General features: G+C 39.4%; 4 protein-coding genes across 7 annotated transcripts in view; 1 reads left to right on the top strand and 3 right to left on the bottom strand.

The window, feature by feature from the left end:
• Window positions 1-28,342: 28,342 nt before the first annotated feature.
• Window positions 28,343-43,846, bottom strand: MAT2B (methionine adenosyltransferase 2B). Of its 2 annotated transcripts, none has more exons than XM_052772186.1 (7): window positions 43,703-43,846; window positions 37,204-37,398; window positions 36,171-36,285; window positions 35,718-35,870; window positions 32,088-32,281; window positions 31,016-31,129; window positions 28,343-29,963 (listed from the first exon to the last, which is right to left on the bottom strand). In XM_052772186.1, the coding sequence occupies exons 1-7, from the start codon at window positions 43,730-43,732 to the stop codon at window positions 29,793-29,795; spliced, it is 972 nt and encodes a 323-aa protein (XP_052628146.1). In that variant the 5' UTR covers window positions 43,733-43,846; the 3' UTR covers window positions 28,343-29,792. The 2 variants fall into 2 exon arrangements, with proteins under 2 accessions (XP_052628146.1, XP_052628145.1); XM_052772185.1 differs by lacking the exon at window positions 43,703-43,846 and adding an exon at window positions 41,373-41,533.
• A 104-nt stretch (window positions 43,847-43,950) lies between these two features.
• HMMR (hyaluronan mediated motility receptor) lies at window positions 43,951-61,689 on the bottom strand. Its single transcript, XM_052772184.1, has 18 exons — window positions 61,565-61,689; window positions 60,326-60,424; window positions 59,625-59,701; window positions 58,697-58,777; window positions 57,738-57,926; window positions 57,338-57,424; window positions 56,705-56,805; window positions 55,523-55,597; window positions 54,317-54,495; window positions 53,347-53,495; window positions 52,786-53,000; window positions 52,048-52,164; window positions 51,021-51,179; window positions 49,173-49,325; window positions 48,963-49,062; window positions 48,543-48,719; window positions 47,848-48,010; window positions 43,951-47,478 (listed from the first exon to the last, which is right to left on the bottom strand). The coding sequence occupies exons 1-18, from the start codon at window positions 61,608-61,610 to the stop codon at window positions 47,453-47,455; spliced, it is 2,193 nt and encodes a 730-aa protein (XP_052628144.1). The 5' UTR covers window positions 61,611-61,689; the 3' UTR covers window positions 43,951-47,452.
• Window positions 61,690-61,804: 115 nt separating this feature from the next.
• Window positions 61,805-66,581, top strand: NUDCD2 (NudC domain containing 2). Of its 2 annotated transcripts, none has more exons than XM_052772191.1 (4): window positions 61,805-62,060; window positions 62,872-62,920; window positions 64,214-64,365; window positions 65,310-66,581. In XM_052772191.1, exons 1-4 carry the CDS (start codon window positions 61,881-61,883, stop codon window positions 65,391-65,393), a joined length of 465 nt encoding a protein of 154 aa, XP_052628151.1. In that variant the 5' UTR covers window positions 61,805-61,880; the 3' UTR covers window positions 65,394-66,581. The 2 variants fall into 2 exon arrangements, with proteins under 2 accessions (XP_052628151.1, XP_052628149.1); XM_052772189.1 differs by having other exon boundaries at window positions 61,807-62,069.
• Window positions 66,582-68,053: 1,472 nt separating this feature from the next.
• The window catches only part of CCNG1 (cyclin G1), a 7,771-nt gene continuing 4,169 nt past the window's right edge, over window positions 68,054-71,655 (bottom strand). For both annotated transcript variants that reach the window (XM_052772187.1, XM_052772188.1), the window contains exons 6-7: window positions 70,297-70,491; window positions 68,054-69,629 (exon numbers count right to left, since the gene is read on the bottom strand). In XM_052772187.1, coding sequence (XP_052628147.1) covers window positions 70,300-70,491 — 192 coding nt within the window. In that variant the 3' untranslated portion in view covers window positions 68,054-69,629; window positions 70,297-70,299. The remainder of the gene's footprint in view (window positions 69,630-70,296; window positions 70,492-71,655) is intronic.

Genomic DNA, 71,655 nt, shown 5'->3' with positions numbered 1-71,655 from the left:
TTCACATTGAATTACAGTTTATTCACTGACAAATCGCATGCTCTCAGTTCAACTCAATGCAGAAAACAGTATTATGAAGACAAAAAAAAAAGTTTGTTCTATTGTCATCTGCCACACACCAGGAGCTTTAGTGTACATACAGTTTGGACTATGTAACTATAGGGGTGAATTTGAAGAAGGTATGAGCTCTGATGTACTGTTCAGCTCAGAGGCATTTGGATTCAGTTTATGTTAGAAATGGGTTTAACCATTTACTTCATTATTTAGTTATAAACCCAGTTAAGAGCCTCTACTTCAGCATACAGCTGTAGCGGTAGGACCTGAGGTTACAGGATCTTTTGTGTAAGACCACCTTTCTCTGCTGAGCACGGGCAGCCTCGTGCATGGAAATCTTGATTCCACATACTAGGACATTTGACTTACCACTGCTTGAAATCATTTATACTGTAACACTAGGGAGCACAACGGGTTACTTCTGCTCAGTCTAGTATCTAAAATACTGTAAGTCTGAAAGACTAAGGAGGAAGAAAGAAAGATTTTGAAATGTTTTTCCCATGATCCTCAGCTCAAAAGTATTCCTATGGGTGAAATTGCTTAAGGTTTTCTTGAACAGAACTGTCTTTGATTAAATCTTTTCTCTGTTCACTCCGTTCCAGCAATGGCATCATTACGGTTCTGATAAGCCAATGTTAGACGGTATCTCACTTTACAATCCCATTTGAACTTGCAGTGATCATGGAAGAAATTTTTTTCCCCCTTTACTGTTACATAAGATTGAGCTGTTATATAAAAGGCATCAAAGTCCAAAGAACTAAAATCCCATAGTGTGTTGAGAAAACTACTTATGCAACAGAATAAATGTTTGCAGAAACTTCAAAGAGGAGAGCTCTAAAACAGTGGTATTAATGTTCCTTGCTAACTAAAAGCAATATTCTTTTCCCCCATCCCCACAGAGGGACATACTAATATCTGTCTTCCAGAAGAATATAATTCAGATGTTTCCATTCAGGCTTATACAATCACAAATGTCAGAAGCAATGACCTGCTATGGCCTTTACTATTTTCCTTTCCTTAGGCCTGGATTCGTACTGGATTATGTTCTACTGAGTAATTTAGGTATCATAAATAAAGGTATTTTTACCTCTCCTTTGGGAGACTACCTAGTAATAGCCTAACTGACAGGGTAGTATTTTGATAACACATTTTATTATCATAATGACTAGATAATGATAATTGCATGACGAAAGCTAAATCCTGGTGCAAGCTCTATCTGGCTGAGCACCAAACAGTCTGTCTCTTACAACTTGCTCGATTTGTGTTTCCTGTTGCTTTCGTCACATCAGTTCTAATTTTTCACTTAGAAAGTGTCCCTCTCACACCTACTGTCTTCCCTTTTTGTGCCTGTAAGTCTGGCACTAAGCAGGCTGCCCCATTCCAAGCTGTAGCAGGACTGAAAAACAGCCATCTCAGCAAAACTCTCTCAAGCCTCTTCTGAAACATGAGATTGATCCTAATTTGCTTCTTTCATAGATTATTAATAACCTAATGATACAGCTCTGTTTTCTCTTCTTCCCTACCAGCTAAATTGTAGAGGTAGCCATACTGCCAAGATGAGAGACCTGATGCCACTCAGCCATCTGCTAGGAGAAGTGAAGAATGAGCAGAATCAAAGCTGATCACTTGGGCTTATTCCAAAACATTCATGCTTTAGAAAGAAAAGCCTAAATACTTCATTTGAGAGTTTTGGGATTATCACAACAGAAGCAGGTAATAAACCCACGAAACTGCAGGGCCTACATACTCAGGTCGCAATTTGATGTCAAAATACTCTATGTAAATATATATCCCTTCATTCACTCATAAAGCACAGGTTACTTCAAGTTTTTGTAAACGGTACATCCTCCAAATTCTATCAGTTTTACTCAACATTGAAACATCCCAGTTAAAGGAATAGACCAAATGTGAGATTAGGTCCTATTGAGACCAAGTATGGAATAACTGGACACTTAATTAGACAGTTTAAGTAGTAAGCCTCTCCCTTTCTTGGTCTTTATTACTCAACAATTTTTGTTTTCTCCTCTTTTATGATACTCCACCAACCCTGGATACGAAGCATGCTCAAAGTTACGAGGTGTTTGTGGGGTTTTTAAAAATTAATAACCTCAGAAGTAAAGCAATGGAACAGGTGCCCCAGAAAGATTTAGTTATTCTCAAACCTATAATGTTTATAACCCATACCAATTAGTAATGGATAATCTAAAAAACCGCAGAGTTCTTTATCTCTAAAGGTCTCTAATTAATTACTAATTACTATTTAGAAAACAGTTTAACAAACTTCAAAACAGTGCTGTGACCGTAGAGAAGAGATGAGGGGACTGTCCTGCCTACCACAGAACTTAAGCTGTTTCAGAGGGAATCATAAGAGCTGGTTAAACCACAACAGCACAGATGACGGGCGATGGAAGGAAACAGGGATGATGAAACCACCAAAGTAGCTTACCATTATGCAATCAGCCACATTAAATTTTGGCTATTAATACTCTTCTCTCCCTAAAAAAAAAAAAAAAAAAGTTTTAACAGTCAAATACTAAGTTTGCATTTCTTTAAAACATCCAAAATTCCCAGCATTGTACCAGGTGATGGGTTTCAAATCTCAGAGGAAAGGAATAAATTCATTTAACCAGACCATGTTCCATAGCACTTCAGTTTTCTTGGATACTCTCAGTCAAGCATTTGGAAATAGGCTGGACTTGCATATGGGGCAATTGTGCCCGAAGACCCACATTCTCTTCCCAACTGCCACTCATTCTGCGTGTTCTCTCTAAAATCACTTCATGAGTTTCTGCAGCATAGCACAAGGAACAGTTAGACTTCCTGAGTCATGGAATAAATAATAGTCTGACCCATTTTTCTTTAAGGTGGGTATGGGAGAGCACAAAATCATCTGGTTTTCCTCCTCCTTCCCAATATCCCCTAGAACACTACACATCAGCTAACTGGCCTCAAAATTAAATTTGACTAGCCTTACAAAAAGGCCTACATACAAGTGAAAACTAAGTTCTAGCTATTTATTGTTTGGAGTAGCTTCCCACTCCAAATGAAGCATAGTTTAAGCATGTCGGTGGAATGCTATTGCAAGAAGCCTGGAACATCACTGCTTGCTCCATGGCTAATTAAGCCATCCACTTGTATTGCTGTCAATCTAGGAACCTCCCACTAGAATCAAAAGGGAAAGAGTAAGAGATTGCCTGTAGTTTAAAGGCATTTTATTAATGCATATCTTTGGTCATAAATTACTGTTTACCTGTCAACTGGGTTCAGAACACCCACAAGGTGTTCTTTGAAGTTAACCTCTTGGATTTAAAGATTTTTAAACAGCTGTTGAAGGGCTGTTTGATCTGAAAATCTGAGTCTTTTGAAGTTGAGAGTTAATGGAAGATTATTTTTTTTTTCCTACAGTGATCAAGCAGTTAATGAGATAAAGTGATGGGAAGACAGGCTTAATAGAATATGTGGATGCATCTCATGGGTTTTTGGGTTTGGCTTTTTTTGTGGGTTGTTTTTCTTTTTTTTTTGTAAGGATTAACAGGAAACCCAGACCTAGTCAGGGCCACATGAGTCAAAATCATAACAAAGAAGAAAATTAACTTTAGTTAGACACAGCTCTTTACCAGAATCAAAGCTATTTTGGGACTGTAATCTAAACCCCTTCACTAATGCATACAAAATAGAAAATTAAGCTATTAGGAATTTGGCCTGCGCTGGTTTTGCATACTAAGATAGCTGGTCCCTGACACATGGCTAATACACCAAGGAAAGGGCATGGCTAAACAAAATTAATATCTGATATAAATGAAGTACACATATGCTCTTAGTTTTTTAAATCCATCAGGCACAGAGTTTTTATGATACCCCAAACATTCCAAGGAGTGCCTTTTGAACCCAAGGAGTGAACCTTTTGAACTTTATTATTGAAATAAAGTGTTTCCCAACAGTAAAGCTAATATTAAAGCATTAATGTTTTGAGATACAGAAACATCCTGCTCTTGTCAAACAAAATCCTCTGATGACAGAGTCACCTAGCACCATGTACCAGTGGCGCAAGTTAGCTGCTCTAATTCATATGGCATACAGCACCAGACAAATCAAGACACAGGAAGAGGAGTCAGGCAGTTCAAGGACAAATTTTAAGCTATGGACAGTAAGTCTAAGACGTAAAAAAATTAGGTAGTGGATTAATTTCATTATATTAAAAACAAACAGACAAAAATCATAGCTTAATTTAATATGAAATCAAATAAATCTACTTGCCAGTTATGTCTGACTTGGCCTTCATTAGGTTTTGTACAAGTCATTTGCCTAAATCAGAAAAAGAGGTCTAAAAATACAGAAAAGTATTTTTAATACACCTCTTTAAATAGGGTCATATTCTACAAAGGATGCTTAATAACAACAACATACATTTGTAGTGAAAAAAATTGTTCTCCCAATTCTTGCTACTTTTGTAGAAGAATAGTAAGACTACTTTGAGCATTAAAAAAAAAAAAAAAAAAAAAAATCAGGCTACAGATACAATCCAGTTATTTGTGTCCTTCTTTAGATCAAGCACAGCGTTCCCCTTGAAATCAACACCTGAACATGATGAATCAGTCAAAACAGTTGGTGAGCAAATAAAACGTTGAAATGTAAAGAAAACAGCCCCATAAAAGAACTTGCAATCTGGCTTGATAGCTTTGTGCACTCTACTTTAGCCCTCATAAGTCACAGTAAAATGGCAGAGGATTTCAGTCCTGCATCCTCTAAGGCTGCAATATAACAGTGACAGAAATGGCAAATAGAAGCCACGGGAAAAAAAATAGGATACTTCCATTAATTTCCTTTAGCACATTCTGTTCTAGGGCAGCAGTGCCAAGGACACTTGTAACAGAACTGTTACATGACCTGAGCAAACTAGGTAAAATGCAAATACCCACAAAAACATAGGAAATAAAAGCACATCTAACACCTACTTAGAAATCATGTTACAAACTGTAGATACAATCACTGCTAAGTGAGAGAAAGTAGTTTTCACTGTCCTTTCATTATTGCCCACCAGTAATCTAATAATTACTAACTACATGTGTATGTGTTCTTACAAATCTTCTCTAATAGGACAGTTAATAATGCAAAACCTCACCGCAAGACACGTTTGTACTCTTTAATATACTTGCTCAACCTATGTAGTACATTTGTTGCTACTGTTTCCAGAAGGGGGGGGGGGGGGAACAAACCAAACCCCATAACTATCCAATGCTCTCCTCATCCAGCATCTCATCTCTGATAGCAGCCAATACTAGATGTTTCAGTAAATACAAGGAAACCTCAATGTGAACCCATCATAACGCATACGGAAGGATGCTTCTTTCTCTCCTGAAGGTAAATACCAGTTTATGCTCAGTTTTCTCCAATGACCATTATTACCTTGAAGTGGAGAACTGACCATAGAGTGGTTGGACTATCAAATATTATACTCACAATAATTTATTTCAGGGTTGGCGTCTCCAACGCCTCACCTAGAGCACAAAGCAGCCAGTATAGCATTCCCCGTGCAAAGGAGATATAAGACTACCCAAGATGTGATGGGGAAGCAGCAATGAGGGGTGGAAAACTTCAAGTCACCCAACCAACACTGAAAGTCAGCTGCCTTTGTGGCAGTGCAACAAGCGCTAGGAAATACAATCACTTTTTTTCCAATTTTTTGTTCAAGTTGTAGCAGCAAAATTCACAGTCCTATTTAGAATTATGGTTCATATTAAAGGGAGATGTTATCTCTCAACTCAAGCCACTTGTGAGCAGAGCACAGTCACATCATAACACATTATTTCTTCACTGTAAGGGTAGTGAGGCAACTGGAACAGGTTGCCCAGAGAGGTTGTGGATGCCCCATCCCTGTAAGTGTTGTAGGCCAGGTTGGATGAGGCTCTGAGCAACCCGATATAGTGGAAGGTGTCCCTGCCCGTGGCGGGGGGGGTTGGAATTAGTTGATCTTTAAGGTCCCTTCCAACCCACCCATTCTATGAGTCTGATAAATCAGGGAGTAAATTCTGTCAGTATATTCAATTAGAGCCTTATTTGAGCCATCTCTTCTTTTCTTTTTTGTCTTCTATTATACTATAACATTAGCCCAAGTCTTCAGCTTTAAAAAGGAATCTTCAGCTAGTCCTGTTCCTCAGTCATCTGATGAGTATTACAGAGGGTAATGACAAACACTGGAGAAACATGAAAAACCAGCCTATAGAGATATGTAGGTTTGAAGAAGGGAGGCTTACTATTCAAAGTGGTAGGCAGGAGTCTGCTCTTACCCAGTGCCACCTGGAAGGTAGCAAAGAACAAAAGAAAAGAAAATACAGGTATTAAAAAATCGACAGGAAGGACAGAGCTTTGTAGTGGCAGATGCCAAGGACAGTTCTACCTTGCCAGATAATAGATGCAACTGCTGACATTTTAAAATATGTGGCCTTGGTCTAACACCCACTTCTTGTTATGTAACGATTGTAAGAAGATACTCAGCTACATCCAGGTTAGGTCTAGGGTTTTTTTCAGCAGCTTAAACAAGGAAGACATGACAAGGAGTTGTGTGCTCATGGTGTGCTTACAAGCATGTTTGAACAATTAGCTATCAAATGCTGCCAAACACTGGTTCTGCTTTAGAATCCAGTATCATTCCTTGTGAAATTTCACTATTTTCTGATCCCTAGACAAAAGGTCAGAAAGTTAAAAACCTCACAGAGCTACCAAAGAAAAATGATCGCAGTACTGTGGTGTTGGCAGTGAAATGTTACCCACCCAGCTCTACAGCATGCTGTGACCTCTATTTGTTTACTACCTGCATTCTCCACTTGTCAATTTCTGCCAGCCTCCCCGTAAATATTGAGTTCAATGTCCAGCTGATAAGTGGAGCAGAGAGCATGAAGACAAGCACAGAGATTTTTGGTTAATCTTGTCTTTCCAATTAAAAATTATTTTTTAAACAAACTGAAGAGCAAAAATACATTATAGTCCCATTTACTGGATACAAAATGGAGAACATACTGACAATAACAAATCCATACCACACCTCCCAAGATGAGGGTTATGATGCACATAATTTTAATGGGGTGACTAACTTCTTTCATAACTGGTTGGTTGTGCCACCGTGTACTGTGGCTGAATGAGCAAATTATTACTCCAATAAATGACACCATCCACGTGAGGAATGTTTCTCTGATTTGAGAAATAGTTATAGCACTGAGACCTATGTTCTCACCTCTTTGCATGTTCAGTAATAGGTTGGCTTAAATAATATCGTCAAAAGTATAAAAAGGTCTCTTTCAACAAACAGAGAAGTCCAGACTGATTTTTACAGATGATGTTAATAGCACTTTGCATGCTGAAACCACAAACAATGCCCATTTTTAGGTGTCTGAAACCAACTGAATAAATATAATTTGATGGAATTATTTCCTCATCCTAGAGTTGCTACTCATATACTCTATGCTTTTAACCAGTTTTAAACAGTTATCAAACAACCAGAAAGCCAAGGTTGTTTTGTAAATGTAATCTCTTAATGAACATAAACTAAGTAAAGTGTATCATGGGAAGTCTCTTCCTGACACCAAAGTAAGTGTTGCACCCTTGAGCTCTAGAAAACTGGTACATATACTTAGTAAGAGTTTTAAACAGGGTGAGGTAGAAGTCACATGTAGTACTTTGAAGCAATTTTGTCCATGCAAGCTTAGAGATTTTTTTTTTTAGTACATCAGAGTATTCCTATTCATAAAGTCTTTGTCACTGATAAATGTCACTGTTAAATGTTGACAGGAGTCCACCATTCAAAGTGGCACCCTTATTTGGATATTTTGTAGTTCATTAGTACTAGAAGATGTGTCACATAAGGCCCTCCTGACCAAGTGCAAAGCTTTGAAATTGACATATAATACATAACCCTATGGATGTTAGCACAGTTCAGGCTCACTTTATTGGACATACTAGCAAGGCACAACGGCTGGACTGGTGTGCTTATGTGAATATGCCAGTCCCCAGAAGAAAAGTCTATAGCTGGAGTCACCAGAGGGAGAGCTATTTAGAGTGGCTTACATCATCAGCATCTTTACCATAATTGAATAATTTAAAAAAATATCACTACCACACATCAGATTGTATCATCGTTGTTTTTTGAATTATTAACTTCTGTGATACAGAGGGAAAAATAAATAGAGCGGTGCTCCATGTAAAACTGGTCTGCCACTTCACATGTTAAATCTATGTATGCTGACGGGAGAGCAAGGAAGCATCAAAGCCTTAGCCACAACATGAAATTCATTTTAATCTCTTGGAGAATTCAGTGACATCAGCCTGAAAACTAAGTGATTCAGCACTAGCTTAAGATACTACTTCGGACCAAGTTTTGCATAGTGTAAAAAACGCAATTTGAACAATTTTACTCTTCATTTAGGGTAAAGTATACCACTATGCAGAAAACCAATTTGAGCCCTATACTGCTTAAGTCTCACCCAAGTCTACAGCATTTTAGTGTTTTGAGTGATACATAGACCTTGTATGTAAAGCATGTTAACAGTCACTGAATCCCAGTTTACTGTCAAGTATATTTTTTCTTACTATGACCTACCTTGGCTTTTCATTTCATCTTAATCAGATTACCTGGAGAAGCCTTTTACATAGTTACCTGTGAACTAAATTGCCTGGGAAGGAATATTTACTTCTCTTACAGAAGCTAATTTTGAGAAATTCAACTGGAACTAACCACAGTTACTGAAGCCAAATTTACAGAAAGAATTTTTCTCTCCTCATACAAACAAGTCTCAGCTTCCTTCGCATGCAAGGAGTATATGCAGCTTTCTCAGAAACAAAGAAAAAAAGAATCCACAAAACCATGAAATAAAGCAATCCACTCCAGTGTTCCAATGTCAGAAGGCTGAGCACAACACTTATGAAATAGCTCATAAACAGAATAGGATGCCCTGGTGTAAATTCATATGAGGCTTAAATACAGCATGATGCTATCCTACATCCCCAAAGACAAGAATGAGACTCAACCACGTATTTTGAGGAAACGCATGCTCAGACTTCAAGTCAACACATCTTGCAAATACTAGCCAAAAAAACTAACTTCAATACTAAACAGCAGATAAGAACAAACTGGAAGAATTATTTTAGCTCAATGTGAATATGTCAGCATCCACGACCACAACTTAAAGCCACATCTTCCTGCAAATTCTTCCTAGATATGTCACAAGACTAATTTTTGAGATTCCTACTTTAAAACAACTCTTTCTAGCTTTCTCCTAGCATGTGCATTGCAGGTCATTTTAGAGAACCTGAAACTCAAAAAAAAGGAAAAAAATGCCTGAACTATAGAGAGGATAGGTACTGTGACACTATTAACTATTAATCACACTAAGGGGGGTGGAAGCCAATAAAGCTAGTCTGCTTCATTCCCATATATCATTGAAGCAATTCAGTGATTTTGCTTTCTTGGTTCAGATTTTTAAGGCATGTTTTCTATCTTTTCAAAATGACTTCATTAAGCCCCCAATTACATCCTGAATTCAAACCAGCTTCTTTCAAGTTCAAAGTAAAAACTGGTACAAGTCAGCCAGATTCATCTGCTTCAGGTGCCTGCAAGATCTGGTATTGCACTGAACTTTGGCAACTCAGTTACACTTAAGCAAGTTGTCAGTGAGAAAGGAAGTGGTGGGAAGAAACATTCATGAATATGCATGAGAACTAAAGCTGAATTTTGATTTGGCTGCATTCATAACCCATTTATGTTCATTTCTGTGGATGATCAGATACTAGAGATTTATTCATGAAAATGAACTGAGCACTCAGTCACCAAAAGGGAATTCTGAGCAGCAGTTTCAATGGCAAGGTCTGCCAGTGCTGGTGAGCTACACAAGTCACCTAATCAGACAAGGGAAATAAGAAAAAAAAAAAAAAAAAAAGTACTATATGTAAATCTAGCACAAATTACAAATATTCACAGTGAGGTGTTCACAGATGAGCTGCTAATCAGTACCAATTCATTGAGGAGTGGAAGTTCAGTGGTCTGGGTTCTGCCCTGTATGTATCTGCAGGCAATGTAAAGTAGTTATAACCATTTCTGTAACAAAGCATTTGGAAAGCTACAAGTTAAGAGGCACGAGATAGGAGAGCTAGCTATCAGTAATGAACCAGGGAACTGTATAACTATGTACTGTACTTTCAAAAATGAAAGAAAAAAAAAAAGAGAGAAAATAGCTGATTATTTGTTGTGACAACTTGCACAACCCTACATGACAACCTAGACAAGGACTGAAATTAAGTCCGCTATGATTTCAGGTTTACTGAAAATCTGCACGGTGCTAAGGCATAGCCTAACTGTCCTACGTGAAGAGATGATCTCATCTGTTCTCTTATATAAAGACCCTCTTTGCACACTGGACAGTTCTCTGAAGCCATAGAGTACATCAGATTTCAGGAGGGCAAATGGCAACTTCGCTTAATTGGAAGCCATCAGGAGAGCTGCATCACACCACTTTCTTCTTCACATTATATGAAGATCCAAGAACTGTGTTACAGGAGATTTAAGTTAGAGCAGCACACAGCCTCAACTGTAAGATTCTCTTACATTTCGGACTTTCAAATTCTTAAATTTGCCCTTTACTTAAAAAAGTCAATGATTTCACCAAGAAAGTTTGATTAGTTTCTTTTACTTTCTGTAATGAAGTGCCATCCTTTTTACACTTGAAAGGATCTTTGTAATAATGCAACATTGATCTTTTGAATACAGATGAGCTAACCTAGATAATAGGATTTGGTACCCGAAAGAAAGGGCTTCCAAGTACATATATCTAAGGCTCCAGTGCCATCAAGAGGATTTTGAAGATAAGGCACCTATTCATGAACAAATGTTAGATTTGGTATTGCAACAATACTCTTTCATTTCCATTATATTTGCAGGTGATCTTTCAATGCAAAGAAAAATTCCATGACATAACTGAGAATGTAATAAACACACACACAAGTGAGTGATGATGCAGAACCAGCCATAAAGAGGTAATACAAAGAAAGAAGCAGCCATCAGCAGCTTCCATGGATAAGAATTTTGGAGCTTTTCTTTCTGTTGGTAGCCCTCACCACACCATGGTGACTACTTTATTAATGGTAATAACATCTTCTGGAAAGAGGGAACGGTTTGAGAAAAACATTAACAGCATTTTCCTAGAGAGAAAGGGAAATGAGGAATTTTTATTTCTTTTTAATACATCTGTTTCTATATTTAAAATGGAGTTTCACAACAGAAACTGTGCCAACAACTGTACCCAGCAGAAAACCGACAAGTTATCTGCGTTCCTAACAAATAACCACCGCTTACCATTTTCTTAGAGTGCCTAAATACAAATCCATCATTTCCAGCAAACAGAGCATGGAATTGGGTATAAAATACTTGAATTTTCTTTCCAATTGTAGTACAAGCTTGCTGCATTCACTTTCTAGCCAGTGTAACAAATCTGCATCCTTATTCCTCCATCACCTTCTTCCTTCTGTTCATTTATTTTCACAATCACCATGTGACAGCAGCAATTTCTTGATATGTGCTTAGAAAACACTTGTATTGTGAGGTCTGTTTCATAATCTATAATGATTTCATTTAACTCTGTCCCTTGCAAATACCAATCAGGACTATTCTGAGAAGGAAAGCCATGCTCAAAACAGTCTTAAAAGCAATTCAGGATGGATTCCCTGTCATCCACGACCTGTAACACAGAAAAATGTTCAGCATAAAACCAGCCTTATTAAGGGGAAAAAAAAAAAAAAAATTCAAAAGTACCTGTGCCAGACAGCACTTTGTTTAAATATAACAAAAGTAAAACCCTTCCCCTCCTCCTCCAAGAGAAAAACATAGCTTCTAACATCTCATCCAAGCTCTTGCCAGGCTGCCAAATCATTGTCGTAATGGAACAGCAAGAGCTGAACTCAAACTGTGTCTCAACACCATTTTCAAACACAACTCTATTCCAAGCGTAGGCAGAGCCTTTGAGGAAGATAACATAAAGAGTCATTTCAACTGACCTTTTTGAAATCTTTTTATGATATAGCCCATTAATAGGCTTATTGGGAATGCATTTTGCACCAGAAAGATTTGTATTGGTCTGGATAACTTCAATTGGACTTTTCCTATGCAGAGCAATCAGATTTTGCTGGTGACAGCACACATGTGCCATCATTTCAGCTTCAGCTCTCCAGGCTTTCAGACTACTGAAACACAATCATTCTATATTCAGAACATCAAGGGCTTCTGTTAAACCATGATAGCAGCAGGATATCTCCCAATTTTTTTCTTTGCAAGTGCCTTCAGGCAGCACCTATGGATTGGTAGTTTAAGAATAAAGACAGACTGAGCCATGGCTTTAACTTGTAAACAGGGTTTTTGAAAGACCAAAGGTGTGAGTTTGTCTCCAGTAAAGCAAACTTACTTTGCTGTTTGCTTTAGGCATTTTTGTGATAAATCTACAGAGTAGGAATGGATTTCCTGTCTGTCTCTGCAAACTTGCCTTTTACTGAACCAAGCAAAACTGCCAGAATTCTATTTCCAATGCCAACATGTGTGTCAGGGTCAAAGACAAGGGGTCAAAAGTGCATTTCAGGATTAGGTGCATTTCTTTTCAATGCTTATGCAATCTGCTGTAGTAAGTGAAAATTAAACACTAGGATTTCCAGGGTGTCAAGAGGCAGAACGAGAAGGCTCTGGTATTTTGTTCCTGGCTGCTTTATTGATGCACTTCTGTCATCATGTATGAGTAACCGACACTTTCAAACAAAGCAGACAAACATTCCATTTAAAACAAAGAGATTTCACACATTATTAAAATGTGATTGTTTATATTTTAATTAGATAAACAAAACTAAATCCTGTATAGTGTTTTCCACCACAAGATCTTGGTATGTTTTACAAGAAAAATCCCAAAGCAATTGTGAATATGATTTTCTTATTATCAGTTGAGAAAAGTACAATGCAACAACTTGAAGTCACACAAATTTTCAGACTTTGGGCCATTGTTATTGCTTCACAGCTATCCTGCACAAAAGGAGCAAGCAGACACATTTCCACACCACCCCCCCCCACCCCCCCAAAAAATGATCCTATTGCTTCCAGTAATTCTAACCTCCCTGTAGAAAAACACACCTGAAATCTTAATGACAGGCTTGTCAGGTAGCATCCAGCAAGTGATGTGTACACACTACCAACTAAATATCATCTATTCTACAAGTGTTACATCAGAGGGGAAATGAACGTCCTACTCACACCATTAGCATGTGTCCATCAAATTGACAAATGAAGATAAATCAGCTACTTTGCTGCTTCCATCAATATAAATACATAAAGAAATAATAAACATTATAAGTTTTTAACTACCTATCTGCTTCTACCTGCAAACATGAAATTCCCTCACGCTTCAATAAACGAAAAAATATACTCAATGAAGTCTAACAAATGTGCCATCTGTTCTGAGAAAGCTGATAAACCAAAGCAGCAGTTAAATGGGACAATACCGACCTCCTGTGGCAGCTTTGCAGAGGAACAACTCCAGAAGCAAATGGCTCATTTCTGAAAACGCGGGAATTTTCTTATATACTATCCTCACCATTTACCACCGTTGTTGCAGCAACACAAGAAAGCCCTAGTCACAGGCAGAGGCTCTCAGCCTCAGACACACACTTCAAAGTCAAAGCGAACACCACAGCAGCTTCCAAGGACAGACTGAACAAGTCAGCAACGCTCAAAGGGGAAAGGCTGTTGCAAATAATCTTCGCTGCCTTGCTTCAGTTTAAGTCTATTACATCTCTCGTCTTTGGCAGTGCACACAGAGATTTAGATTAAACAAGATGACGACTCCCCGAAAAAAACCAAACAACAAAAACAAAACCCCAAACCACCACAACACACACACACACAAACCCCCCCCCTTTCTCACAATAGAATGGTTAAGCATGAGAACAGATCATTTAACGAGAGAGTATGCTTTCCAGAAGAGGCTGGTCTCAAGAAGAGGCTTGCTGAACTCTTCCAGGAATATATGTGCTTGCTTTTGCACTGGGGCTGGGCACTAGAGTAGACTTCTTCCCAAATCAGCATCTGTAGCTCACTTGTCCTGAAATACACTAGCTATACACAAATTCCACCCTACTGTAGTTCACAGGCTGTTCACATCATTATCACATGCTAATCTGCACTACTTAATGCGTTACTAGAAGCCATTAGCATCTACCCTGCATTGCTTGTTCCTTTTGTAGGGAAAAACAGCATGCTCAAAAAACAGCTATTGTCTTTATAGACATTGAGATGATGGCTAGCTGCACTTACCTTAGGGAACAAGGCCAAGGAAAAGAGGTGGGTTTTTACCCCACCCGAAGGAAGAGGTGGGGATGTTCATAACTCTCCATTCTGTAACCTCTTCCCAGCACAAAACCAAAATAAAAATGTATTCTTAAGACTGGCCCTTAATCTATAAAAGGAGTGTAACTACCACCTAGAAACTAGCACTGAGCTCCTTTGTACTTACTGCAGGCTGCAGTTCGGTACTGCCATGATGACCCTGAACCTCACTTAAAGTTCAGAGGAATCTTATTCTTTTTATTCATCTGATCTAAATAAAGGGAAATACAGGGAGCAAGCAGAGTATGATGATATGCTAATGCAAAATACCTGTGAGCGGTACTACAGTAACCCACTGCCCACAGAAATAGACGGTCCAAACAGAAACCATGATAAAGACACATTTGTAGCCATAAAACACACTAACTCAGAACAGCACATGCATTACCTAGAATACCTGTAAGAGCTATACTTTTTATAGCAAAAACGGCACGTCAAGCACTTGGAGACACAGCTAAGGCTCCACAGAAGTTCTCACAGCCTCAGTAGTCACTGAGGTTACACCAGCACAATAGCAAGTGCATAGCAAAAACAGAAAGCTTCACACCTCAACAGCCAACTCATTTTACAACTTGGAGAAGTCAAAAGTATTAAAAGATCGGGGGGTGGGGGGGGATTCCTCAAGACTCCTTTTAAGTAAGCAACTTAAATCATTACACTTTAAAAAAAATTAAGCCCATATAACCTAAGCAAGCACAGCAGTCTTCTGAAATTTTCTCAAGACAGGGTAACTTACTGCAGAAGAAAGAACAAGACAGCAGTCCTGAACATAACCCTGAAATAATCCTAAATGCACGTAAGCAAAAAAAAAAAAAAAAAACCACACAAAAAACCCCAAACAAAAACAAACCTGCAGCCACTCCCTCAAGCCTACGCTGCCGAACCACTACCACCTCTCCTCACCGCTCAGCCGGCCGGCGCCATTTTGGATTTTAGAACCGTCCCCCGCCACTTGCGGCGCGCTGAGCCCGCCGGGGGAGGGGGCGCTGCAGCCGGCGGCGGCGGAGGAGAAGGAGGAGAAGGGGAAGGGGAAGGAGGGGGGCACCCGCCGGCCTGAGGTGAGCCTTTCGGTCTTTCTGCTTTCACGTTTCTCCTGTGTGGGTAGGTGTGATGCACGTTATGGACCTTCATTCTCTTCTGCTAGAAGGAAGCTTTCTTTCTCTTCTTGCTAGAAGCTCCCATGAAACAGTCCACTTTGTGCTTGAGAGCTAGAAGATGAGACCGTCACCTGTGGAAGTTACTCTGAGCAATTTGATTTCCCGATGTAAACCGGGTGAAGCCTTCAGTGCAGAATTAAAATGAGCTTTTGAAGTTATTTCAGTTTTAAAGCTCTGGCTGTTGTGAGATCCCTGAGGAGTGCCGGATGCCTCACTGCAGAAGCGGTGGCACTGCCAGCAGCAAGGCCTTAAATAGGAGAGCCCTTATGCAGGACGTGCATTAGATGGACACTGACTACAACTGCAACCAAAGAGATGAAAAACTCACTGGGGTCCAATCTGTGAAGAGTTTTCTAGCCCAGCCAAAGCATTCTAAGGTGAAAATGTCCCTGCTCTGCTCTGAGCTAAGTTCTGAAATTTTTCATGTAGAATAAAAGCAAAATCATAAGAATGGCTGCTGGAGATGGAAATAAAAATGAAGATGGAGACCCAGAGAGTTGTCCTGCCTCCACTGGTTTCCATCCCTGAGTTAATGCAACACATGGTCTTAACACATGTTCTAGCACATTCTAAAATGGGTGACTGACTTAATTACTACCAAGGTCCTTGATGCCAGGTTGGAGCCCTTCCTCTGTTCCTAACTTCTGCGAAAGTAGATATTCATAAGTGAATACAGGATCAAGCCTTCGCTATAGAAACTGCTGCAGTGACTCAGGTTATATTAGGACAGTACTAAAGTCAGTAGGGGTTACTTACTTACATGCAACAGAGAGAAACACAAAGCCTCAGGGGTTCACTAAGCAGTTGCGGAAAATCAGATGGAGAATTTTTGTAATAAAAGTGTTACATGATATTTATGCCTGTTGTCTCTACCTGCTATAATCCAGTCCATTAGCTATCTTTTCTCAAGCTATGTTTATGGACTTTGAAAATGAGTCATCTTTTGGTTTATGTAGGATTAAGAAATTTTCCCCTCCCTCCCCATAATCCAGATAAATGATATCCACTCTCTCTGTCCTGCCTACTCAGAGCTGCCAAGCACATTTATCTTGCCTAATCTTCTTTTCCAGGATCCATGCTGACTACCCCTTAAGCAATTACATATATCTAAATGTTCTGTGTGCATAATTGCTCTCCATGTATTTTCTGCTGCTGAGATCAGATTTACAAGCCTGCAGTGTTCTCAATCTTCTTCTAGTCATTCTGCTTCTATTAGATGCTCACTGGTGCCTAATGCCATGCTTTGTCCTTTAATATATTATCAGTAAAATACGTACTTCTTGAAGAGAAAGTCAAAATGGCCACCACTACTGCTCAAGAAGGGAAACTTACCAAGCTACGTGTCTCTACTCTCACCCAGCCCAGAGGCTTTTCCTTTCACACAGGCCTGACAATTTCGAAAAGCCGAGTTGAAAGTTCTTAACACTTCCCTGGCCAGAGAGAAGCAGGAGGGGCTGCCCATGGGGCAGGCAAGCAGGCCGAGCTCCTCACCGGCTGGCCACAGCCCCTCCGCACCTGACGGGGAGCGGGCAGTGGCCGTAACCCCAGCCAGCCACGGGGGCAAAGGCCTGGGGAGGTTTCCCTCAGCTCTTCCCCACAGAGCCTCCCCCAGCAGCCTGGTCCTGGAGCGTGCTGCGGTGGGTCAGGGCAGAGCCCGCGCTGCAGCCAAACCCAGCCAGGGCCAGGGAAAAGGGGCTGCAGGGCCAGTGGCACCCTCGGGGCCCTGACATCTCTCTGCAGTACGCCCTGATGATCTAAATCTGTATCTCCAAGCCTATCACTCCACTATTAAATACATTCCCCAGCATTTTTCGTATCTGTTCAGTATTTGTTCTGTTTCCTGTGTTGTCCCTAGTAGTTATTGCCCTACTCTTAGCCTTCTGGGTTATATCTCTCCTTTCCCTACTGGAAGTCCTCTTCAAAAAATCAAACAATAAAGAGGCCAATCATAACCTGAGACCTGAAACTAAAATAGAAATAGGAGAAAGACTGAATACAGAGGGTAATATTTTGGGGAGCTTGCATCCAACTCCACATGTATTGCCCCAGAGAGAGGAGGAAATAAGAGTCCTTTGCTCTGTACTGTGGGGGGCCCAGAGTCAGTGTTTCCAGAGTTCCCCTCCTTTTGGCTGGACTCCCTGTTTCTAACTCACTCTCTTCCCTTCCTCTGCATTAGTTTAACATTGACCTCCGGAAGTGAAGCCTCTAGATCTGTGGAATATGCAAGCTCTTACCAGGAATGCCCCCATGGTCACAGTTTGATGAATCAGGTTTCTAGAAGCTGAAGAAGCTATACTTTTCTCCTGATAGAATAAACTAGAACAGCTCTCAGCAGGAGGGAGGAGGACATTGTGGAAAGTTCCCCACTTAATTGCAATGAATAGATAACGAAGAGAGGGGATGTCAGAAGTAGAAGTAAAGGTTCAAATAAGTGTTATGTATCCAGTTCACATTGACTGGATACATAATATTCCTTCTGTGCTTTTAAAAGTCAAGTTGAAATGGACAATACTCTTACGAAGTACGCAGGCCATGTGTAAATTGAGACAAGCACTGCCTGCTGCAGAATGGTTAGAGACTCGGTGTGTAGGATAGGTATTTGCATGTTCTGCTCAGTCTCTGGCTCCCAAGCAGCCTTGAAATGCCTTTGTAAAAGAAAATTGTATAACATGTTGAACATTGCTTACATCTCAGTATGATGAAGTATCTCTGTAAGGCAGAGGTTTGCTCTTACAGTATTGTTATTTAAATCTTGTTTGCATGAAAAGATGAGATGAATATTACACATGTTAATATTGTAGTTATTGAGTTAAGTATATCTTCATTTACACTAATATACTTAACTTGTTTTCAGAAAGAGGACTTTGTTTATGGATACTGGTTATCTTGTACTTTCACTGTGTCTCTTTATGCTTTTTTTATTCTTAGTATCTGTTGCCTTTGTGTATCACTGTCATCCGGGTACACAGTTGCATTTATATTGGAGCTAACTATCCACCAAAGACTTGAAACAGTCATGCACAGACTTGGTTCCTGTTTATTTTTCCTTTAGCTAATCAGAGAAAGTATAGTCCTCCATAGTCCAGGAAGTATGGTGCTCTAGGTCCTCAGGGAGAAAATCTGAAGCTACTGCTTCACCTATGTGAATCGAGCAGCTCTTCATAATGTCTCTTTGATGTTCACGCACCTGAGAGGGGATAAAAAATACCTGCTGCTGTCATCCACTGGGCTATGTCTGCCTGTATTGCCTGTTCTTGCAAGAAACAGTAAAAGTATTGCAAGACCATTGATTTACAATTTAGATTAATTATTTTGAGAAAATATACAGAACATTGCAAAGAGGAATGCTTTCATTTGGACCCTTCTCCTTTTCACAAACTCTTCCCTTCCTGCTGTCTTGCTGTGGAAACTGAACTTGGGCAAAATAAAGCTGCCTTGTATTTTCAGTTCTTCAGACCTACACCCATCTTTTGAAACTCCACTGTTGCAAAGCATGTGCTGCTCAAAATATTTCTCTTCCCACTCCTGCTAGAATACTGAAATATATAATTAATCTTGACCTTGTGCCTTGTCAGCTTTTAATACTTCTAATTGCCTGTCTGCTCCAGCATAATCATAAAACCTTTTAACATCTCACTTACTCCAGTTTCCAGAATTTGACCTTCTTCAGCCTTTCTTATGAATAATGGGCCAAATAAATTCACTTAGACTGCTGGCAGTGCCAGCATCATTCATCTTCATCTTTTCTTACTGGGTTTCCCCATGGCTATTTGCTGCTTATAAATATAAAATAGTGTTTCACTTATTTCTACATTTTCTTAGTTCTCTTAACCTTTTTCTATCATAGGATCGCAGGATAATTCAGGTTAGAAGGGACCACAGGAGGTCTCTAATCTGACCTCCTGCTCTAAAAAGGGTCAGCTCTGAGATAAGAACAGGTGGCTTTATTCATCTGGTCTTGAAAATGTCCAAGGACAGAGACTGCACAGCCTCTCTGGCAACCTTTTCCAGTGTCTGACTGGCCTCATGGTGTGAAAGGCTTTCTTTATGTCCAGTCTGAACCAGTCATGTTTCAGTTTATGCCCATTGTGTCTTCTTCAACAGCTCCCTGTCTGCCAGGACCCCAGGGCCTTTCCCGCAGAACTGCTCCCCAGCCTGGATCAACTACAAAGGGCTCTTCCTTCCCAGGTACAGCACTTGGCATTTGTCCTTGATGAATTTCATAAGGTCTCAACTGCCCATTCCTGCAGCCTGTTTAGATCCATCTGAATGGCAGCCTTGCCCTTGAGCATACCAACTGCTCCTCACAATTTGGTGTCATCTGCAGACTTGCTGAGCATGCACTCCATCACCTCCCCCAGGTCATAGATTCATCCCATTTGTTTCTTCCAGCTGTTACAGAGAAGGACACCATTTTCTTCATAGTAGAAATGGTGCAGTTGGCATTGTCCTTCCAATATTTGTCTCAGGGCTGGTGTTTGCCTTGGAGATAAGTTCTTCAGGGTTGTTGTTAACTAATTGAACTTATATGGGTATTTGTGCTACCTCTTTACATCTCCTGAGTCAACCGAACTAAGTGGCTAGGACTGGTATACAAATCCAAGCTTCTTTTTTATTGATTCTTTAACCTTGACTCCCATTAAGCCTTTTTTCCATACCTTATTTGCCCATCCATCATTCAGGACTTTAAAAACTACTGTCCTGATTTTCCTATATTCTAATGACTCGGAATTTGTGAGCCATTCACTATTAGATGATGATCAGTAATTCTGAAAATTAGACCATTAGCTTGCTGAGTTAAAAATAAAAATACACTGGTTGAACCAATAGGCAAGAAGAGCACCTGGGTTTTGAAATTGTAAAGTACAGGGCTGTTTTGGAAACTTCCCACACAGGCAGTGGCAACAAGCACAACAAGGTATGCATCAAACATATCAGACAAATAAAGTCTCTCTCTCTCTCTATGAAATAAGGATCAGAAACTCCAAGCAATTAAAATTCCTACTGATGACTAAAAAGATTTGTGTGCTGGAGTGCTGATAGAAGGAGGAAGAGGATAGCAGGAGGTCAGAAAATATTTTTATGTACAACCAGGGGTTAAAAGTACATCAGGCCTGAAGGTTCAAAAGGAGCTTTTACTGGACATAAGGGCCAAATGTGTCTTTTTTGTCTTCTGGCAGTGGGCCAACCTGAAGGACTAAGAGCCTGTTACTACAACCGCTAACCATGTAAGCTGTTCCCTTAGCTCAAATGGTAGAAGCGTGTGCATTGGTACAAGAGAACTTTTTCCTGTAAAATGTTTCTCTAATTTTTCTGCTCTACTACTAATAAACTGTGTGAGCAATTAGCTTTCCCAGATTTCTTTAAAGTAAAATCTACACTACAAGCTGTTTAGCCCCTCCTTTGCCTTTTGTCAACACGACAATCCCATAAAATGCAGTGCAAGCCCTATCTGCACATATTCTTCCTAGTGCAGAATTGTTACTGGGGCTGGGGTAGGATCAGTGGCTTTGGGGATCTGATCAGGTCCATCCCCCTGTGACTGCACTCAGTGCCACCCCTACCACTTCCTAGACTGCAGTAAGAAGATTTGGAACTTAACTGTTCCACTCTTTGATACCAGTATGAATTACAGTAACCCCTACAGAGTACTGTCAAAACTTAAAAATACATGTAAGGGCACAATCTGTATCCTTATTCACTTCTCATCAAGATACTCACAAGCACCGGTGCTTCAAAGTTTTATGCCTGTGCTTAAATGTAGGCATGATAAGGAACCATACTGAAATCAGTGGAACATTAAGCACAGACAGAAATATTTTCTGTAATAGTTTTCTTAATGTAATTCCTAATCCCTGCTGTCTACACACTTTTTCTTTTCCCATAACTATTAAGGACAATTTTTCATGCTGGCAAATGCCCTGTAACATTACACAGCAGTCATTATTTTGGAAGCTAGTGTCACAAAACAGCCAATCCTCCTTGAGAGCCCTTTCTCACATTATAAAGAAGCCATTTCAGACAGAAGTCTCATTTCTCTAAGGTTTTAATTAAATACAAATTCAGGCAAATAAGAGTTATAAAGTAAACAAACAACACTGCAAAGCCACAAGTTCCCTGAGCTCAAAGCTACAACTCAAGGTCCCTCAAGACGGTGCTAAGTTTACCGTTCAATTTATCCCTGAACTCCAAAATCTCATCAAAACCACTGTATATTGTAGGAGGCTATATATTTCTATCTTATTATACAGTTCATCTAAGCTCCTGTTACACTGTAATCCCTAGATGCTCAAGCATTTTTATATATGCATGGCTGGTTGTAAAGTTAACACATTAAACCAACAGCTTAAATAAAGATGTGCCACTTAAAAAGAGTATCTGTTTTTGATTTAATTATATAGCATGTGGGAACAGAATGGTTAAAAACTTGGATAATTTGTAATTAGTGAGTTAGTGTAAAACAACCTTGCATAAATTAGGTTAGAAATCACCGATATAATTTGAAATTAAGTTATCTGACCGGTATGCACAGGTCTGTCAGAGTTCGCTAATGTGTTTTCTCTTTTCATTTAGGAAATAAATTAGATTTAAATTTGGATTGTCCATTTTGGCATGTTATTGCAGCCAATAATCAAAGAGAGAAAAATTCCAAAGCAAAATGAAACACTGTTTTGAAACTTGGTTCCTGCCACCCCACACCCAACATACACAGAGAACACCTCAGTCCTCACAGCCCTGCAGCTTCTAGCCCTGTCACCAGTCCATGCACACACAGCACCTCACATGTGAGCAACTAATTCTGCCCTCATACCCCACTGAGTGCTTGTCCTGCTTTTTGCCTGCTCTGACAGATGCCACACAGGCACACATCACCAGGAAGCTCCTGCAGATACCTCCTCAAGGTATGTTAGGGTGGTTTGGAGCAAGAGTTAGCCTGCTGCCATCACGCTCTCCACACACAGCATACTTTCTGAGGCTCCCAAGTAGGTGTGCAATCCCTCTGAAGCACATACTGGCAAGGGGGAAAATCCTCCTTAACACACTTAGTTGTTTCTTGTGATATTAACCTCTCAAAAATTGGTTTCAGCCAGCTGTCCCAATTTAGATACCCATATTCATCTCTGTAGCAGAAAAGACTCGAATGCAATGAGTTCAGCCACATGCTTATGTGTGCATGATGTTATTATAGGTGGGTGGTGTCAGGCAAGGCTGAGTGAATTATTTCAGCAGAGCTTGAGCACACTGAAGAACAACTTCATTCATAGGTATTTTTTTTTAATGAAATTTTTCTGTGAATCTGTATTAAGAACTGAACTAACACATTACACAAATACTGAAGCAAAGAAAGCCTGGACAGCAAGATGACTGGATTTTATGAAGCAGTCTGCTCACTGTATTTCACAGAATTTGAGTTGTTCTCTGACTGTTATACTCCTCATTATAAAATACACACATGAAAATCCCCAACCCCACTGCTTCAGTTGTAGTCCCCATGTTCTACAACAGCCTTTTGAATGCATCTTCTCAAAGGCCCATAATGGGTATGGGAAGGGAAAACTACTGACACAGTTGCATCTTAAGCCAGTTTAACTTGATGAATCAGTATACTAGTTCTGAGTGGACTACAAAACAACTGTAGCCTAGTGGAGTGATCTGGATATTAGAATGTTGTCTCTCCTTTGCTCAGGGATGCAGTGTTTGGTGCAGATTGCTTCTGCCTTCCTTCAGCTGTAGTAATTTAATATGGAACTGACAGGTGCATTGATCACTTGGCCAGATCCTCCTCCAGACAGCAGACAGAAGATGGGAAAAATGCCAGTCTGCCATTTTGTAACTTAGATTTCTTTTTATGTGATGAGAAATGTCACCAACTTCTGTCAACCTGGTTTTATTTGAAATCTACAGTATAATATACAGTAGGAAATGAGAGATGCTAAAAGATTGTTTTGAACTGAAATGATATTTTCCTAGAGTTTTACATGTTTGCAAAAATGTGGCTTTTAATAACCAAAAGGATTTCATACATCATCTGATGTTCCCATTTCACTTTCACACCATAAACTATGAATCCCAGAGTACCAAAGCAGAGTAGATATGTAGAGCTATGACATCAGTTTTATTTTTCTTTCAGCATTTAACAGAGAAAATAATAAATTTTGAAAGTTGAGAGAATCTGGCACTCCAGAATCCAGCAAGTTCAGTTCATACATTTGCTATTTATTTTTTTTTTAAATTTGTTTACAAAATCCTTAGCAAATTGGGAATTTGCCTATTAGCAAATTGGAAATACGGAAAGCAAGGAGGCAGTTTAAACCTTATTTTTGAAAAAGAAAAAAAACAACCAACCAAACTGGCAACAACCTGTTTTATAAATCTGATGGGCTTCAAAGTCCAGCTGTGCACAAAAGCCCTTGGAGATTACTGGCACTGGCACTTTGGCTACAGAGCTTCTACTGGAAAGCAACACTTCTTATACCTTAGTGCTTCCCAAAACAGCCAAGAAATTTCCTCAAATGACGCACTCCTGAAAAATGTCAGGTTTCTATTGAACTCGCAGGAGCCCAACTTTCTGGGAAATTGGTAATAGCTATTGCTTCATGGCTTCAAGACCATTGGTCTAATAAGAAGTCTCTACCTTTCCCTGATGGCTTTTCAGTTTATCAGTTACAAGAAAAGCATACCATTTTTGGAATGGATCCATAGTTTAGTTACTTACAACAAACTTTTAACAGCAAAATGGAGTCAACTGGAGAGAACGACAACTCTGTGAAGGTTTACAGTGACAACCTCTTTGCAGTGCCTCAGCCCAGCAATAAATCAGAAAGTACTGAGTTTAAAAACAGAGTTCTGTCACTGTTTGATGAACAACATGACTCTTTTCTGTCCACAGATATTAACAGATATCACTGCTATGAAGCCATGCTAATAAAATTAGCTTTAGAAGGTAGAAAAAGGGCTCAACATTAAGTCAACAAGTTACATTTCTCTTGAAATGGAGTAAATAGGTTGTATTAATTTTTTTTTTTTAATTCCAATATTGCATTTCCCTAGAACAACAGTGGAGACCTAGAACTAAAACATTTATAAAATGCTAACTTCAAACTTTGTTGTGCTTTCATTTTGTTTAGGGACAAATCTGTATGGTCTTTATCTCATCTTTATATAGAAATAAATCAGAAGAGACCAGATGATACAAGAAACTTCATTTCATTCATTAAAATCTGTCCTTTGGGTTTAGAAGACCTGGAAGATAAAAAGGGAAGTGCATCTTTGCAGTTTAAACAGAAAATGAGATTGTAAAACCAGCTACTTTCCTTTCTTTATCCCCTTCGCTGACAGAAAACAATGAATAAATTAATATAAACACCAAATAACCCTAGAATGAGGATTCAGGCAGGACTGACTCTATATTGCCATACTTTCACAATCACTAAGCTGGCAGAAATTGGCATTGCTTCTGTAAAAAGAAGCCATTCTTTTCTGTGCACACAAAGATTGTGTCTCATGTGATCACAATGATTTTGACCTGGAACTGTTCCTGGGCTCTTGCTGACCGACACAAATATCTACAGAACCGTGGAGCCACAACCACAAACCCAGAGAAGAAAAGGGAATAATATGACCGATTCTTTAAACAGCAACATAGCTTAAAAGTGATTGGAAAATTACAGTACTAGTACCACCATCTCTTGCAGTATCTATAGCGCTCTCTTAGGTATCTATAACCAAAGGAGGGAAATGTCATGAAAGGTGTCTGTCTAGTAATAAAGTGTCTTAGAGACTACATTCTCCAGGGCAACTTCTACTATGCTTTGTGGTGGGGGGGATGCTGAGGATGCAGATTCCCTCTGACAAGATATAACTGAACAGTAGTCTTTTCTTCACAGAAAATTACACTTAACTGATTTTTCATTTCCTACTGGAACCCTCAAAATAATGATTCCTTATTCTTGACTTGGTACAAAAAAAAAGGTAAGAGGAACTGTTTTTTCCTGTATTTTGGTTTAAATATTTATGTCAAAGATGATAGACTGTTACTGATTTTGTACTGTTATCATATGTAAAAGCTATGATTTTCACCTTTCAAGCATTAGGAACAATTTTTCTTGGCAGGAAAACTACGTAGCGAACAGACATGACATTTAAGAACATACTTGCCTTTCACCTTTGTAATCTGTCACAACCTGCAGGTTATGGTAGTAAAGAAATGATAGCCGGATGGAGTTTGGTATTTATTTTTCATAGACTACATATGGAGCAAAATGGAAAATACATCGCTAAATAAATATAGATTGCTAAATTTTATCATTAACATACTGAAATACAGTGCATATTTATCTGAACAGAATCCAGATCTTAACACATATTTATACAAAAGGATTGACTATCTCAGCTTGGGACTTCCCACATATTTCATTGTGACAGCTTGATGTTCATGATCATTTTGCCAGAACTTAGGCAGAATTACCCCAAAACTCCTGGTTAAAAGGATTAATGTAGTGAATCTTCAATCTAGGTTATACTTTTGAGCCGAGCTGTAAAAGTTAATGAATTAAAGGAGCTACCCATTTAATCCAGTTATAGTCAGTGTGACTTGCTTCAAAACTTTTTTAAGTTGATTTTCCTTACAGTCGAAACTGCACCAGTGACAAAACCCTTGGACTGCAGTCTAGCTAGGAATATAGTTTTCATTGAACATAGCCTTTGAATAGATCTAAACAACTTTCTGTGGAAGGGATGCAATAGGAGATGGGAAAAGTCATATCACCTTAACATTTGATTTTTCTGTATCTTTGGTCATCCAACTATTCCAAGCATGCAACTGAGAGAATCACATTTGTTTGATACATCTCTTGTCATCTTTGTATCTTCCAGTCATACTGTCATCCTTTGAAACTTACTCCAGAGTTACAACACTTCACTGGAACTAGCTCCAGACCCTTTTCAAATGAATATATTGTCCCTCTTTTTGAGTGGAAAAAATTAAGAACTGGGCTGGGTAACAACATATACAAGGTGCAATATATACATAAATTAAATCATATTACCAACACCTTATATGGAAATATTGTCTGGAATGCTGCTTAGGAAGCAAGAGTTCCCCTGACCACACTTTCCTGTTTGAAGAACTGTAGATTTTACTAAACACAAAAATGATTCTGCAAATGTAGAACTCAAGAAAAAAAAAAAGTCCATACATGTTTTTATTTTGCCTTTTTTTTTTTTTTTTAACCTGGAAAGGTCCGTGTACCCTAGGATGAAACGTATAGATTAATCCAATTTAAGAGTGGGTAAGGTTGAACCCCCCCATATTTAAGAATCAAAACCACTTAGAAACTTGGATAGTTAACTACTATATTTCACTGCTCAAAAAAAAAAAAAAAAAAGAATAAAAATCAGTGGTTAGCTGCCATCTAAGTTTCCTTGAGAACTACAAACACATGTTCAAGATACAAGTTCCAAAATTCTCCTCCTATAGCACATTTGTTTTTCAGTTTCAAGAGTATCCATCAGCCCTGCAAGATAACTGAAGGAGGTATTTGTCTGCCCATGTCACCTGCAGTAGTTGCAGCAGTCTTAACAGACCACTGGCTGCTGAACAAACCAGGGCAGGTGGAGGGGTAAATGATATACTTTTATTTCACAGTTTAGTGTTTAGACCACTAAGACTGGGACTCACTTACTTGCTCGGTGTGAGAAGAATTCAAAATTGCAATTTTTTCCTCCCAGTAAGATGCCCAACTCATCCCTATTAGGTGCTTTACATTTGGGAGAGAAGTCATCCTTTCTCCTTCCTGATCAAACTGCTCCATTTACAATAATGGATACAGTGCCAATTAACTTATACCAGTTGAAGGGTATGGATAAGTTAGAGCCCTTTCCTGTAGGTGGAAGAGACAGTTTTGCATCATCTTGGGGAAGAAAAAAGAAAAAGAAAATAAAGCCCCTTCCATTAAAAAAAAAAATAGAGAGAGAGAAAGAGAGAATTGGATAGTGCCCTAGTCAGTATAGTAACATCTATTTTTTTTTCGTGGATTTAGCAATAAGCAATTTGAGAACAGTTTAACAAAAATCAGCAATAAATCCAGAATGGTATATACTGCCTTCCAAACATTGATGTATTTTCCCACATTTTTAAAATGGAAATGAAATAAAAAGCAAACCACTTAGAGAATTATTTACCTACTTGATTTTAATAAAATTCTGTCACTTCTGATTATGTATGCCAAGGAAAAAAAAAAACAAAACCAAACCACACAATGAAATAGCAAGTCTACTGTCCACCTCAATGTTCCTTAAATTTTTTCTTCTTGTGGCTTTTCTCCTTATCTCCAATTTTTCATATCAGTTTTAAATTTACTGTGATTTTTTAAAAAATATGGTCTCAAATTGAATAAAAACTTAGCTGCCTGCAAGTGGAGGGGGATGTACTTAGCATCTTCCTGATCTAACACTGAGGCCCAGGATGTTTCAGGCTTGTATTTTCAAAACTTTCTGTACCTTTTTTTTTTTTGTGTGTACATTTATCACATCCCCAAGGCAGCAGCACACTGACACAGTAACACTGATCCAACCTAATCTAACTCTGGAATTAGTTCATTGAATTAAGGGGGGTGGGGGTGGGGGGGTGGAAATCACTGAAGGGGCACACAGATTGCAAGAAGAATTGCAAACATTTATGATTCAGATAAACGAACCGTGATGGTAAAGAAAGAATCAACAACTGTTTCTCATGCTGGCAACATATATTTATTGTCATTTTGGAGATAGGTTACCATGTGTATATCAGGACTTCACACTAAAACCAAATCGGGATTTTGAACTCTTAGCATATGCCAGTTGGAAATTAAAGGACTGAATATAAAGCTGACCTTTAGAAGATATTCATTCAGTTGGTCTATTTTTGTGCTCACCCCCCCCCTTTTTTTTTTTAATTAAAAGCTGAGCATCTTCCCCTCCCCCTTCATTTCAACCTCAGAAAAATAAATGATCATCCAAATGCAGCTTTTCCTAGTTTTACAAATAATCTGCTGGCAATCTCAGAACATTTATATTGTTGATTCTACAACTTCAGAAGGAAGCTAACCTTTACAGACCGTGTTCTTCCTCTACTTTGCTTGGCTACCTAGTCTGACTTTAAGGACTAGACTTAAGCAGATTAAAGATTTGCTTATATTAGACTATTGTGGTTACATTATTATGGTGCAAACCTTCAACATATGCGCTTTGCTGTTCCAGAACAAGCTACATCAGTGCAAGATCTGACAGTCTGTGCAAAAGAAGCCGCAGTGCTACGAATTCTTGAAATACCGTTCCTCTCCATCTCACATGTATTGACTAACAAACATCTCACTCCCACTAATTTGACCAATCCCAAATACTGCCCCAAAAAAGAGGATGAAGATATTTCATGCTTTTATACAAAACACAAACCCCCACTCAAAAAAAATAAAAATCCGCAAACCCCACCCTCAAAAAACATGTCAAAACTATGTTCCCCACCCTCCCAACATTCTAGCTTTTATATGTCGCCATTAAAACAAATGCATACAACTTACTGTACAAATATGAAGCTGCAGGCATTCAAGTTACAGAACATTCTGAAAATATTTCAAGCATAAAAAGTACACTTGATAATTGCAAAAATAAAGTTTCACTTTTTTAAAAAACATTTTTATCAGAGCTCAAGCAAAACAAACATTTAATGATACCTACTTCAGTTTAACTCCGTAACACCACCACCGTCAGAAGTTAAAAACAAAAAACTCAAGATTTTTGGTGATAAAGTGACCATGTCTTTTAATGAAGAGAAATGGTATATACAACAATGGCACAGACCTTAAGCATCAACAACATATTTCAGCCAAAAGTAAGTCTACAAGTGAACTGAGTCATTCTTAGCATCAAATGGTACTGATTACTGAGAACCATAATCTGCTAGGAATAGACATTAAGTTAGACTAGTACGAATGGAAGGAAAGATTCATGACATCAAATAGGCTCAGTTTTTGTCACTGAACTTTTTTTAGGCTAACAATTTCACTAGTGCAAGACCATATGTTTACCTGATTAAATGAAAACTCATAAATGTCACAATTTAAGAACACTCATACAAAACTATTTTTTTTCTTTTAAAAAAGTGCCACATACCATACTTTTACTAAAAAAGTTACAAACTAATGGAAGACTGTCTGTCTCCATCTCTTGTCAACAAGGAAAGGCCAAAGTGATTCTTTGATCCCAGCTCGAAATGGCGTTCTCTGACCTATCCCCAGCATCTCCAACTTCGAGCAGTCTAGCTGAGCATTCCTCGGACGAAGAGCACCCACAACTGGACAATCAGTAATCTAAAAAATAAACAGAAAAAAACCCCAACACATCAACAAGTAATCAGAAATGACAGAAAAATATTTATTCTTATATAAGCTGATTTAGACGTTTTCCTTCATAGTTTTCTATATAGGTATGTTCCCCTCCTCCCTCCCAGCTATTTTGTGGGTTGGCTTTTTTTTGTTTGTTTGCTGCTTTTATGGTTAACTTCATTTTAACATAAGATATGTCAGGCAGAGCAACATAAAGTATCTTAAGATAAATTTTTCTCACTCAGTTACTGCTCACCATTTACTGACCAACTTTTCTGTGTTTTATTCCTATTTTCATGCTATGACTATAATCACAATGTAAAAAATGCTATAAAATGTTGACAGAACCATGTCTTGATCAACATACTTGAAAAGAAATGGATTTGGGCAGAAAAAGTTTAGACTAACTTAGTGTTCTCCATTCCTTTTCTCTCCATCTTCCAAGCAACATTTCAGTTCCAGCCTTTACTAATTCAGAATCATTGACATTTGTTTTGGATATAAAAAGATCTTATTTACATGTTATATTCTTGCAAAATTATCAGTATGTCTTTAAGACCAGTCTTAAGTGTCAATGAATCTGCAGGACAGGTATTTTAAGCAAAGCAAAAATGATTTGAAGTTCTTAAGTGCATGTATTCAGAAATAAACCTGGACATCGAAAAGCCCTTAGAGTTTCCTACCTTCAAGTTAATGTTCTGTCAATCTGTAAGCTTTTTTAAGGACAAAAATACAGCAAAAAATACAGATTTACTCATGACTAAGGGGAACTGTTCTGCAGAAATACCATTGCACTACAGATTGTGAAACTGGTTACTGACTGACTGGGCAATTTTCCTAATTCAGCAGGTCAAAGCAGCTGTTGTTTTCCTGTGTTAGATACCAGACAGCATCCTCAACAATACATCTGCTGTGCTAGACATACTCAAACAGATCGTCCTGAAGAGGAAGCTTATTTGTATAGCTAGTGTGAGACCTACTACTTGAAACGATAAAGCACATCCATCTTTCCACAGGTCAAACAACACATCACTTACTGGTCTCAAGTGGCTGCTGGGAAGATTGAAAGCATCTGCAATTGCACATGCCATTTCATACTTAGTCATCTGTTCATTGCCAGACCAGTGAAATGTTCCTTTTACTGATGGGTCCTACAGAAGAAACAGGAAACACAGGTGAAAAAAAGCAGCTAACTAGCCCTCAGACTAATTCCTGTGCAAGAATTGTGCAGAATAACCTTCCAGCAAGATCCTATCCTGAAAGGCATGTTACAGCACCTCACTCATGTTCTAGAAATGTCTCATGCATTCTCAGAGAACACCTGACTAGGGATTGAGACTGAAAACTGGTGTTACATATATCTGTCCTGACTTTTCATGAACAGCTTATATTCTATAGAATTCACAAGAGGGAAAAGAGGGAGCCAACCAACCAACCAAGGTCAAGTAGCTGGGAAGGAGGAACTCGGCTATTCTATACTATTCACTTATCGAAAACAAATGCAAAAGGCACCACACGCATTCTGAATGTTAAACTGCAAACAATGTACAAGTTCTATCAAACAAATTGACTGCACCATATGGGCATGGTCCATTTTTTTCCAAGTAATATGTATGAAAAACAAGAACGTGGTCGGTTGGTTTTGTTATCTTGCAAAGGTGGTAACCTGAAGATGCTGTGGTGAATAAACACCATAAAGTATTTAGTCCAGTGGCTTCTTTTTGCCACTTCAGTGTTCTTAATAGAATAAAGAAAGGCATCTTTGAGAATTACATTCAACCACCATGGGGTTTTTTTTAGTCCAAAATGGCAATTTGTAAGAAGCATATTAGAGTAAGTTAGGTATGTGCGTTTCTCTCCTGTATACTAAAAGACACATGACAACTTTCAGAAGGATCTGTCCCATCACTCACTTTTGTTTCAAATATCAGAAGATCCACACATTTGTCATGTAAAGATACTATAGTATTACAGCTAGTTCTTTCCTCCCTTCCAGCATTCCAGAAATGCAAATAATGCAGGTTACATGCAGTTCTCAGTTGTTCAGAAACAAAGCCAAGAACTCAAACTGTTTTTACCTTAAAGAGGCTTGTTTCTTTAAATTCTTACCAGCATTCTCTTCTCTGCTAGTTGTCTGCAAACAGTTGCTACATCCTTGACATTAGTAGGAAATCTTTGTTGCCAGTGGTCCATGTTGGCAGATTTATTACTGAACTGCACTTTATCAAACATAACAGTCACAGCACTTTCCTCCAGTCTTTCTACATCTCCATACAAGACAGGAATCCGAAGTACTGCAGCATCTAAAAGAAAGAATATTTTAAAAGTATTAATATTGTTAGGAATAGGTATGAATGCTGTAGCGTAACCTGAAAAGTGTTTCGGAAGCGTTACAAGTATGTTGGTGATATTAAGCATCTACAGATCACAAAGAAAATGCAATTAAGATGTTTGCCCTCACAATATAATTCTAATTTACATCAATTAAAGCAGTTTATAAACACTAAGTTTATATAAACTTATTTTAATTTATGCCATTGATTTCCAGAAAGTTAACAAGCTTTCATTAACACTGCAAGAGAAAAAAGAAGGCCTGTTTGGGTTAGAACAAAAATTAAAAAATTAGAAATAACAATTGCACTATGAGATTACTCCAGCACTCCCCATCTTCCCTGGGTAAGAGCAGGAACAAAAATTCCCACCAATCACAAATCACCATACTCAGACATCAATTACAGACAAAGATTTTTCACCCAGCATGCAGAAGCCTCCTGCATAAAAGAAGATATTATTTACCAGAAGACAGACATGAACCTTGGAATGAATAAAAAGCTTGACAAATAAGGAGTAGGTTCACAGAATACAGCAGTAAACAATATTAGATTTCAAGATAGTGATTTGAGAAATTAAACTAACAGTAGACAAGTGCAAAAAGAAGGATATTTTATGATGGTATACATTATACTAGTCTATCTCAGTCATAAAGACTCAGAAGGCCTCTTTGAGGGGAAATCCAAGATGGCTACAACAAATTCATTAAAAGTAATACAGATATTTTTGCTTAAAGAAAGAAAAAAAAAAATCAGTCCTGAAATTAGAAGTGCAAGTCACCAAATCATTGCAATTCTTAAAGATTTGTAGGAAAATGTTATAGCTATTAGGAAGACAAAAGATAACACACAAATTACTCTCACAGAAGAGTAGACCGAAAGAAGTACTTACACAAGAACAAACAAACAACAAAAAAAGCCAACATGACACTCACTTCCCGCTGCTCTAAAAACAATTATTTGGTCGCTCAGCAAATATGTTCTTCCTCTCTTTAAATACTTGTTGAATTATCTCTTTTTTAGTATCTTTAGAAGTATTCATTATTTGCAGAAAAGACTGCCTTCCTTTTGTTCTCAGAGAGCTACCTGAGACTTGGAGAGCATTAGCTTCATTACCGATGGTTCTGAAGACCTACTAAAACTTTTCAGTTTTATAAGCATGAGTGCTAAATATAAATTCTATCCCCTCCTAACTGAAGTAAAATATAATTTTTTAAAAATATGCAATCCCCCCGAATTATTAGTGGAGATACTTGCATTATACAACAGAAATGGACAGGGAAGTTCTTCACACAACTACAGATATTTGATAGGGTGAATTCCACCTATACGATATTAGCAAATTAGTGGTTGGAAGACTAATGCATGTAAAATATTTATATTTGTATGAAACAATAGAATTGACATTTTCAAGCATCTTACTCAGCACCACCTTGAAATTCCTTCTGCTAATACCACCACTGCTGCAACCCACTACTGCCTGACAGATCATGCTCAGAAAGGTTGTGAAGCAACACTGAATGGTTGAGTTGGGGGAAGGATCTAGCAAGATACCCACACGTACTTGAATTTGGTGCAGTCTTATCTTCATTACCAATCTAGAAGAGGGAGCAAACAGCATCACAGTCAAATTCAGAGACGATATTTAAGTAAGAGGTGGAGTGAGTAACTTTTCCTTTAAATCGATTTTTACTTAAATAAGACTTTTCCTATCAAAGTATTTTTTAGAAAGTCTATTTCTTACTAGTAATGACAAACCTATATTAAAGGACTATAATTTTCAAATATTCAAGTAAGTATATATTTACTTATTGAAAAACCATCACACTGGTTCATCAATTGTTCAATTCTCTGGTTAGGCAGAACAGAATCACATTGCGAATATCATATCAACATGCGTCCTTGTTTCAACTAGGATAGAGTTAATTTTCTTTCTAGTAGCTGGTAAAGTGTTATGTTTTGGATTTAGTATGAGAAGAATGTTGATAACACACTGATGTTTTCAGTTGTTGCTAAGTAGTGTTTATACCAAGTCAAGGACTTTTCAGCTTCTCATGCCCAGCCAGCAAGAAGGCTGGAGGGGCACAAGAAGTTGGGAGGGGACACAGCCAGGACAGCTGACCCAAACTGGCCAAAGGGATATTCCAGACCACTTGACATCATGCCCAGTATATAAACTGGTTGGGGGGGGGGGGGGGGGGGGCAGGGGGGAGCAGATCACTGCTTGGGAACTAAGTGGGCATCAGTCAGCAAGTGGTGAGCAATTGCATTGTGCATCACTCAGTTTGTGTATTTCAATTATTTCATTATTATTCTTGTCATATTATTTTTATTATTAACATTATTATTATTTTCTTCCTTTCTGTCCTATTAAATTGTCTTTATCTCAAGCCATTAGTTTTACTTCCAGTTCTCTCCCCATCCCACTGGGTGGCGGGGAGTGAGCGAGCAGGTGCATGGTGCCTAGTTGCTGGCTGGGGTTAAACCACGACAACAGATCAGAAGCCTCTTCTGCAAGTGCACTGAGATTATTTTCTTCAAATTCTTTAAGAAAATAGAAGTGCTTCTTTCGTTATAATCTGTGAATGGAGACTGACAGCATACTAACTAGAAACAACCAAACCTCTCTTTTATACAAGAAATAAGTTTTAAATGCAAGGGACCGTGTTCAGTCCCAAGCTTTTTTCCCCTATTAAGTAGAATTTTTAAAATTATGAGTGTATATTTTGAATGCCAATTTCCATTAAGAAAAGATTTAAATAATAAATTAAAAAAATAAAAAGTTAGTGGCTTAAAACCAGAAATATGTTACTAACCCTTTAGAAAGTTTTACAAGCAGGAAATCTGGTGTGTGTGGTAAGCTGGGTGATGATTAAAAACAAAATGGATGGCCTGATGGCTTACATAATGAGAGCAAAACAGGAGATCAGCAAAAAACCCAAGAGAGTAACAGAAGCCTATGGTGATTTTATCTGCATTATTATTGAATCACAAGTCTGTTTTTCCCTCTAAGTAAACATACATTTAGAACAAGTACAACACATCTCTCCAAATAACAACAGCTATATATTAAAGTGTAGTAAAGCTTGTGCCGTTACAATATATTGATGATGTATTTTATCTTTCCTTAGGAATAGTTGATGCACAGTAGACAAAGGCTTGTGAATGTCCATCAGCAGAGACTAGTAACACAAATGAAGACCGGAACAAGTAAGAAATAAACCTTTAGTCAACCTATAAGCAATAGGAGTCATTTATGAGCAAGGAGAATGACTCCTAATCACATTCCTTTCTCAATCTCGTTTCCATGGTTTTGCAACTTTACCACTGACATAGGAGTATATTAAGCTAATATGCAACTAAGTAAAAATAGAAAGTCTCTATTAAAAGTGTGTGAGTGTATTCTTACCTTCGTTATTTTCCAGGACTGCCTTTTCACCCTCCAGTTTGGTTTTACCATATAAATTCAGGGGATTTGGTACATCAGTCTCTTTATAAGGAGGGCTTGTTCCATCAAATACATAGTCTGTACTAATGTAGATCAGAAATGCTCCAACTCCAGCTAGGAATAAAATGTTTATACATAGTCTGTTTTAATTCATGCCTTGTTTGAAATCCCAATAAACCTTTAAAAAAAATCTCCAGAGGACCTCATCTTCTAGCCCCATTCATTCGCACTGCTTTGTCTGTTCACGAATCCTTCACACAGACATGCATGCTACCCTTACAGAAAATGGATTGACGGCACACTTATCACAGAAATGACATTCAGCACTTTGAGTAACTTATTCGTATTTATGTCCCTGTATAAATAAATGCAGTATTTTAAAAAGAAACCAAATCTATTAGATGGTCTCCTTACCTGCCTCTTTTGCTAAGTTCCCTGAAGCAGCCACATTGAGCTGAGAAGCAGCATCTGGTTGGCTTTCTACAACATCTGGTCTTCTCTCAGCAGCACAATGCACTATAACATGAGGCTGGAAATTAAAGACTAATTTTAAACAACACACATTATCAAGAGATTGCAGTTCCACCCTAAACTCTAGCAATGAACTCCCTCAGGCAAAAAGGCATTTCACAAAATTGTGAGAAGTAATAAAAGTAGTAGTATTATTAATCATAGCATTATGAGGAGCATGTTTTCTTTAGGAAGTAAAATAGGACCACGCTGCTTCAAGATACCAAAAAGATTGATCATTAATTTTGCCATTATGATCTTCAGTCGCATTGATTTTACAGCAAGATTAAAGTTGTTCGCTGGTTTTTTTTTTTCTTTTTAATTCTGTGTAATATAATAATAATGTATCTCACACACACCCCCATAATGGTACTTAAAAAACCCCACATTAGCCAAACTATTTTTAGATAAGCCATTTACACATGGCTTATCTGACATATGCAGACTATTAACAAGATATTCAAAGCCGTTTTATAGAATGGCCGTGTGTTGTATAGTATTCATTTCAGGTTTTATATATTCCCCTTGCAAGTTAAGACTGAAAATACTGAACTTCTTACTGCACTGCACACTAGACACACAGTTACTGCTGTTGTATTCAAGTATTCTTCAACTTGAAAAGAACTGATTCATATGACTCTGTCAATAACTCATATTTGTCTTTTTCTTTCAACTATCAATGCAAGTGTGCTGACACGTACATCTGCTACCTGCAGTCTGCCCATGGTGATGATAGCAAAGTTCAGAACTATCTGTATCTCAGAGCAAACCTACGCTCCAGATGTGGCAGAAGAGGCAGCCATAAATGTTTCAGAGCTCTGCCAAAGCATTAGCCCCACTAAAGCCACATGAACTGAGTATCAGAACAGCACTATCAGCTGATTACTAGATGTATAAAGCACCCTTTATCCATCTACTTCACACTCCAGAAACTTACCTGAAAATCATGGATAATGTCATGAACTGCAATAGAGTCCAGAAGATTAATCTGTTCAAATCTGGGCCGAGCTCTCCTGTATCCACAGCCAACTGCATTCCAATTATTTTCATTGAATTCTTTAAACACAGCTCTGCCAAGAAGTCCCGTGGCACCAGTAATCAAAACTCGCCTACTGGGAATATGAACATCTTCCTAGGGAAGTGAGAAGAGGAAAAAATTTCTTTCTACTACTATTTATTACTGTTTTTTCTTAGAAAGTATGCAAGGCTACAGTCAGTGCTAGTGTATTGAATAGCTTTCCTTGCCACATTAGTGTATTGGAGTGTCTCATGGAACACAAACATCTGGGAGTACCAATAGAGTACCTAGTCAAGTATTTAACCATATTTTTGAAGATAATGAAAACAAAACTTAAATGGGAAACTGATTTATTTCCACAACAAGAAGGGAAAACAAACCAAACTACTAATGAAGACAGACTTTTAAGTTCACTCAGAATCTGATTAACTTTGTGCAATATGAAATGAGGGAAAGAACTCCTTTTGAAAATGGACCCCAAATATGTAACATTTAGGGTCCGCATCCTTCAACAAATAATTTTCGATAGACTGTGCCTGTTAGAGGCTGCAGCAATACAACACAACTCACTGTGGGCCTACCTACAACGACTGTAAGAATTGAAGAGTTGAATTTTATTATTAAATAGAACAGTAATTCATCATTATTTAACACAATAGCCTAATAATAAGTAAAACCAAGATATAGCTCCCTTCTCAGTTTTACAAAATGCATCTGAAAGTGATTTGGTAATTTAAACTCTCAACCTATACAACATACTAAAGCTTTACTTCAGCTACTGCACATTTCAGTACTTGAGACAGTTGTCTACGTCTGTTCACACAAAGTTCATTCCTCTCCACCGCTCACTAGACCATCAAGTTTTCAAGGCAGCAAACTAAGACTCATGTCTGTCTGTGCAATCTTTATTCTCCTTTCATGCTTTCCTTCTGCACTTATCACGAACAAGAGCCTGCTAAAAACAAAAATAAAAGCATATGCTTACATGCCAGTACAGAACAAAACTTCAGATATGCAGAATCCATAAATCTTGGGTTTCCTGACCACTTTATATACAAGGACAGTTTGTGATAATTGATTAGAATTTTGTAAATGCTCTCTACTATGTAAATAGCCCAATCACTTCTGAGCATTCATACGTTTTCAGCACTGTAACAGACCACTACTTTTTGATTGCGGCACAGGAAGCAACAAAAATCGCTTCCAAATGGCTGTCTGTCTTTCACCCTTAAAGTTAAAAAAGCTTTTGTTCCATAAGTGTATATGCAGAGCTGCATTATGGAAACAGCCTATCCCAAAACAGTTGCTTAAAGTTCCCAGCACAGTGCATGCATTTTCCTCAACTCTAGATCTTCAGGCAGAGGATGACTTATTCCCATCATTACTGGATGAAAATTAGTAATTTATATCTGGACAGTTTCCCAAAAATGACAAAACTACAGCAAATGACATTTTAAAAAGTTACCTTTATCTTTACAGTCAATTTGACCTCAGGACACAAGTTTGTTTACAATTTTTTAAGGCTGCCCACGTTTCTCTGAAAAGCATAAACAAGAACATGCCAGTACTATTTTCTTTTTTTGTTATGTACTTTTTATCTTAGCAAAGGCTGGACAGAGCATCATAGGACAGATTATCAGTGCTTCTATAGCCAGAGGGTACCCACTAATAAATATCAAAGACTTGCTGCAGAAGACAGAGTTGAAAGGTTCTCTAAAAATGTCACACGATATCTTTAATAAGTAGAAGGTGACCAACACAAAAACACACGTCATTTGTAAAACCTGACATTTTCAAACATAGTTCATCTAAGTTCGTTTATTCTACGTGTCATAAAAAGGACGTTACATTAGCAGCACAGCTTGAACTGAACACAATCCCAACTTATAGCAAGTTAAAGTACAGTTTGCATCCTGTTCCTCTTGTCTGCAAGACTAATCGGTTTTAGTCACTTGTTCCTGGGAAACCACGATAAGCGATAGATGTTTTCTACAAATTCAACGCAAAGTGACTACTACCAGTTTAAACATATTTCACCTTGCCAGAAGTTAAACATTCTGGTAATACAAAACCTGCACAGATTAACTTTTTTCCCCATATGTCACCTCGCTCCTTCCAGAACGCCACTGAGCTGCAACAGCATTTCTGTCTCAGACCTAGGAACTACAGACAACAGAACTTCCGAGTCCAAAGGACCTCTGAGGTTTCATGTTCCCACCATTGCTACTTGCAGATGCTCTCACAGACTTGCAGAAGCTACTGCTGCTGCCTCACAGCTGTCCACACACAGACAAGTGAATACATGTTAACAGCACCATATACTTCAGTGTAGCAACCAGGTTGCCTTTAATAGTTAGCAAAGCTAAAAAATTAATTCCTGTTACTTGCTTTGTCTTGCAAGGAATTAATCATGGTCCTCTAGAAGAGGAGGCGGCAAAAATCTATAGCTACTATTTAGGAGTATCAGTACTTAACTGAAATCACATATGGCATAACATCTTTTTACTTCTGTTAATTTACCTATTTTTTCTTAAATATGGTTGGAGTATTAATAATGTAATGCAACTAAAAGATAAGACTGCTCCTAACTCTTGTCCTAACAAGCTAAGGAAGTACACTTAGAATGTGCAGTAATTTTATTGAGAGTTGCTACATGTAAAGAATAAAAGACATTCTAGAACTCAAGCGTTACCCTTTTGCCTGCGAGTTTTATAGGCTTAAGCACAAGTTCTTGTTCAGATTAGCCTATCTGCTAACAAATCTTTTGCACGTGTTTCTCAACTAAGAGGCAATCACCTTCAGAGTCATCAACTGTGCAAAAAGTTCTCTTAGCAACTGATCTTGAATAACACTGCTTAAATGCACAATTTTGAGTTTTACAATGAAGTATCCAATTTCATTTTGCTTTATCTGACGTTCAATGCTCAGTAAAAATTAATAAAAACAGGGCTGTACTCAGCAGTCCCATTCACATAAAAATGCGCAAGCAACAACATCGTAAGATTCAAAAATAGCATTTATGAGACCCAAGATTGCTTTGCAGACACTACCAACATACAAAATAAGAGTGCGATTTACAGAAACAGTAAAGCGTGATGCATTTCAAGGCGAAAACCGAGATACAAGTACTTTTTAAGCTTTACGTAAAAACCGAACCTGACAAAATCACGGTGAACTCAAACCCGATCAATTCTAAGGAACGCCCGCCGAAAACGGAAGCTACTGGGGTAAGGCAGATTTGCAACGTAACACGACGACAAAAAAAGCCACTCGAGGGAAGGGGCCGCGAGACCGAGCCCTTCCTTCAGCCGTGACATCACCTGCAGCAACAAGCGGCAAACGCAAACCCACCAGGCCCTCTGCGAGTCAGGGGCGGGCAAGCCAAAACATACACAGCCTTGGCAAAAAGCGGTGACGCGTTTCGCGGACGCGTCAGAGACTCACGACCGCGGCAGTCGAACGCTACACCTGTGCGACGGTATCGACGACGAAACGCGGCAAGAGAAAGCAGCAAGCCTGCAAAGGCAGCGGCCGGCGGAATTCCTGCACGGCGGCCGGTCCCTCCCACAGGTAAACCTTCCCGGGCGCCGCGCCCGCTGAGCCGAAGCGGTCTGACAGCGAAGCGGCCTTAACCGGCGCAGACCGCTGCGCGCTGCGGAAACGCCGTCTCACGGCGGTCAGGGCGACGGTAACGCCACGGGGGTACCGAGTCATTCCGACCCCGGAGCTCGCTGGCGATCCCCAGCCCAGCGGGGGGCAAAGAGGCGACGGAAACAGCTTCGAAAGGAGGGGCCCGCCGGGCGGGCGCGGGCCAACGTGCTGCGCCGGGCAGGGCAGGGCCGGGCCGGGCCGCCGCACCGCGCGTCAGCACCTGGCCGCCGGCCCGGCCCGGCCCGGCGCTCGACGCGGGGCCCCGCTCAGCGGCACCGCTCGGCAGGGGCGGCCCGGCCGCCCCCCCCACGGCCCTGCCCGGGCTTCTGCGAGGGCGGGACGGCTGAGCCCGCCGCGGGCGAGCCCTCCCCGGCCGCCTTGGCGCACCCGGAGGTTAAACCGCCGCAGAGGCGGGGGCTCCCGGCGCCGCCGCTCACCTCCACCAGCTCGCAGCGGCCCGGCACGAAGCGGATCTTGAGCTCCTTCTCCCGGCCGACCATGGCGGCGGGGCTGGGGGGGGGGGGGAGGCCCGCCGGGGCCCGGGCCTACCTCCTGCGCCGCACGCCCGCCGGCCTCCGCCTGCCGCTGCGGGAGGGCGGGCGCGTCGTGCGCCGCGCGCCCTCATTGGGCGGCGGGGACGCCGCCGCCGCAGGCGCCTGCCGCCGCCGCGCGCTCATTGGCCGAGGAGCGCCGAAGGGGGAGGGGCCCGAGCGGGGCTTTAAAGGGGCGGCGGCCACCGCGGCGCTGCTGGGGAGGGTGGCGCGCTCTGGGGTCTCGCCCCGCCCGGCCCCGGGCAGGTCTCTGTCAGCACCCAGCGCGGGAGGGAGGGAGGGAGGGGCTGACGCTGCCCCCGGCCTGAAAATAACCCTCCGGCCCGCGGGGCAGGCCGAACGAACAGAAAACACGCAAAACCCTTTTAGAGAAAATACGTGGGACGTGCGGGGGACGGGCCCAACCCCTGCCGTCGTTAAGAACGGGGCCGAGGGGACGGAGCGGTCTCCGCCCTCGCCCCCGCCGGGCTCCCCGCGGGGGGAACCGCTCACCCGTCCTCCCCGGACCGCAGCCGCGGTCCCTGAGTAACCCTGGGGCTGGGGGTGCGCTGCCCCTGCCCCCACCCCCCCCGTGGCCTACCCTCCACCGCCGCAGGGCCGGCACCTGCGACCCGGCGACGCCGCACCGCCGTGAGGGCGCTCCGGGGAGCGAGCAAGCGGGCGGAGCGACTGCGGCAAGCACAGCCCCAGGGGGTTGGACGCCAACAAGGTTGCAGGTAGAAACCTGCGAGCTTACAGCGGCAGGGCCGGGAGCGCGTCCTGCTGCGTGTAAAGCGAAACTTCGCCCTTAGACCAAAACACCTTAGGGGGCTGCTAAGAGCTACCCTGAGTAGAGCTCTGGCACATGTTCAGAAGAAATCGTTTCTTTTTCCTTTGAGAACGGTGGAAAAAAGTGCACTTTTTCAAATTGCCTTTACCAATAACTTTATATAAAAGCAATTGGTAAAGCCCATGGGGAAAGGGGGGTGCTTTCTCAAGAGCAATCACTGCTTGTAGTACTCATCCCATAGGCGTAGTGTTACGCATACAAGCTGACAAAGTTTATTTTTTTCAGTGCAAGTTTTTGAAGTATCACGACTCCGTACACAAAGCTTTTTTCTGTGATGCTTTTGCCCCACGCCAAGGCAAAGACTGGATGCCTAACACTGTTTAGCAACAGGACTAAAGTTAAGTAGATGTATAAGAATTAGCAGCCGAGATTTATTTTAACTATGTTCACACTTACATCTTCACCTCATAAATTTATTTCAGCTTGACTTAATTAAAATAGTATTTAATTGGTAGTCAAGGGAGAAAACCAGCTGATACTACAGGAGTTAACACACAGTTAAAGAGAGATCAGAAAATCAACTCAAAATGGAATCAAATAGTATAATAAATGACCTTTACTTATGGCAAAAAACCCCTGGCATTTGCAGGACAATATAAGTACATATATATATAAACCACTTTAGCTAGTTTCTGCCTTCTTGGAATGCAGATGCCCCATTTTTCCTTGTAAAAAGCTATAGACATGTAACTCCCTGTCATTAATCTTAGAATTCTATTAAAAATACCAGTAATTCATAACTTGAAATTCAGAAGAAAAATCTACACAGAAATACCAAACTGTTGAGCAGCGCTACAGTAACAACTCCAAGCACCTCTAACATCACACCCTGTCCTCCCCACACAGACTGAAGGAGCTCACTGTACATCGTAACAAAAACAATGAAGTGGAAATAGAAGTTTTGCCCTCCATGCTTAGAGCAAGAGGAAAATAGGGTCAACATTAAAACCAGTCTCAAACTAGAACCATAAAATGGCCTGTAAAAGACTTTCACATTTTTGTCACCAGTATAACAGATACAAAACCTGTGTAATTTGTTATCCTCATAACAGAATCTAGTCTATTTTTCTCTCAAATATTTACACTGAATTCAGTAGCATTCTAGCTTATATTTTCAATTTCTTTATTATCATTATGTTCACTTTGTAAAACAATTATTTCATGGAATAGATAAACAAAAAATTTATCAAAGTCCATACCACACATTTAAGCATAATGCATCACTGGGTGACTAAATGCACCGCTCATTGAATTAACATTTCAGACTGTAATTCACAGACACTAAAGGATAACTAAGTCTCTCTCTCTCCCCCCTCGTTTCCTTTCCCCTAGATTCTGTAATCAAAGTGTGGCAGCAATCTATTAATGCAAATATCCAGAGCCTTACCTGCTCCATTTCCACCAGCATTTCAGGCATTGCCTCAAACTATAGAAGGAATTATATCAGCCTAGGAAATTATTGCAGTTCAACTGCGCATTTGTCCCTTTGTCTGCTTTTGCCTGCAGAGAGCACATGGACTGGAAGAAGCAATAGCTCAGTTGACCTTTGAAACCAAAACGCTAATCCAAGCCCTATATCACGTGTGGCTCTGAATCCTGTTACGCTTTTCGTTTGTTCCCAGTGGTACCATTTAAGCAGCTCAGTATGAACTTAAATTTTTACTTCTTAACAGCCAGCATGAGCAAGTGCAGCCATTGTGTGTAGAAAATTTATTCAAAGCACTAGCACTGAGTCTTATGCAGTTTTCCTTTCACAGGGAACGGGAGGAGGGCTCTAATTAGGTCAGCCAGGTTGAAGATTCTAGCAGCTCTTCATTTTATGCTTAAACTAAGTACAACCCCAATCTTCCTACAATACAGTGAGATGGATGATCAGAGAAATAATTTCTTGTAAAATTACGTATTTTTTCAATTAAAAAAGGTGTGTTCCACAACATGAAAGTAATTGATTCCTGCAGTGAATACTTAAGTCAGTTGAGCTACCAGTATCAAGGTTTCAGTTTTTAAGGTTTCACACATGCATGAAACTGACAAAACCACTTAGATTGAAGTTGACACAAAGCACTCAAAATTTCCCCTTTACTTCCACTTTTTACATCTCTCCCCATCTGCTCTACATTATTTACCTATATTTTAAAGCTAAAACCAAAATCAACATTGCTGTAAGGCTAGCATCATTATTTGCTAGAATTTCCCTATTCTTTTGTCAACATAAGCATGCTCTTGATAGCCTAAAAAAGATTTAAAATGGCACTTAAGCATAACTGCCAAATAAGCTAGAAAGTTTTAAAAATTAAGGCTGTGGCCATCATAAAAGCATAGTCCTGTGATATCTGCAGTATTTTGCTTCAATTGGTATACTATCACCCTTGGACAAACTCTTGCTAACTTGATGCAGGACATGTCAAACACCAAAACTGAGGTTCAGTTAAAAAACGTACCTTAAGTCAGTGTCCCCATTTCCATGTTTCGAGTTTTGTGGAACCTTCTGTTAACATTCACTTGCCCTCATCTCTCTTGAAATAAAAGGCTTATTCACATTTTTAAAAACACATTAAGCTAAGGATGTCTTTCATTTTTTGACATGAAAGCTTTTCAACAGACTTTGACGTTCTGATTTATGAATAGTGATTTTGTCTTAAAAATCCCCATATGAGTAGAATCCTGGAATGGTTTGGGTTGGAAGGGACCTTAAGGATCATCTAATTCCAATCCCCCTGCCGTGGGCAGGGACACCTTCCACTACACCAGGTTGCTCAAAGCCCCATCGAACCTGGCCTGGAGCAGCACAGAAAGCGTGCAACTTCCAGCAACCATGCATGAAAGATTAATACCATCCTGTGATAAAAACTCTAGTGTGATTAGCTGTGGACTGTTACTTCTTCCATTTTCAATTATTTACAGATTTCCACCACCACCACCCCATTTTGCTATTTCCCCTGCTGTTCGCTAGGAGTTTGGTTTAAGCAACTGCTCATTTCACATCTACTGGCTAGTGGATATAAAGGCTGTGTAACATCAGGATTTCTAATAAGTCTGTGTTCTCATCAAATGAGTCACACTAATGCACGTTTCCTCTACGCTTTTCTCTCACCCCACTTACATCTTTCAGCCAAGAAAACTCTTATCTTTTTCTCCATAAGGAGAGATAACTCCAATATTAAATTCTTTCAGCAACTTCCTTATTAAAATATGCCTTTCAACACTTCAGGCAAACTGCTAAATTGAACACTAAGTATTTCTCAATTCAAACACCTGAAGTTAATCCTCATCCTTAGTCTTCAGAAGTTCAAATAATCCAGCAAATACACGAAGTTGACATTAACAGAGAAGACATAGCAATTTCTTTCCTTAGACTTCATATGCATTTTTGGTATCTCATTTCCCCATATTATCAATCCTCTGTAAGCTTATAATGTCAGTATAAATGGCAATATAGTCAACATGCTAAGCTTTGTGTATTGTCTCTCTGCAGCACCCCTATGCAGGATATTAGTAGATACAATAACAGAAACAGAGTTCCACATTTCACTTAAGTTCCAGTATTTACTTTTGTATTAAGAGAAATTCACAAGAAATGAGAGGATAAGGGAATTGCAGGTTGTATGTATTGTACAGCTTAGCTAAATAATTTCTGTAAGATTAGAAAATATATAGTCTGAGCAAGACTGACATTGGGCTTTGTTATGAAGATTTAAGACTCGAATAAAGAATATTACGTCAATTACATGATGTAATTTTAGTTTGGTTTTTATCCCTGATTTATGAAGGAAATAGACAAATTCTTTAATTTAAAATTTTTATTGTGCTAAAACGTTCTTAATTTTAGATGCAGTTAAACAGATCCTTTCCACCCTGCCAAAATTCAAGTCTGTACAATGTGAATGCCTGTACAGTGGGTATCCTCCCACCCCATTAAGACAAGTTCTGTTGTTATTCCCCTTCGCTTAACATTGATCAATTACAACGGCTGGCTACAAAGATATGACAATTTAAAAGCCCAGTGAGCACAACACTCATAAAATAGACATGTCTCTTAAAGCACTAATCTTAATCACAGTATGCAGACATTTATGTAAATGCAGTCAATTTGAGTTTGACCTGAAAAATCCTCTTCTGAAGATCAACAGCTGCAATATCTAGCCCCAGGGTTTAAATTAGCATGTCCTAAGTATAGATCCCATTAAGAATATCAAAACTAACTGTACAGTCCAATTTTCTACATTGGTTCTACATTATGTAGGCCGCAGAAGAAAAGGATCGCTTGGCAGCATTCCTGCCATTGGTATTGAAGCAACCATAAACAGCAAAATTAATTTAACATAAAATTGTATACATGAGATAGATGCAAAAAAAAAAAATCTTATATGAAATCAGATTTCATCTGTCATCCTTACTCTCCAGTGTTTATTCACCCTTTTCTGAACTGAAGCTGCTCTGTAGAAATGAAGCTAAGCAGCTTCAGCATGCGAAAAAGTGAAACAGCGAACACTCTTCAGAGTTCAAGAGTACAACGATGTTACTAGGAGTCTGGAACATCCAGCCACGTGTGGCTTCTCAGTAAGAGTGTAAATAATTTTTCTAAAAATGTAACATTTTAGACCATTTCTCTAGTACTACTACTAATTTGTAATATATACAGCATCCAAGTTCACCTTGAACAAGTAGTCTGTTGAAGTCTTCTGTAGTACATGAATTTATTGGCAATTTATGATATTTTTCTTCACACCAAGAAGAGATTAAATTTTATTACCTGCAATGGAAGAATGTTACTAAGTTTGGGTTTTTCACTATTGCTCCCACCACATCAAGTAATTATTTGTTTGCTGGGGGGGAGGAAGGCACTACACTCCACATAACAGGCAAGACAGAATTTCAGACCCTGGAATACACTGTAAAATGAAGGTCTGGTTGAGATCTATACCCTGCCACACTCTCTCCTACACTGCTACCCTTTGTGCGCCCCTACGTGCTTGCCATCCTTCCCTCCACTCTACGTTCATCTGCAGGCCTTTTGCATCTTACCTTTACACCTGCAGCAGTATAAGGACCCACCAGGTAGCAGCTAAAGAACCAGGGCTCAAACCTCTGGCTGAGCCACTTCCACCCCTACCATCCATGCAGGACACACAGCCTGTCACCTGACTGGCTGTAATGGGTACGCTGTATGACAGAAGGAAGATTGTAGGTGATAAATGGTAGCAAAGCGAAGTTCACATCTTGCAAGATCAAGCAAACCAGCTGCTTCCCTGTAACTCACTCCTTCTCCCCTACCAAACACACTTTCTGTTGTCTGACCTGACATACCACCTGCTCAGGTCAGGTTGTAAGAAACTGGGCTGGAAAGCACAACAGCAAACCATACACTGGAAGTGCCCCATTGATTCAGCCTTCCAACATCTGCTGTGAAACACACAAGAGATGCCATTCTCCTTCTTTCCCCAAATGCAGCAGACTATGCAAGACTGTCATACCTTCTTTGGTTGAGTTTGGGAGGTACAAGGACATGGTTACATCAATATCTAAGCTTACCTTCTTTAAGAGGAGTTTTTGGAGGAATGTTTTCCTTGCTATCATGCTGGAAGGCTTTGGAAGGATCAAAACGCCTAATGCCCTGAATTGCACATAGTTGCTCCTGAAGATCTCTGTTGGTTTGCTTTTCTTTTGCTAGCAATGCACGCAGTTTTGAGACATCCTAAAGAAAACATAATACTTGGAAGTTAGATTAAGAACAGGAGAAAAGCCTGCTTCATGATTTACTGAAGTAGCCCTTTTGACTAATGCTAAGCATAAAACATACATACACAAAATTATTGGTGGCATTAAAAAAACCAAACCATGCAGGTGTAGAGAAACCAGCACCACTGTATAATTGCTGTGTAACACCACTAATCAGTATGGTAGCCTGAAACTTTCCGGTGCTGCTTTCAACAGCTAGTTTACTAAGTCTAGAACCTCCAAAAGAGGTAAGAAAAGCCAACCAAGCTAAAAGTAGGGGTGGTTATTTGCACTGGTGATCCCTCTATGTATCATATATTCAGCTGAAACTGAAACAGATTATCTTGGTGTTTCTGGAAGCTGGTGGTTTGTTCTAATCTAGCTCTTGCAGGGAATTTAAGAACCATAGAAAGCAAGTAGTTTGCAGGACTAGTCTATAAATATTTAGAGAAACAAACAAAGGAATCAAGCAAATGAATAAGAGATTTCTAACTTTCCATTTCACAAACCTGCTTCAGGTGGGTATTGTCTTCCTTCAACTTCATAACATGCTTGATTTTTTGCTTCTGGTTCTGGTGGCCAAGTAGTTTAGCATATGCATCACTTAGTTTATTCAGTTCTTCTTGGGCTGCACCGTGCTCATTTAAGAGTGCATTCTTCTCTGCTTCAAATGCATCTAGCTGTTGCTGAAACATATACTGAATCTTTGAGAAATCTTTAAAATAGCTTGTTATTGAACTGAAATCTATAGAGATAGATTGGTTTGGGAAGGGGAATAGCTGGCTCAAGGGACAGCACCTTAGGAAATGGTTGCAGGATAAATGCCTTAGAATGGGAAATAGCATGTTTACTGCTCAAGAATAGAACTTGATTCAACTGCACAAGTCTTAAGTCAAGGTATACTAATAAACACCTACTTCATAACACACCTGAAAAGGCTTAGTTTTGTTATATAAATCTTCATATAGATTACGCCAGGTCTTTATCTCTTCTTTTAAGCTAGAGGTCACATCTTCATTTATGGTTTTCCTAAAAAGCAAGAAGAGGAGTTTCATTATGTTCATCATTAGCTTTCAGCACTTCTTCACACTAAAACTTTGATGTGCTACAATATGCAGGTTTAGTTTGACAAAAGTCACCTTGATCTTTCCACTTCCAGTTTCCTTTTCAGATCTTCAGTTTGCTCTTCCAGTTCTTCCTGAAGTTTAGTCATTTGTGCAAGGCAAGACACTTTTGTTCTCTCTGTTTCTGCTTCTTTTAGTGCAAGCTTTGTCTGGACTTCTAAAAGCATCCTGAGGAAAATATCATCCATCCTTAATGAACCCTTAAATTTATTTTATTTTTTACATTACTCTAAATCTGAAAACAAAAGTAACCACGATTGAAAAGCTGTTAGTAGAAGAACCGAAATAAAGGCTTGCACAAACAGTGCTATAAGAGAAGAAAAGCAATACAGAAAGCAATCAAGTTCAAGATGTACAACATTAACTTCTCCTATGAGGAAGCAAGCAGTACTTTTGAAGCAAAGAAAGATCATATGTTTCTTATTTATGGCTGTTTAACGCCAGTAGCTTTTAGAGGAAGACACTTTAGTAGTTAGACTTTACATGCAGAAGTTTGCTCAAGCAGAAACTAGTCAAGACTGTTCAGTGTGGATATACTCAAGGGTTCAAAAACTCTACACCTAAAAGCATTTCCTTCCCTCTCCAAACTCAGCTGTTAGTTATATCACCTAGGTAGAGACTAAGAATTCCTTCCATGCCACACACAACCAGGAAATCAAACAGGAAATAACTCTTCAGTTGTTTTTCTTTTACCAGCTCTAATAGAAACTGGAAGCAATATTAAGCAGGTGGGGAGGAAAGAAAGAGCAACATCTTAAGCAGCACAGATGTTTTAAAATAAGCTGGGATAAGGAGTAATTGTCCTTTGGACAATCTTAATGTACTGGCTATGGGTGAACAAGACAGCAGGAGCATTACAAAATTTTACAGAAGCACTTGATAAATCAGCAAAGAGATAAGTGTTGGGAAGATCATAAATGCCCAATTCAGTTCGGCCAAAGCAGCATTTTAATACAGATGAGCAAGTAATTTATCCACATGCAACAGTTAAAAACATTAGACCATAGTTGTTGATTTAAATCCAGCTTCAGCTTTAGAAGCTAGCTAGGAACTACATTAAAAGAAGTGGGGAAGGAAGTCTTCCAGCACATACACAGTATTTTCCATAATGCAACTCATGTACAGGCAGTTACCACAGTTGCCCAATACAGGTGATGGTACACCGGGACCTTTTAAGACCAAACTCCCCCATTTCCTCAAATGATCAGTTACTTGCCCACAGCCAAGGGACTTTCTCATGTTCTGCACAGTGAGCTGGAAGGAGAACATACACCACTAAGCTGCTGTTACAGTCAGAGAAACACGTCCTCAGCTAGTGGCCTAAGACAATTTCTTGGGTGTTACTAATCAGCTGCACTGTGGTGCTTCATATTTGGCAGAGGGAGGGCCTTTGTTTACCTCGCCACGGTGTGGTAATTCATGGATGGTTAACTGGCACCTGCTTGTCAGCAGGATTTGAGGCAACACATCATTCAGAGTAGAGTGGCAAATGGCAAGCTCTGCATTAAGTATTTGTTTGTCTGCCCCTGTGGATCTTATTTGTGGAACAGTCACTCTGACTGATATTTCTGATAAAGACAATATTACAACATATTTCAGTTAAGTATTTTCCTTTTCCTATATGTTCCACATAAAGGAAAAAGTCAAAGCAATTGATTGAACAAACCAGTTTTCTAATGCATATATAAACTTAATGAATTTTGTTTGTCAATATTTTCAACCCTCTGCACTGGGAAAAGGAAGAAGCTGAAGCTTACACCAAATACTGATTTTATATGGTAGACCACCATGTTACATTCTAGTTAAGAAGGCAAGCCTTCGATGGCATTCTTTAGCTTAAGGAAAAGTTTGTCTGTCTAGTACCTTGCACATTCTTCTTTTGCTTTGGTCTTAGTGTATTCTGCTTCCTGAAGCAGCTGAAGATTATCTTGGCCTACTTTTTTTAGGTTGGCAACTTCATCTTGCAGAGCGGTGTTCTCCAGTTTAAGACTGCGTATTTCTTCAGTTACTGTCTTCTTGTAGCTGGTATTACAATACAAATAAGAAAAATCTTGTTATTTTAGGCAAAATACAGATTGACATGTTCAGGCCTTAAAAGAGCAATACAAGCTCATGCTAACAAGTATAAGAGTTTTTATAATCTGGAGATATGGCAGTGTCCGGGCACTGATAAATCCAAAGTTTAAAAAAAACCCAAAACCAAAAACCAAACAAACAACAAAAAAACCCCCAAGCAAAACCCCACGCATTTCCATCAAGCCATAAGCAGTAACACTATGACAAATTCTGCAATACAGGTATTTTCACATTTTGGTAGGTATTTTAAAACACAAGAGATCTACTATATCTGAAGCTTATTTAAATCACCAGAAGACCTACTCTCTGCAGCTTGCATTGGCTAACATGCCAGTGGATCCTTCATGGGTGCATACTTAACAATAACAGTATCACTTCTTCAATACTTTCACAACCTGAATATCTGAGAGGAAAGATCTGCAAGAACTGTAGGAAAACAAATCTTGATTCTGTGCAAGTTTTGAGCCTAAACAAGAAGTGGTTTTGCAAGAGATTTTAGTGCTAAGAGAACACCATCACTAGTTACAGCTCTCATTGAGATTCAAGAGCACTTGAGTATTCTAATTGGTTACACTTTGGAAGAAGAAACAGTTTCCTGAACTAGATACCGAATACATCATTACACTTGACTAGTACTCAAAAGGCATAAATGAATTTCTTAATGCCATCAAATACTCCATCACAAAATCCTCTGCTCTAATACTGTACCAATGCTCATATATAGTGTTAAGTACCAAGGCACATGAATAAACAGCATATTCTATTGTAATCTTAGAGATAATCCCCATCCTAGATCTTAACAAAACTTAAATACCTTTCAAACTCAGCAACAGTCTTTCCAAGTTTACACAATGTATTGCTATGCTCTTCTTGGATTTGCAGAACAGCATTACTGTGCATTTCATTGATTTGCTCCAACTCAGCATTCTTCCTGAAATAAAAATTCAGCATTCTACACTGCAGATAAGTATGTCTGAACACATTATCAAATGCTGTTATCAGTTACAGAAGGCTTGCAGTGGCAGCAATAAATTAATTGTGACAAACCAGTAACTTCTCTGCCAGAACTTCAGTATTAAAGCACAGTCTTCATAACAGATTTAACTAAAGCATTTCCCCCTCCCCTTATTTTCCAAGATAGCTATAGAATAGATGGAACACTAATAGTAAATTTTCAATACATGAAAGGAAGAAACAACTTGCTTGAAAATCTTTCGTAGTCATTGCCCTCTCCAGGGCAGAAACATCCAATACAACGTGCATGTAGTTGGCCGTTCACAGCAGCATCACTTTACTACAGTACTGGCATTTCAAGCAAGTGTCAGCAGACTAATTAAATAGTTTTAAATTAAGACAATATAAAACTGATTCAAGTCATTTTTGATAGTAATTAGATCTAATCACTATCAATAATCAACAACGAGGAAGAAATAAGTTTAGTTCTGTTCAGGTCTCTTTAAAACCTGAATGAAGCTCAGAAGCTTTGTTTATACTACTGATTTAATGTTTTCTTCTTTCAAAGCTTTACAATCAGAAAACTTATTTCACAAACCCTTTCAACTTTACTTCCACCTGCGCAAGCTCAAGAGCTTGAGATTTGATTTCTTGTTCCAATCGCTTCACCAACTTCTCAGCTTTCTTTTCCTTAGCATGCAATTTATTCAGCTCATTCATTGTATCATTCAGCTCCTCTTCAAGAAGATGTCTCTCACTTGTTACCTCATCTTGAAACTCTAGTAGCTTCTGGTGCATTGACGCAGATGACTCCTGTAAGCCAAAGTACCACAGATTTTAAAACTACCAGTACTTCTCTAGACATTAAAGGCTAATTTGCAGTGTTCAAACTTAAAAGCACAAGAATAAGGTCAAATCTACAGGACAAACCATAACACCCATCATACCAGCTATGATTCTTAGATCTATTGGATAACACACGGTTTCTGCTGGCCAGCACCGACTTGTACATTCCACAGATTAGACCATTATTAATACAACAATCTCATGTGTAACCAAAATCAGAACCTTTAGTGCCAGTCATTGGGATTAGAGTCTATTTTTAGACTATTTGTCTAAAAATATTTCTAAATTTGTCTAAAAATTTGTCTGTATTTACCTTCTCTTGCTGCAGCTGAGAGACCATCTCCTCATGTTTCTGAAGCAGTTTTTGGTGTTCTTGTTCTTCTAAGCCAATTTTTTTTTTCAGGTCTTCTATTTCAGCACTCATACTCAGGTATTTTCCTTTGGTCTCAGACAACTCTTTCTCTGCACAGAGAAATTATCAATATAACACAAATCCCATTCTCTATATTCAAAGAGCTACAACATCTACTCTTCATAGTACTTTGATTCTAGCTTCAAAGTTAAGCTAAGCAAGGGGAAAAAACAAAACCACCAAAACAAACCAAAACCACATCTTTAACCTATCTGGAAACTCCTCAAAATTGGCTGCAAGTACACCACTTTGAAAATTATTTTCAAACAGCAGGAATCTTTGGATCAAGCAATTTGCCTTCATCAGAACAGCAGTATGGCTGGGGAAAAACAACTGAATGATTTCCCCAAAGCTTCTTCCACATAATACGGGCACATACAAGCCAACTGGTACACAGAGAACTGACTACCAGCCTCAGGCTGCAGAGTTGCTAGTTTGGGGGGAGAGGGGGAAAAGAGGTGAAGAAGGATTCCTAGACACATTCCCAATACCTCAATGAACTTGTGCACAAGCTGCTAACAGTGAATCGAGACAGTATCATACTGCTTCTCAATGAAGAGTAAGGAACAAGTAATTTGTGTTCACCTTTCAGATTAAAGCCATTCCCACTACGTAAACAATTTTCATCCTATACTATCTACCTTAGTAACCCTCTATGGCAATACAAATTTAGACTTAACAGATGTCAGATTCAAGGTGGTTTCCGTACTGTTAGAAATATGCCTAGCTGTTTTCAGCTGGAGCTCAGAGACATGACTTTTAACTCGGAACAAACCTGTCAATTGACTTTTTAGAACTAACCTATTTGAGGTGCTTTAAGACACAGTAGTGATCCCCCATATGGGAACAGCATACAAGCACTAACAATTACCTTTTTCTTGTTGAAGCAATTGACACCTTTCATTAAGTTCTTTTATCAGTTTAAATGATTCTTCCTCTTTTGTTTTGAGAGTATCCCTCAGGAGCTCAATATCTTGGTCTTTCTTCATCAGTGTCTCTTTCATCTGGGCAATATCTAGTTTGTATTTCTCAACTGTTTCTGCAACACTACTGTAGGAGAAAATTCAGGTATTGTTACCACTAAATTTTGTTTGTAAGCTTACGCTTCAGCACAAAGGAAAAATGCTTAGGACTGTTGGTTTCCAACAGGAAAACTGCCTTCACCTACTTTCCCAGACACAAGGTTTTGCACATTAAGGCATGTTAATTAAAATTAATAGCAATTTATTTCAACATTGATGTTTTGTTTTAAAAGAAACATATACAATCACACAAATAATATATAAAGGTTTGATTAAAACAGAATTAGTCACTATAATTGATTTACAGATGACTGCTACATCCAGGTTTTTTTTACGAAGCTGAGTTTTCACAGAAAAGCATACACATTAATAAACCAGATTTTACAAGAATAAGTAGGATATTAAGATATATAGCCAGTTAATGAGGTATCTCAATGAGCAAATTGACAGTGGGGGTGCGCAAAGAGTGAACTAGTTAAAATTAAATACTGTTGTATTTTCACCATGTTCTGAGCTAGGGACACATTACTGAGAATACTGGTTAGAGTTTCAATCAATTACAAAACACCGGATTAGTAATTTTTAGAATCAGACTGATGCTCATACATACATAATTCATCGCAGCTCTTAAAGACAACTTGGAGTATTGGAAAGTTCACTGGAAGCCAAGATTGTGTGGTTTTTTGCCCTACTGTGCATTGTTTTACAAGCAAGGTCTAAAAGACATTACTGACAGTACCTTAGAGAAAAAGGATTTAGCTTGATTTATGTACAAGTAACTCAGGCTAAAAACATGATTTCAGGACCCTGATACAAAGCTTTTCCAATAGTATTGCTTAGCCCAGAAAAGCACAGAGACATTTAGACAGATAATTAAAATAAAATCTTATGACTCCTTTCCATTGTGTGGAAAAATACCCGATTTCTTTTCCCCCTCTATTTTAATACTGTTAAACAGAATTGTTGGCAAGGTACTACTTCACCAGTCATAAACGAGGCTTAGTTTTACTGGCTTTTAACTTACCCAGTCCAACTCAAGAACAATTTGTTGTTACCTGAGCTCTGTGATATATTCCAGGAGTTTTTCAGTGTCAGACTTTTCTTCAACTTTCTCTCTCTCAGTAGCAGACCTAAACCCAGGAAGTTTTCATGATGGATGTATTTAAAGAAATTCAGAGCTACTTGTAAGCTATTTGTTTACAGATAAGCAAGTAGAAATAAACCATTGAATCACAACTTAGGAGTAGTAGTAAAGATGCTGAGCCATATTCTGCCACAAGCAAGTATGCTAGAACAGCTGCATTAGCTAGACAAATTATCATTTCCTCCCTTTCTGAATTGCACTACCTGCATTATTACCTTTGTGTATTTTAACTCTAACATAAATATTGAAATTCTACTCGTATTTGAGCACTTGGATGTTAAGTAAATGCAGAAAGCTCAAGAAGGATGCTGCAGTGCAAAATTGACATAATATACCTTATAAGTTCATCCTCCTTAGATTACCATCCTCAGAAATAGCCTATATCGTAGTGCACTGTTCCTGTGCAGCAAATGACATTATTTGGGCAAAATAGAAAGCATTGATTTGGAACTCTCTCTTCTGCTTCTTTCTACAGCTGCTTAAGCCAAAACACTTGGCAGTTGCCTTTCTTCAGAGAATGTGGCTGCTATGAAGCAACTTTGAAGGCACCACAACAACTCTTCAATACACTTAGCTGGAGAACACACACGTCCATCAAATTTGTGTCAAATGCCTGGCTACTGAATTAGGATCTCAACTCCTGGCCCAACACTTTTTCATTCTTGCTTATTCCTAACTTACTAGTCTAAAGGGCCAGACAGCGAAGTATCCAATCTACATGAATGTCTTGGTCCAAGATGAACAACAATTCTTTTCTCAAGACACATCTTCCCTCCCCACTCCATACCAATGAAAACTCTACCCACACCATGCTGGAAGACAAAGGGTTGAGATGATACAGTTTTTTGGAAAAAGGTTAGATATACTAGAGGAACAATATTTTGTATGTTCATTTTATGAGAACACAGCAGTTCCTAAAACTTCATTCCATCAAATTTATTCCAGGTTACAAATGCTAATTATTTCTGTTCCTTCTTAGTAGGGAGACCACCAGTATTTTCCCTAAACTACGTGCCTACCATAAGGTGTAAGCATGTAAGCACAGCTAGATGATATAATACCATCTAAGTCAATTCCCTTCCTTACTACTTACAGTTTTTCTTCTAACTGTGCTACTTTTCCTTTTGAATGCTCTAGATTCCTTTGCACTTCCTGCAACTTCACTTCCATGTCTTCCTGCTTTGCAAATGCAATCTTAAAAAAAACCAAAAAGACAAATATTACCACCAAAATGAGATTTAGTAAAAAAAAGAAATCCATTGTCTAAGAGACAGTGGTAAACTGAAATTAATTTGTAACTACAATTTAATGATAGTGCTTACTACTACACTAAATGTGATTCCAAGTACCCCTCTGTAAATATATTAGTCATTTCTTAAAACCACCACCACCACAACCCAAAAACTGCAAACATGCAGAAGAGTTTCAAACTATACCTAGGACCACTAGTTTTCAAAGAAATTAAGTCTGACCAACAGATTGATATTGTAACAGAGGTACTTCTAGGCTTCCTTACTTTAACTCAGATTTACTCTGCGCATCAACAGCAAAATCAAGAACATTCATTGTTTGAATTTCTTTCTCTATTTTCACTCTACAGAAAGTAGATGAAACTACTGAGTTGAGGACAGAAAAAACACATGATCTGCAGTTCTGTGGTAAGCCCTTCATTGTCTGTTACTGAACAGCTCAGAATTACTATCCTGTGCAGTGCAAGTGGTCATACCTTTTCCTTAGCATCCCTCTTGTTTCTGAGCTTCATTAACTCCATGCATAGGCTGCTCATTTTCTTCTGCATGCCATCTTCAGACAGCTTATTAGAGATGAATATAAAACCACTAAGCATAACTCCTTCACATGAATTACTCTTCACACTCTTTAAAAGTGTCCCCCTCCCACCCACAACACTTATCGCTACCCATCCTTGAGATGGGTGTTAGCAGGTCCCGCTCTCTCTTTAGACAGAAGCGCACAAGATCCCAAACCAGACGTGCTCTATCCCTGTGCCAGTGAAGGGGCACAGGGAACAAGAAAACAGATGCTGATCAGCAACTAGAGTTTGTTCTTGCCCAGGGAGCTTAACAACAGCAAAGGAAAAGCAAAGATGCACTTATTTGTCTGAATACCTTTGACTTGAGAAGTTCATTGGTTCTCGTTAGTTCCAGAAGCTGTTTTTTTAGGCACGCAACATTTGCCAAAAGAGATGTTTTCTCCTGAACTGCAGCACTCAGCTTTGCTTCAATCTTAACAAAATCCTCATCCAGAGCCTGAAGTTTTTTATCCTGCTCTCCACGCTCTCTCACTAATGCACGAATCTACAACAAAAGAGGTATTTTCTTTATTTCCTATTATTCTTCTTAAATAACATCATTAATTTATACCTGTGGTTTTCTTGGAGAGGCTAAGTATCCAAACTGTATTAACCTTCATTGAGAACACGTATCTTCAACTTTGTCATTCACAGGAAAGGAGGTAACAGAATCACCACAATTCTCTCTTATGACACACCACAGATTTACAGTCCTAGCATTTTATCTGACTTATTTTATGCTATTGAGCCACTACAACATGTTAAAGTTAGAACAGTCTTAGCTTCAACTTGCAACAGAAGCCAACTCTCTCTCCTTTTTGGCTGTGGAACAGAAAAACAGAACGTGACGTTTGAGACACGAGGCAGAGATTAGTACACAGAAGTGTACTGATAAGGAAAAGCTAGCTGCCTCTTAAACTTTAAATTATGTCAATTACTAAGCAAAAATCTCAGCAAACAGAATAAATAAATAAAACAGAACCCTTTTGAGGTAGAGAACATAGGACTTGGTTCTATTTTTAAAAAAAAAAAAAAAAAAAAAAAAGACCGGCTACATAGCTGCTCACAATGAACAGGAATTAATGTAACTCCATTAACAAATGCAGTGCTTTCTACATACCATAACATTCAATAATCACTGTTCTGCACAGAGCTGTTTGCAAACTACTTGTATGCGATGTTATGCAAAGGAGGCTAATTTTACCAGCTTGTTATTTTTTATTACAGTAAGTGGGAAAAACATTACAGGATTGCACTCGCATAATGTGTTCATACCTCCTTCTCCAGTGTCTTCTGTTTCTTTTTCTCTTTCAGAAGGATAAGATCTTTTTTAGGCTTCAGAGTCCCATGAGCTGGCTTTTGAAAACAGATGTATTAAAAAATTTAAACTGATCTCTAGCTGCATACTAGTTTAACAACACAGTTAAATATAGGAGTGGATGCCTTCATCTAGACAATACATTAAAGATACACACACACAAAATAAAAAGCAAACATCTCTCTCCCACACATAGGGCAGACAAGTATCAGGCTAGGGTGGGTTTTACTATTGTACGTTCTCATAAGCATTACTCTGAATGGACAGCTCATAACCACTGTGACAGGAAGGAGATTAAGAAAGTTTGAGATATTAGCACTCCCTAAACTCCATAAAAACCACTTTAATCTCTTAACCAGAGGTTGGTTTGCAGAATTTCATCCTACATCATGAGTACTAGTAAACAAAACTAGTAAGTCAGAGTTATCATTTTTCAACTTGTTAAGCTATGCATCTTCAAATCCACATCCTCACACATTGCACTGAGAACCTGTTTATACAATATCATCCCCTCTTTGTTTCTTTTACCACTAGGTTTCTACTCCGCCCTGTCCACCTGCCCTGTATGAAAACAGAAACAGGGTCTTCTTAAAAAGAAGCAGACACAGCGTATTTACATGGTGAGCAAGAGGCAAAAAAACCCAGCATTGTAACACCAAAGATTACAAGCCACTCTGTAGTCCCAAGTAATCATCACGTGATTCCCAAAGACGCTGCAATTTTATTTTTCCTTCTTAGTTACTAAGGAATACAGGCATAATAGTGTGTTTCATGGTTTGCTCAGGTAGGTTAATAGTAACTGTGTAAAGGGGCAACATGATTTAACTAGTCACAGTGAGGTTTAGCTGGAATTTAACAGTGCTACAGACACTACAAGAGTCTTACTGTTGATCCGAGAGATGTGAGTCTCCTTCCAGTTACAGGGGTCAGTGCACTCTTCTCACTGTTCAGATTTACCTCACCTGCAGAAGGATGCAGAAAAGAATGGTGAAGGAAGAGGGTGTGCATGCACACAGTGAGGGAACTTGAACCAAACTAGACAAGGTTAATTAACTTTTTGTATAAAAGACAGAAAGCCACCTGATTATTAAGACTATGCACTTCACCACCTAATGCCAGCTGTTTTCTTACTGCCAACAAGCAGCCCAATATTAGTCATCTGGGCACTTGACAGAGTTTAGAAAGAGACTACCCGATGACAGCCAGTTTTGAGAATTCGCCTTCTGCTAAGTTTCCCCCCCACCTTCCAGATCCATGCTGTCAGTTTTCAACTGAGGGATGCTTTATATCTGAAAAACCCATCAAAATATCACTAAAACCAAGGTTAAGGAAGTAGTTAAATCATTTATTTCATCTCCAGAGGTCCCCCTAATTAACAGCAGTCATATAAAGCTATTTTTGGAAGATTCAGTTAGATGTGTTTTTACAGTTGCTGTCCTCTTGAGCTAGAAGGTAGGCAGTGAGTCCCTTCAACATAAAACAATTTCTAAACAAGAACAGAGCAGTAATAGCGTGTAAGCGCTAACAATTGCAGCATTCAAAGATATTATACCATTGTGTTCTGTGCAACTTCTATGACTACTTACCCTTCTGTTTCCTAACCCGTTGACATGTTTCAGAGAACAGAGAACTTTTCAGTGCACCTGAAGATTTAACATCATAGGATCCTTGCAGCGGGGTACAAACTAGAAACGAGATTTTCAGAACAGCAGAGAACTATTAAGGTAAATGATAGGGTTTTCAACTTCAATGAGTTGAGGCTTGTAACGCATTTAAGTTAAATCCGCTTAAAAAAAGAAAAAAAACCCAACCAACAACTGGAGTCTCAGTTCTCCTCATCCTCCCCATAAACATGAAAATATACAGCACACATGGTAGGGGAAAGGGTTGGTTTATTACACATTAATAAAATTAGAAACTGTGATTTACATATACAATATTGCAAGGCATCTTACTAGTGATAGCAGTGCATTAACTTCCATAAAGAAAAAATGCAAATGGTGGGAGGATCTTAATGGCAATTGGTGAAAAAGGCAGCCTAAAGCGTTAAAGGATAAAAAGCAAACTTAACTATTTTTTTTTTTTAAACATCTTCTTCCAGTTTAGAAGACACTACTTAGATGTTGTTGAATGCCAAACTTTTCCTCCAAAGAACTAAGTTACCTAAACTTTCATAAAAAGAAAACCTCTAAAAGTTCTTTTAAAAATTGAACATTTTTAAGGGAAACAGCAGACAGAAACAAGATGGCTACAAATTCTTCATGCAATTATCGTTATAGTCAGGTGGTCTCAAGCCCAGCAAACGCTTACCTACTTGCTTCAGCTTTCTGTAAATGAGAGCAGCTTCATTTAATATGAGAACAGGCAACGGTAGCAGAGAGGCATTCAGCTACAGCCAAAAACTCATTGTGAGAAACGTTTGCATTAGAAAATGCTCTCAGTACCAGTACTTCAGTTGTGACTAGTTCTGTAGGTTTCTCTCGTAGTTTTGTATCACGGTATCAGAAGGCTAACAAATCCTGGTTTGTCACTGTTTTATTTACTACGTACGTATATATATGTTCGCTGCTGTATTTAGTAGCCCTTCACCTACGACCAGGATTCGACCTGTAGTTGGAATTTTTTTTCCTCGGAAGGAGACTCCTACAAGGGCTTAGACAAGCGGACCTCAGACACACCCTTACAGGCAGCCCCCCTCACAGGGGGAGCAGAGGCAGAAGGACTGGGACACGCGGAGGTAACCGCAGCCGGTACCCCTTCCCCCTGGCACTACCACGAAGGGCCCGGGGTCCCTCCCCGCCCCCGAAGGACCGCCGCGCACGTACCGGAGCTCTCGTTGAAGCGCCGGAGCGGCGCTCTGGAGAAGGCCATGGCAGGGGACGGAGCCGAGCGCGGTGCGGAGCGGCCCTCTCGGCGTTCAAAGGGACCAACGGCCACCAGCGCGCGCCCCGGTCAGCCAATCGCCTCCTCCCGTTCGAGGCTGGCTCAGCCAGTCAGCGCCGCTGGCAGGGAGCACGCGCACCGCCGCTCCGGCGAGATGCCGGGGGGGTGGGAGGATGGTGACGGCAGGGCTGTGCGCATGCGCGGGGCGGGCCGCTCGCCTCCGGGCCCGGGCCGAGAGGTGCGGGGCTGCCGTCTCCCATGTCGGCTCCGTTCGAGGAGCGGAGCGGGGTGGTGCCCTGCGGGACGCCCTGGGGCCGCTGGTATCAGACCCTGGAGGAGGTGTTCATCGAGGTGCGGGTGCCGCCGGGCACCCGGGCTAAGGACGTCCGCTGCAGCCTGCAGAGCCGGCACATCGCCCTCTCCGTGCGGGGCCAGGAGGTGCTGCAGGTAGCGGGGCGGCCCCGGGGGGCGCCGCGCTGTGAGGGGGTCGGGGACGGGGGGGGGGCAGCCCGGGGGGGCGCCGCGCTGTGAGGGGGCCGGGGACGGGGGGGGGCGGCCGCGGGCCGCAGGGAGCCCCGCTGCGTGCCGAGGAGATTGGAATACCCCTCCGCCGTGTTGCGCTCTTTCTCCTTCTTCTGTAAATATCTGGATTTTGCTAAATTAAACGTGAAACTTGCCCGAAACGGTTTTGTCGAACTGCACGATCTTTAAAAGACGATGGGAAAAATAAAGGCGACACGTTCACGTGGATTTGCATTCCTCTTTTGCAGTGACTTGGGCGGTGTTGAAGTGCATGGCTTCGCTCACCGCTGAAAGCCAAAAAAAACCAGATCAAAAGCAGATTTACTTTCACATTGGTAACGAACAATTCTTCGTAGCGTAACGTGTATACATTGCGCCATAGCTGTACGTTACCCTTGGCAGAGACACTGGCATTTTCGTGGCAAGTCTGTTAAAAATGGTATTACCCTCTGAGAAACACAAACCCTTTCAGTGAATTGATGTAGTGAAACAGAGACAGGTATTTTTACTGTATTAAATGCTTCATTTAAAAAAAAAAAGTAAGTTGTGTTACAAAAAATAATTCTTTGATAGTCTATGTGGAAGTCTGTACTTGGAGGGCCAGATCACCCTATTCATTTTCAGTAGAAAACAAGACAGTAAGTTGGGAGTAAAACTTCACAAGTCAATATGAACTGGATACTGAACAGGTTTTCCTGGTTTGTAATATTGTACATGTCTTTTGCAGGGTAAACTTTTTGACTCCACAATAACTGATGAAGGAACATGGACGTTAGGTAATAACCTACATCTGAAATGACATTATGAGGGCAGTAGAACATCTCAAAGTATGCTGCAGAAGAGTTTACCTCCTTCTTTTAATGGGAAGGATTACTTGCTTCCCTGTACGTAGCTTTGTAAAAAAGACAATCATTATTGCCAGATTAAGGAACTGAGGTAGTACAAAAGCCCTAGAGATTAAAGTTAACGGAAAAAATGCTGTGTCTTGGAAGGTAGTAGTCAATGGATCACAAACACTTCCGTGTAGCGAGAAGTTTTTTGCACACCCTTGTTAAAGCTAGACAGTTATGGTACAGTTACGCGGTCTGTGCCATATTGTTGCTTTTCTTGTTTTTTCTCCTCTTATGCATTATTTGGGGGGGGATAGGTGACGTCATAACATTATGTTTTTGGGATGTGTGACAAAACCTACAGTCCAAGAGAATCAAAAGTCAATCTAAAAATCACACTGAGATACCTACAGATAATGAGCAAAAAAAAGCTTCTCTGATCATTACATCATAAATATTGTAAAGTGTTGAGAATATTTTGGGTTTTGGCAATCATATTTGTGGACAGTGCCTCTCACTTAATGTTTTCCTATGATGGATTTTATTTTCCATTCAATATTTATTCTAAATATTGATTAATAATTTAGTAACTTAAACATGAAAACTAGAAGTGTAAACAAACATTGTGAAGTGAAGCCTACTCTTTTCCAGTATGCGAATAATCTTCAAAATGCACTTTATGATGCTGTATTTATTCAATTAAATAGAACTAAAAATCCTACATATTAACTTTGAAATGTACTTCCAATATATTGTCTATAGGCATACTGTCTGTGTTTAAATAAATTGATTATACCTCCATACGTTGCTAAAACTTAATGCTGGCTTTTGTTGGTAATAACTCTCTGTAAAGCCTTACCTCAAATCCTTCATTACTGCCTTAGCTGAGATGCATATATTAATAGATTAAACCTTTTCTCTGTTGTGAACCTCTCTAAAAGGTTAGTTTATGTTTGTAGTAGAAGTACTTACGAACTGTGTTTTAATACCTGAAAACAGCTTCAGCATTTTACAGGCCAGAAAGGGGAGAGGTGGCTGTATAGGCTATCTTTGCTTCAGCCCTTCTTTTTGTTAATGTTTGTTTATTTATCAATAACCCTGTTGGCACTGGCATTAAGAATTTAAATTACTTTGCCAAAAAAATGCTTGTTAAGGGTGAATTCACCAAAACAACAAAAAAAGACTAGCAGATAGGACTGAGTTTAATGGTTGTTTTATGTGTCTGTTTTCATTCAACAGAAGACAGGAAGCTGATACGAATTGTTCTAATGAAGACAAATCGAGATGCTGGAAATTGTTGGACGTCTCTGTTAGAAGATGAATATGCTGCTGATCCTTGGGTGCAGGACCAGATGCAGAGGAAACTTACACTGGAGCGATTCCAAAGAGAGGCAAGTTAAAGGACCATAATTATTCCTCATATTTGGTGTTTGCGCACAGAGGTTATGGCCATGAAAGCTGAGCAAAATTGTTCTGCTGTCCAGTGCCATGGAAACATATGCTGTAGTTCAATATATAGAGAACGCTTATGAGGCTTTATCAGTGTACTTTCAAAAGGTTATTCTGTCTGTAGTCTGTCTGAAGGTTTTGTAAAAATTTAAGATGAGTTGTGGGGGGTATTGCTGTTTTAGGGTTTGTTGCATTTTACTAACAACTTTTCACTTAAATTAGGCTACACACAATTTCTGTTATTATTTGGAATTATGACATACCCATATTTACAACAAAATTCTAACATCAAGTTCTGTTGAATATGTTTTGTTTATAATATCAGATGATGTAGAGTAGTTGGCTGGAAAATATTTTCCTTGCCCTTTTAATAAAGTTGCTTAAATTGTTTTGGTACACCTTTAGCACACAACTATTTCTATGCATGTCTGCAGAGTTGTAGAATTACAACTTAACAGCTGAATCAGCACACTACATACTGCAACAAAGAACATCATTTTTATGAAACTTGTTATCTAGCATGGCAGGTACTTATATGTTCAAATAGTGATTTCAAGGGACACCAGAAGCCGGAAATCGTTCTTAAACTTTCCTTATTATTTCTTTAGTGGGAGATCTAACTGCTTGCCAAATTGAGAACAGCATTACAAAATCACTTCAGCAGTAGGCAACCAAACTATGACAATTCAAGGGTTATTTGTTGATGCATTTTCCAAGAATTCCAGTGCCATGACAAATGGATGACAAGTTGAACATTACACTTCCTTGTTACATTGGCAGAATATTAACAGAAAGAGTTTCGGACTTTTCGTTTATTGTTTGTTTGTTTTTAAACATTTTTATTACGAATAATCTATCTATTAAACTTTTCTCTTACCTCCATCAGAACCCTGGATTTGACTTCAGCGGGGCAGAAATTTCTGGAAACTACAGCAAAGGAGGACCAGACTTTTCTAGTCTTGAAAAGTAAACTGTTTTTATATGTGTTCCTTGAGAGGAATTGCACATTATACTCCAAGTCTGGAATCATGTAACTGGTGAAGACTTCAGTGATCTCTTCAACGGATTGTCATCAAATAATTACTTCAGTGAAGAGAAAGAAGATCTCTTCCAGTAGAATGAAGACAAAGTGTTACCAGCTGATTTATAAGCTGCAGTAACTTTCTAATACTAAGGGACAAACTATAGAGAAAGGTGTACACAAAAAACTAACATCTTCAAGCAGAATGTTGGGTTTGTTTCGGTTTTTTTAGAAACACCATAGTAAACTAGTCAGTTACAAATGTACCACCTGTCTTTATGCACGAGCATCTTATTCACCGTTGAAGAACAGATGTTATAAGCAAGATATTTAATATTTTCTCTTAACTTGTAACAGGAAGGATATTAGGATGGCTACAGTTACAATTTCCCTCTGTAGCAGCCCTCTGAGAGCTCATACATATCCTTCTAAAAAAGTGATTTAAAAAAAGAAACTACTGCATCTTGCCTCAAATAAGGTTTTGCAATCCACTGTGCTGTCAAATATAGCACTAATGATTAATGCTTGCTACCAGGTAAACCATACTAGAAAACTGAAAGGTCAGGTGAAAGTCTGCATATAAATAATTTTATGTGTTAATGTAATACAGCCTTTCAGTATACATATTTAAGATTTTGAAAGTAAGAGAATATAATGACTTTTGAAAGGAATAGGAAGTCCGTAAGTAGGAAATGGTATGTTGCATCTATTCATTACCAACATATAGCACAAGTTGTTGATAGTGCATCTGCGAAGCTGTGGATTTTTGTAGATACAGTTTTCAATTTAATAGCCACATTTTAAACTTAGCTATTGCATGATATAATATTTTGCATGTGCTAATTATGTATCAGGAATTTTCTATTCCTTGTTAAGGATGCAGCTGAGAAGCACTCCAACCACAGCATTATACAGGATGAAGCCTGTGTCAAACAGACTAACAGTAAGAAAACACGATTGCCAAATCCTATTGTATTCTGAACACTGAAACTACTGCCTAGACTTAAGTCCTAAGCAGAAGTCTCACTGGAGATAAATTGCCAGCAGCTGTCCATCAAACTGCCAAACCTTATTTCTAAAATTGTATCCTTATTTCAGTTAACATATGGCAAGAATAAAGCAATAGTTGAGGAAGAATGCTTTCACTGTAATTATAGCCACTGCTTTCTTGTTGTGCAAGCAAGCAGTAATACTCCTGAAATAATCAAGTGTGCTCTTCCTACCCACGTCATCTTTACAGAATGTAAAGTAAGTCCATACACTGCGCTTGGGTTTTAGAGAACTTGCCTTACTATACAAAAGAAAGTAGTGTGGTATCAAATGCTGATTTATAGCTATGAAGTTTGTGTCTTTACCGTGATCCTAGAAGGTGGATGGTATAGTTAAGAAATGAATGAGACTGCTGCAAAAGTAACTGAAGACAGAGGGAAGACAGAAAACAGTTAATGTTGCATCAAAATGCTGAAGTACTATCCAGTGAAAGTATTTTTTGTTACAGCAGTTGGTTTGCACAGGACAGTTTTGTATGTCTTTTGCTTATAGCAGAAGTTTAGAATGGCATCTGACACTTTGGTGCATGAATTTATATTTACTATATGGACTTTCAAAGCTAAACTTTATTCCCATACTTTCTGCTTTATGAAGTAGCACGAGAGTCATCCTACAGCTAAGTCCAACGATGTGAAGGATCACGGCCCTGAATTATTTTAAGAGGAAAGGTCTGAACTACTTGGTTAGCTACTTCTATCGTGTACTCTAAGTTACAGACCTCCAATTTTTGAAGAATCTAGATGAAAATAAAAAGATATTGATGCCATGACTTTCCTTAATTAGTATCTATTCAGTTCTTAGTCTGTATTTCAACAAATGGTGGTCTGTGTTCCATCTCACAACAGTCTCACTGGGATTCAACCCCTTGCTTCTTAGACAGTAACAACTATTTGACAGGTGCATAAATTGGGGTATGTGATATAGTATTGAGAGCAACCCACTCTATAGGAAATAATCCTCCGCACTTATTCAGAGTGCTGACTCTGCTATGTAAATGAGTGGAGGACAGCCTGCTGGCCTTTTTTCATGCATCTGGTTCAAGATCAGCTCAGAGTGATGCCACAGCATTGAAATGTATAGTTAAACTTATACCTAGTCAAACTAGGATGCTCAGTTTAGTGCAAAATCTCAAATTTTGGGATTAGAAATCTGAGTGGCAGATTTTCTTAAACAAGCATAATCCATGTATTTACTGCAATGTATAGAAACAGGTGATATGTACTGTTAAATAATGGAAGAGGGTTGAAGTCAAATTTGAACAGTCTAAGCTACTTAAGTCAGCCTTTTCAATCTTGACACTTTTGCATCTCAAAGGATTTAGAGTAATAGTGGGTAAAGTTGAAATAATTTTAATCAAGCACCTTGTGTTGGTTTCCTGTTGGCTCTCTAGTCTTTCCCATGCAGCCTCAACCTCTTAAGAAAAAAAAAAAAATATTGAAAAAATCTCTATAATCTCTCACCTCCTGCCTGGAAGTTTTCCAGGTACTGTTCTGATATAAGTCACTTTGATAGGCTTCCTACTAAGATGTTTCATAACAAACGGGAAAAAAGTTACTCAGTTAAGCACATTTCAATGTTTAATTGAAAGGTACATATCTTAATATTGAGACATGACAACTAGAATTGCACATTAAATCTTCTCCATCTCTCCCAGTAGGCTGACCACACCTTTGTCCAAATCATTTGTATGCTTTTCACAGGCCAGCACAATGCAGATAGCACTGGCAGATGCAAAACCCAATTACACGTTTTGCGGTGTAATCATTCCCATGAGTTCATGAAAAGGCTTGATTTGTCCCGTATAGAGCTTTGGTACAAAGTCTTCTGTGAAAGGTTTAGCTAGTTTGAGATATGCAAAGAGTGGTTTCCCCCTCAGCTATTACCCTAAAGGGGAATGGGTTGGTTGGCTAACATCTAAGCCCACACTATATTCAGAACATTCTGATCTCTTCTTCTCCACTGAGTAGGTTCATATGGCAATCAGTTATTAACAGCCTATTGCTAACCACCTCTGCTCCACAGTGACGCAGAATTGAAGAGGTCATTAGCAACATTCCCCCCCAACACCTCTATTCAGCTTACATACAGTAACACATACTTATTATTCACTTCCTTGTTAGCACCAGAAGCATGATATGCCTCAAGTACTGATCTGGTCTTCAGAAAAAACAGTTGTATTTTACAAAGCTTAGCATTAAAGAGATCAGAGTTGAAGCACTCTTCAGTGTTTCTCAACTAGATTGCTCCTACATACAGGCCAAGATGGGACATTAGCCCAGCTCCTACTGTGCCTGTAAAAATGCACCTGTTCATAATCAACATTTACCTCTTGTACAGTGAAACTTTGCAAGACTGATGTCAGATTTGGGGCAGGTGACCCAGTACTTTCCCTCAGCCCTTATTAGGTATCATGAGGTTTTTTCACTCTATAATTTGTAAATCTCGTAAACTACACCTCCTACAAAATACTGAAGTTGCTGCCTACCTTTTATAAGGCAATGAAATAAGGTTTCTCTTTCCTCCTGCTCTAGCGACTTGACATGTTCAGTGGGTATCACATCGCCTACTTTTTAATGTTTCTGTGGTAGAAGGCCAGTGCCCTGCCCAGCAGGAACATGCAGACATGTGACACTACCCAAACAGCCCGTCAGGTGGACTGACAGACATTTGCTATTGTCATCAGTATTGAGCAGGATTAGTCTTTAGTTTGATTGAGACACTGGAGCACTGTGCTACTGCACATGATGTTTTCCTAGTGTCACGTAATCTTTGGAAAGTAAACCATTTTTTAAAAATTAATTATATAATTCATCTGCAATTACAGTAAACCAAGGTTAGACTATACAAGCTGCTCTATAAACTATAAGGTGTTAAAATTCCTTGTATCAGTATTGTGGTATTTCACTGAACAGTAAACAGTCTAACAAATAAGACTGAAAACTGACACTTCATGATGACTACAACAATATTCAAAGAACATATTTGCTGGAATGATCTTTAGTCTGAAATGTTACATATTCTTTCCATGAGTTGAGTTCTTCATTATTAAGATCATGTTTCAGACTTGGTTTCTCAGATATTCATGTGTCTGTTAACAAGGTCACAGGATGGTTCTCTCCTCATTTTATTGTACTCCTGTAAAACAAAAATAAAAATAACAGTCAACTGAAGGGCTTTCTACAAGAGCCAAACAAAGCATCAGACTTTAATATAGCAAGACAACAGCAAGACAGCTGTTACAGAAAATATGTAGCTTTTGGCCTTAAAGTCTAGATAAGGAAGTAGTTCACAATTTCTAGAGTAAAACAACAGTAATATGAATAACTGAATTACAGTTTTTAGACTTTACTAAACAGACAGTTATACAGTTTTACTTGTATAAAGTTGTCTTCCTTTTAACTGGTTTAAGTGAACGATTACAAGAAACTCATTCTAATAGGCAACTGTTTTCTCTTAGCCAATTCTTTTTAGGATAGGAGCAAGCCAAGTTTTTTCTCTGACTTTTTGCCAGTTTTACTTCACATTTTAGTTTGAATGAGGTCCCCATGTCTGTAGAACACATATCTGCTCCCACAGCACACCAGAAGATCCACTTTCTCCAACATTCATATATTAGGTTGCCACTTCCTTAGGTACAGCACTGGCTCAAGCATGAACACGAGAATAGACCAGCCTCTATGACAGGCCTACTATGTTTATGTTACATGTCTTCAAGAGGTTACCTATACAGAATAAGAAACTTTGAGGTAGTTAACAGCTAATTACTTCTACATTATCAGAAGTTGATTTTTCAAGGAGTTACCTATTACGAGCTGGTCTCTGGAATTGTAGGAAGATGTGTTATTCTGTAGTAGCTATGTTTAAGCTGCCGTGCTGTACGTCCAGACACAATCCATTTTAATTTCTGGACATTTGGTTTGGAACACTTGCTCGAGGAATATTCTGTAAGGCACTTTAACACCAGTTCCTTCCAGAAGGTCAAATCTCTGTTATTTATCTAAATAGCAAGACAGAATCGCATATGTTAATAACTCATTAAATCCTTATTTCATTGGGTTTGCATGGCAAGGTTTTGGTAGCTGGGGGGCTACAAGGGTGGCTTCTGTGAGAAGCTGCTAGAAGCTTCCCCTACGTCCGACATCCAATGCCAGCCGTCTCTAAGACGGACCTGCCACTGGCCAAGGCCGAGCCCATCAGCGACGGTGGTAGCGCCTCTGGGATAACAGATTTAAGAAGGGGCAAAAAAGACCCTGCGCAACGGCAACTGCAGCCAGAGAGAGGAGTGAGTACACGTAAGAGAAACAACTCTGCAGACCCCCAGGTCAGTGAAGGAGGGGGAGGAGATGCTTCAGGCACCAGAGCAGAGATCCCCCTGCAGCCCCTGGGGAAGACCATGGTGAGGCAGGCTGTCCCCCTGCAGCCCAGGGAGGTCCACGGTGGAGCAGATCTCCACCTGCAGCCCGGGGAGGACCCCACGCCGGAGCAGTGGATGCCGGAAGGAGGCTGTGACCCCGTGGGAAGCCTGCGCTGGAGCAGGCTCCTGGCAGGACTTGTGACCCCGTGGAAGACCCATGCTGGAGCAGTCTGTTCCTGAAGGACCGCAGCCTGTGGAAGGGACCCACACTGGAGCAGTTCATGGAGAACTGTCTCCTGTGGGAGGGACCCAGGTTGGAGAAGTTCATGGAGGACTGTCTCCCTTGGGAGGGACCCCATGCTGGAGCAGAGGAAGGGTGTGAGGAGTCCCCTCCCTGAAGAGGAAGGAGCAGCAGAGACAACATGTGATGGATTGACTGTAACCCCCATTCCCTGTCCCACTGTGCTGCTGGGGGGTTGGAGTTAGAAAAAATTGGGAGTGAAGCTGAGCCCAGGAAGAAGGGAAGGGTGGAGGAAAGGTGTTTTAAGACTTAGTTTTTATTTCTCATTACCCTACTCTGGTTTGATTGGTAACAAATTGTCCTGGTTTCAGCTGGGATAGAGTTAACTGTCTTCCTAGTAGCTGGTACAGTGCTATGTTTTGAGTTCAGTATGTGAAGAATGTTGATAACACTGATGTTTTCAGTTGTTGCTCAGTAGTGTTTAGACTAATGTCAAGGATTTTTCAGCTTCTCATGCCCAGCCAGCGAGAAAGCTGGAGGGGCACAAGAAGTTGGCACAGGACACA

This window comes from Harpia harpyja, chromosome 20, assembly GCF_026419915.1.
Source record: "Harpia harpyja isolate bHarHar1 chromosome 20, bHarHar1 primary haplotype, whole genome shotgun sequence".
NCBI classification, from domain to species: domain Eukaryota; kingdom Metazoa; phylum Chordata; class Aves; order Accipitriformes; family Accipitridae; genus Harpia; species Harpia harpyja.
The sequence above is the reverse complement of the archived record's forward strand: the minus strand, read 5'-3'. Positions and strand labels throughout refer to the sequence as shown.

Excerpts from the sequence above, each read along its gene's own strand:
- MAT2B (XM_052772185.1), bottom strand. The coding sequence starts at position 41,435 with ATGGTCGGCCGGGAGAAGGAGCTCAAGATCCGCTTCGTGCCGGGCCGC. Across the intron at positions 36,286-37,203 it reads ACATTATCCATGATTTTCAG|CCTCATGTTATAGTGCATTG; the intron begins GTAAGTTTCTGG and ends TTTAATTTCCAG. Across the intron at positions 31,130-32,087 it reads TAGCAGAGAAGAGAATGCTG|GACCCATCAGTAAAAGGAAC; the intron begins GTAAGAATTTAA and ends TTTCTTCTGTAG.
- HMMR (XM_052772184.1), bottom strand. The coding sequence starts at position 61,610 with ATGGCCTTCTCCAGAGCGCCGCTCCGGCGCTTCAACGAGAGCTCCG. Across the intron at positions 58,778-59,624 it reads TCACATCTCTCGGATCAACA|CCAGCTCATGGGACTCTGAA; the intron begins GTAAGACTCTTG and ends TGTTTTCAAAAG. Across the intron at positions 47,479-47,847 it reads AAAAACTCCTCTTAAAGAAG|CGTACCCATTACAGCCAGTC; the intron begins GTAAGCTTAGAT and ends TCTGTCATACAG.
- NUDCD2 (XM_052772189.1), top strand. The coding sequence starts at position 61,881 with ATGTCGGCTCCGTTCGAGGAGCGGAGCGGGGTGGTGCCCTGCGGGACG. Across the intron at positions 62,921-64,213 it reads TGAAGGAACATGGACGTTAG|AAGACAGGAAGCTGATACGA; the intron begins GTAATAACCTAC and ends TTCATTCAACAG. Across the intron at positions 64,366-65,309 it reads TGGAGCGATTCCAAAGAGAG|AACCCTGGATTTGACTTCAG; the intron begins GCAAGTTAAAGG and ends TACCTCCATCAG.